Source organism: Rhinatrema bivittatum, chromosome 9 (assembly GCF_901001135.1).
Source record: "Rhinatrema bivittatum chromosome 9, aRhiBiv1.1, whole genome shotgun sequence".
NCBI classification, from domain to species: domain Eukaryota; kingdom Metazoa; phylum Chordata; class Amphibia; order Gymnophiona; family Rhinatrematidae; genus Rhinatrema; species Rhinatrema bivittatum.
In genome coordinates, this window is record NC_042623.1 from 57316475 (window position 1) to 57388563 (window position 72089).

General features: G+C 45.2%; 2 long non-coding RNA genes across 3 annotated transcripts; both read right to left on the reverse strand.

Annotated features, from left to right (window-relative positions):
- Positions 1-9647: 9647 nt before the first annotated feature.
- On the reverse strand, positions 9648-14122 carry LOC115098895. The gene is made up of 4 exons (XR_003858631.1): positions 13863-14122; positions 13286-13357; positions 13008-13109; positions 9648-10146 (listed from the first exon to the last, which is right to left on the reverse strand). It is a non-coding gene; the product is annotated as an uncharacterized LOC115098895 (long non-coding RNA).
- A 24-nt stretch (positions 14123-14146) lies between these two features.
- LOC115098896 lies at positions 14147-35000 on the reverse strand. Of its 2 annotated transcripts, none has more exons than XR_003858632.1 (4): positions 32269-35000; positions 26373-26467; positions 25612-25644; positions 14147-14167 (listed from the first exon to the last, which is right to left on the reverse strand). It is a non-coding gene; the product is annotated as an uncharacterized LOC115098896 (long non-coding RNA). The 2 variants fall into 2 exon arrangements; XR_003858633.1 differs by lacking the exon at positions 14147-14167 and adding an exon at positions 21432-22084.
- Positions 35001-72089: the final 37089 nt, after the last annotated feature.

A 72089-nucleotide genomic window follows, 5' to 3' on the forward strand; every position in this document is an offset into this window, starting at 1 on the left:
TTCGCAGAACGCGATGACGTTTTCGCAATGTGAGAAGTCAATTTGCGAATAGCGAAGCTACTTCGCGATTTGCGAAGTTTCTTCACGAATTGCGAAGTGTCTTCACGAATAGAGAAGTTTATTCGCCATTCGCGAATTGACTTCGCACATTGCGAACGTTATCGCGAATTGCGAAAAATGTCGTTGCGAAGTGGAACTAGCCTTCATTATCATAGACACGCCCATTTTCCTATCGCATGCGTTAATGCTGCGATGTTTTTCGCTTTTTGATAAATCTAGGCCTTAGCTAGCTGATACTAGCCAGCCAGTAGCCACAGTAGCCTATATAGCTAGCAGCCAGTACCAGTAGTAGCCAGTGGCCACTATCCAAAGTAGCCAAGCCACTACCAGTGAGCTTGCTAGCTAGTACTACTGCCTACTGCTACTTTTTTCTGTTTCTAATTGAGTGAACTCTTCGTTCGCAGCATTAACCTATTCTTAGCCTAGGCACCAGCACTTCAGCAGCAGTGCTTGTAAGGTAGGTGTTTTCTGTGCATTGCAGCAGTAGAATTTTAGTATATTTATATTATATCATATTATATAATATTTATTTATATTATATAGATGTATTAACTTGTTTAATCTACTAGATTTATTATAGCTAGCTTGGCTATTAGCCTAGTGTCACTGGCTAGTGGCTAGTAGGGATGTGAATCGTTTTAGGACGATTAAAATTATCGTCCGATAATTTTAATATCGTCTTAAACCGTTATGGAACACAATACAATAGAGATTCTAACGATTTATCGTTATAAATCGTTAGAATCGTGAGCCGGCACACTAAAACCCCTAAAACCCACCCCCGACCCTTTAAATTAAATCCCCCACCCTCCCGAACCCCCCCCCAAATGAGTTAAATAACCTGCGGGTCCAGCGGCGGTCCGGAACGGCAGCGGTCCGGAACGGGCTCCTGCTCCTCAATCTTGTTGTCTTCAGCCGGCGCCATTTTCCAAAATGGCGGCGAAAAATGGCGGCGGCCATAGACGAACACGATTGGACGGCAGGAGGTCCTTCCGGACCCCCGCTGGACTTTTGGCAAGTCTCGTGGGGGTCAGGAGGCCCCCCACAAGCTGGCCAAAAGTTCCTGGAGGTCCAGCGGGGGTCAGGGAGCGATTTCCCGCCGCGAATCGTTTTCGTACGGAAAATGGCGCCGGCAGGAGATCGACTGCAGGAGGTCGTTCAGCGAGGGTTCCGGCGCCTCGCTGAACGACCTCCTGCAGTCGATCTCCTGCCGGCGCCATTTTCCGTACGAAAACGATTCGCGGCGGGAAATCGCTCCCTGACCCCCGCTGGACCTCCAGGAACTTTTGGCCAGCTTGTGGGGGGCCTCCTGACCCCCACGAGACTTGCCAAAAGTCCAGCAGGGGTCCGGAAGGACCTCCTGCCGTCCAATCGTGTTCGTCTATGGCCGCCGCCATTTTTCGCCGCCATTTTGGAAAATGGCGCCGGCTGAAGACAACAAGATTGAGGAGCAGGAGCCCGTTCCGGACCGCTGCCGTTCCGGACCGCCGCTAGACCCGCAGGTTATTTAAGTCATTTGGGGGGGGTTCGGGAGGGTGGGGGATTTAATTTAAAGGGTCGGGGGTGGGTTTTAGGGGGTTTTAATGTGCCGGTTTTGCGATTTTTCGATTTTTAGATTTTTAGATTTTTCACGATTTTTCACGATTTTTCACGATATTTTACCCCCCCCAAACGGCAACAATACGATTCTCTCCCCCTCCCAGCCAAAATCGATCGTTAAGACGATCGAGGACACGATTCACATCCCTAGTGGCTAGCTATTAAAGCCAGTGAGCCACTACTAGTATAATATATCAATTCTACTACTAAAACTATAATTGGCCAATAGTCTATCCAATATCCTATATTAAATATCTGCTCTGTGGTCTTGGGCTATATATCTAAAAATACTTTCATTTTGTCATGTTCTAGGAGATGGTTCTCTTTTTTTTTTTTTATATGTTAGTATCCTTCCTGTCCAGTGAGTCTGATTCCAGCTCATGTCTCTGCTCTGAGTGCTCTCAGGTGTATCATCCGGTTTCCATTCCTGGGTGTGGCATGTCCCAGTTCAGTATATTTTCCCACTATTGTAGAAGTCTGCAGGGACTCTTGCTTTTTCAGGGATTCATGTAATGTAAGTTCTTCCAGAAATAAGAGACTGGAAGTTGCAGACTTTCCCTGGATACCAACCATGCATGGCCTGTCATCCCTTTGATGCTTGTGCTTGGCTTCTGCTCCTGTGTGTGAGATTTGGGGGATGGGAGGTAAGGAGAAGTGTTAGATAGGGAATCCCTTATGGGTAAGACTTGAAGTGGGAGGGAGAAGTTATTTTAGTCCAAAGAACAGAACAGGCCTGAAAAGGATAGGAAAAAATAGGAATAGGATTGCAGTGCCACAACTGCTATAACCTCAATGCTTGCATGTGGCATTAACAGAACAGCCAGTAGCCTGGCCACTGCCAGGAGGCTAATGTAATAAGTGAGCTACTGCAGCCTAGTTTCATTCTGCTACAATTTGATGCTCTGGCCAATGCATGGTATAAATAATATAATACTGCAATTGCAATATAATATATATATACTATATCAAATTATCAATTGTCAGTGTCGCTCACTGACTATTAATAAATAATCACTATATCCTTATTTGTCCTGTGGTCTGGGGCTAGCCTATAGCATTAGGTAATAGCTATTTGCTCAATACAGTTTAAAAAATAAATACCAAACTAATTTATTAACTTGTTTAATCTACTAGATTTATTATATCCTTGACCACAGGATCATCATGCCACTACCAGTACCCTCTGGAAAAAAAACGTGGTGCTAGTACTAGTGCTACCAGAAAGAGCTGTCTGCCAGTCCCTAGGAAAACACTGTGATTTTTTTAGAAGAAAGAGGATGTAGAAGCGCAAGGAAACTTGTTGCAGGGGAAGGAATGAGCAAAATTTGAGGAAAAGGTGAAATTCTTAGAAGAAAGAATGGTGCTACAGAAAGTCTTAGATGATGATGATGAATCAGATATTGAGGAGGAGGAGGAGGATGTTGATGATCAGGGGTTCTGGGCTAGTAAACATTCTGAGGAGGAGGAGGAGAACACCAGCAATGACAATGTTAGTCAGATTGCAAAAACACCAATGAGAATGACTAGTACTGCTACTAGTCAGATTGCAAAACAAACAACTACTGCTAGTGCCAGCAGTATTGATGATACCCTGTCGCCTACACCATTTGAACATCCGCACGTGACTAAAACTACTACTACTACTACTATTTCTAGTAGTATGAAAATGCCAACAAGTATCCAGCCTAGAGTAAGGAACAGTACAAGGACCAAAAAAACAGGAGGGTAGGCTATCTAAGAAAGCCGTTTAGGCAAATATGGAGGTTAGACGCCAGAGAAATGTCCAAGTGCAACTTTTATTAAATGGAGACCAATGGTTTATGTGTGCGCCCGCCTCAGGCCGAGTTTCGCCCCACACCGGGGCTGCCTCAGGGACTAGAATGAATAAATACAAATAATGTGAACATTACAGGACATACATAATTTAAAAATAAGTTAAAATAATAATTAAAAACATGAATATATGTCAAACAGGTAACACGTACACATACCAAAATCATAAAAAACTTCAACTAATGCAGACAAAAATACAATGAAAATGAAACATTGAAACACAGTGCTAAAACAAATCTTTTACCTATGTGTATTGATATTATGAGTACCAATAATATTCTTAAGTAATTGCGTAAATGATCTAGTGGTCAGGTGTTTCTGTAATATATAATGAAACACTATATCAATCAACAATGAAAAAAAAAATATAAAAATTAAAAATTAGCCTATTGTCCTGAATGGAGACTGCCAAGAAAAACCACATGATTAAAATAGGTATAAGTATTGAAGAAAAAAATCAGTAAATTGCAAATAAAAATGAAAAAAAGGAAACAAAAAAAACTATTGTATGCGATATGAAAGAAACAACTATATAAAAGTGAAATGGTGACCATGCTCAATTAGATGCACAACCAGTAAACAATTGTTTCTTAATTGCACTTATTATGGAAGGGGATAATGTGTGGACAAAACTTAAAAAATGTGACGAACTATGAATTAATATGAGAGAACACCAAGGACGAGTGAACACCTAAACAGCAGCTGTGATTTGTGCTCTATAAAATAACATGATTTATATTAAGCAATGTGCAAGAGCCTCCTGACCCTCCCAAGCTGGCCAAAAGTTCCTTTTGGGTACAACGAGGGTCCTGGAGCAAACGTGCGGGGAATCACGTGACGCCGCGTCACTCCGACGTGACGCCGACGTCACGTGCTCCTCGCAAAGGAGTTCAGAAATGGCTTCCTGACTCCCCGCTGGACCAACAGGGAGTTTTGGTAAGTCTTGGGGGGGGGGGGGGATTAAGGAGAGTGAGGGGTTTAAATTTTTATTTGCACGTATGGACATAGACTCAACTTATGGAATTCTCCATATGTCCATATTGACCGAAATTGACCCCCCCTTTTGACTTATGGACTTATGAACATAAACTTTTGGTCTGCACATCCCTAATTAGTTTTTGATACTATTGAGGTTTTTGTTCGTTTGCTCTTGCACATTGCTTAATATAAATCATGTTATTTTATAGAGCACAAATCACAGCTGCTCTTTAGGTGTTCACTCGTCCTTGGTGTTCTCTCATATTAATTCATAGCTCGTCACATTTTTTAAGTTTTGTCCACACATTATCCCCTTCCATAATAAGTGCAATTAAGAAACAATCGTTTACTGGTTGTGCATCTAATTGAGCATGGTCACCATTTCACTTTTATATAGTTGTTTCTTTCATATCGCATACGATAGTTTTTTTTGTTTCCTTTTTTTCCTTTTTATTTGCAATTTACTGATTTTTTTCTTCAATACTTATACCTATTTTAATCATGTGGTTTTTCTTGGCAGTCTCTGTTCAGGACAATAGGCTAATTTTAATTTTTATATTTTTATTTTTCATTGTTGATTGATATAGTGTTTCATTATATATTACAGAAACATCTGACCACTAGATCATTTACGCAATTACTTAAGAATATTATTGGTACTCATAATATCAATACACACAGGTAAAAGATTTGTTCTAGCACTGTGTTTCAATGTCTCATTTTCATTGTATTTTTGTCTGCATTAGCTGAAGTTTTTTATGATTTCGGTATGTGTACGTGTTACCTGTTTGACATATATTCATGTTTTTAATTATTATTTTAACTTATTTTTAAATTATGTATGTCCTGTAATATTCACATTATTTGTATTTATTCATTCTAGCCCCTGAGGCAGCCCCGGTGTGGGGCGAAACTCGGCCTGAGTCGGGCGCACACATAAACCATTGGTCTCCATTTAATAAAAGGAACAGTACACGGACATCAAAGATTTGGAATCATTATCATGGTGTGGCTGACGAGGGATTTGGAAAATGTATCCATTGTAAAAAGATGGTGAGCCGTGGAAGAATTATTGGACATCTTACTAACAGCAACCTTAAATATCACCTTGAAAGAGAACATAGACCACTGTTGCTTGCAGAAGAAGCTGGTCCTACCATGCTTGCCCAGGCTTTAAGTAAAGCAACAGGGAAGCAGCCACAGAAGGAAAGTAGTAGTACTAAAGAAGATACAGATTGTATGCATCTGCAGAAGCAGCAGTCTCCTCCTGCTCATCCCCAGCAGCAGCGGCAAGCTACCATTGAGCAGATGGGGTGGTGTTCTTCTGCAATGTCACAGAGCAGGAAGCAGGCAATGTCCAAAGTGGGTACATGACATATTGCTCTAATGATTGCTTTGGATGATCAGCCACTGCAGATTGTAGAAAATGAGGGATTTAAGCGGATGCTCCATTATTTTGCCCCTTACTACAAACTTCCTTCAAGACGTACATTTAGCCGTCAGGTGCTTCCTTCCCTATACAGAAAATGTTGTGCTGAAATGCAGATTGTGATGGCAAGGGCAAAGGGGAGGAGCATCCATCTCACCACTGATGTTTGGACTAGTATGAATACAATGCATGCATATTTGTCTCTAACAGCACATTGGTGGCAGCTGGATGAGGCATTAATACCTAGCACTAGCAGTGGCAGCAGTAGTACCAGCAGCTCCAAAAAGGTTTCGCCAGGATACCATTGAGCTTTACTGAATGCTCAAGTGCTAGACAAGAGCCACACTTTAAAAAATATCTTATACGCATTTCAGGAGATGATGGAAAGATGGAATGGGCTCCTTAGATGCAGTATATGGAATGCTTAAATGGATATTTCATTACTGAGAATGGTTCCAATATTATTAAGGCTCTGGTTGATGGTGGATTTAAGGGCATTCAATGCTTTGCACATACCCTGTATCTGATAGTGAGGGATGCTTTGGGGCTTAGTGGCAAGGAAGGTGGTTCTAGTTGTAGTAGTCAACTCCTGAAGCGGTTGATTGAAAAGTGTCGCAAAATAGCTGGGCATTTCAACCGCAGTGTGAAAAGTGGGAAGTGACTCAGAAAGAGGCAAATAGCACTTGGCGCACCTTTGCATAACCTTCTTCAGGATGTGCCTACCAGATGGAATTCCACCTATCTTATGTTGGAGAGGTTGTCTGAACAGTAGACACCTCTTCATGATTTGGCAATGGCAACTGAAATAGGATTGGAAAATCCTCTTGGATGTCAGGACTGGACAAACATTGCATAGATGGTGCATGTCCTCAAGTCTTTCAAAGTATATACTGATGCATTCAATTCAGCTACGGCCACGTTGGGTGATGTCACCCCGGTAATAAACTATCTGGAGGAGGTATTAGTGGAATTTCTGCATTAGTCAGATTTCTCTAAGGAAGTGTTACTGCTTGTTAAATGCTTAAAAGAGCAAGTTCAAAAAAGATTGAAATCTCTCATGCAAAGGAATTGCTATATGTTAGCCACGATGTGTGACCCACATGTGAAAGGCAGTATTGCTCTCAAGAACAATGCTCTTATACACTGGAAAAAAAGTTGATTACAATGGTTGAAAACATAATGTCAAACAGGGTCTGTGCCACTGGTAATGATGAAAAAGAATTAGGATCATCCTCTCAGCCTCCAACTCCTTCCTGCTCAAGTACTAGTATGATCAGCTGCTCCCCTACCCCTTCCATGACACATCAAATTATTAATACAACAAGCGAACTATATATGTATATGATGTGCAATCGTAGCCTAAATTCAAAACAAAATCATATTTATATAAATATCAATAGCTGATACCATGTAATCTCATATAGGAAAACAGAGAAACCTCATACTTTCGCAGCTACTAGTCACAGTACTACTGCACAGTACTATTTTCGCAGTACTACTTTCGCAGTACTACTGCGCAGTACTACTTTCGCAGCTACTGGTCGCAGAGGTTTAAAGCTGCTACTTGGTACCTCAGTTTAAAGCTGCGACCAAGTAGCAGATGTGATCGCTGGGCAGACTTTGGAATCATTTGGCACTCTCCAGCCCCTGATGAAGCTGATAGAAACACGAGCCGTGTCGGGCCAGGGCCAGCTTGATATACTTGCTGCATATCTACTGCTACGATAAGTGCAACCACACTGCCTTAAAGTTGGTAATATAACCACACTAAAAAATGCAAAAACTTAAAAAAAAAATTACTACAGAGAAACCGATGATTAAATGATAGCGACAGTCCGAAAATTTACCTGTGACTGCACAATTATATTAGTGGCATTTTGAGCTATTGGATACAAAGCCCGCCATTTTGTATGAGGTTTCTCTGTTCTCCTATATGAGATTACATGGTATCAGCTATTGATATTTATATAAATATGATGTTGTTTTGAATTTAGACATCAAATTATTAGTCATTCCAAGTTTAATGAACTGGCTGCCATGTCACAAGCAATCGCATCAGCTGTTGGCAGAAGAGTGACTACTGAGTCCTACCTGCAGGAGAATGTTTCAGAAATGCATGTTAAGAGATTTCTGTCTGAGCCAATTCAGAGCATGGACTCAGATCCCTTCAGATATTGGGCACAGAAAGCTTCAATGTGGCCTGATCTTGCAATAATAGCACAACACTTTCTTTCCTGCCCACCAATCAGTGTGCAAAGTGAAAGAGTATTTTCAATGACAGGGAACATAGTGAGTCCACGCCGTGCAGACTTAGTAGAGCAATTGGTTTTCAACAAAATGAACTTTCTACTGCTTGGGTATCCAGACTTTCCCTGTGACTGGGAGGAGTGAGCCTCTTGTCGAGGCCCAAGATCCAAGGTCAAGGGCTGGAAGAGAGGCTTGGCTCTATGCAGCTGTGCTCCCCGCATCGCTCGCTGGGACACCCGGCAGTGCTGCTACCACTACACTGCCACTGCTGCCTCTTGTGGCCCCCAGGAGAAGCCAGTCCGGGAGTCACAAGACATGAACACTCCATCCTGCTGTATCCCCAACACAGGCTTCTCACTCCCAGGCTCCTTTCCCCCAGTGTCTACCTCCGAGGCAGGCAAGTCCTCGCTGGGTTCCTCTGCCTCAGCGACATCTCCAATGGCATGATTGTGTGAATGAAGTATGAAAGAATTTCAGGCCAATGCAATATTAAATTGCACTTACAGTGCACAGAGAGGTTACTAGCTAAATAGCTAGTGGCTGGCTACTAATGTGATATTATTATTAATGGCTACTACTAGTAGTAGCTAGCTATACCTGTTACTGTTATATCCCACTACTGTAACAATACATTGATTAAAAAAAATATACACACACCCTTGAGTATGTGTGTAGCTACTAGCTGTGTACTGGTAATGTATGCAGATTGCAGAATAGATACATTTTGATACCAACATTTTCCATGTGTCCTAGAAGCACATTTCAAGCAGAGAATGTATTTTAATGCCTGCAATTCTGCCAGTCCGAGTATTGTTGCTCATAGCAATACTAACTAACTATTAACTAATAGTAAAGTACTAACAGACTACAGTAACTAACTAACTTCTACTAGTACTAGGACTAAGAGATCAGAATCATGTGGAACAAACAAAAGACCTTAAGAAATCCTAATAAAAAAAGAAAACTGAGCACCCAGCAGTTGTACATTTCTGAAGGATTTGTTTTTCATGATTCTGCTTTCTTCTTTCTCCTACTTTAGTATCACAAGCATTACATTTTCTGCTTCAAATGGCTGTCTTGGTCATGAAGCAATTTTTGGTATCAAAATGTGAGTCATTGCAATAGCTTGAGTGCTGCACACTGCACAATATTGCATTGGCCAGGTTGAAAGATGTGTGAATGGTCAGTAGCCATGGTTGAAGCCTTGACGTTGACGCTACTGCTCACAAGTATACAACTTGTGCCTATTCAACCAGACTGAATGTTTTATGGAAGTGTATGACTGACTGAGTGCCATACTTAGTACAAAAACACTGAAATTTGTTGGATTATATTACGATGTACATCCGTACACGTCTGCTCTCTGTAATTTAGTAGTACCATACTATTTAATTTTGGAATAATTAATTATTATTAGTTAAATAACTCAGAAATATATATAAAAAAGAACAAACAGACATTTTCAATAACATATATAATTTATTTTAACACATTTAACTAAAATAATAAAAATATATATTTTTTTATTTTCCACTAAAAACAAAAATGAGTGGAGGAGCCCAGGCCAAGGTGAAATATGATGCCTTGACTTCAAGATGTTGCAGCAGGGTCAGACTCACATGAAGAGGAGGGTGCCAACCCCGGAGGAGCCTGCTCTGGAGCAGAGGGAACTGGCATCTCCTCCTCATGAGACATCTCGTGAGGAGGAGAAGCCATTTCCCTCTGCTCCTGAGGGGCCTCCTCCAGGGCTGACAACTTCCTCTCCACATTGCTCACACTCTCCTGCACGTCTGTGACCTTCTGCTGCAACATCATGAAGTCAGCATCATATTTCGCCTTGAACTGCCGTACTTCCTGCAGGATCTCCTCCAGTTTTGAAAACTGTGCACAGCATTTTCAGCTAGGAGGAGATCCTGGAGGAAGTACAGCAGTACTGTTGCTGGTGCTGGTGCTTAACCTCTGGGCTGCTGCTGCCGGTTCAAGTTGTTGTTCCTCTCCTCCTGTAAAGAAATATAAAAAAAAAATTCAACATGAGACACAGTACAATACATTACATACATAGTCATTTATGAGAAATAAATAAGCAAATACTGGACGTGTGCGAGCAAGTTTATAAAATAATCTACCCCTTACTTAGTTTATTAAGCTTGAGGGTTATAGGAAAACGAAGAGTCCATCGCAGGGGAGAAGGAGGGAGGGGGAGAGCAGAGGGATATGAAATCAATCTACATAGATTAGAGATAGTACATAATTTGAAGGCTTGGATGGAGAAATAATGGAGTCTCTCTCAGGTTAGACAGAATATTTATTTAGAAACTTTTATATACCGGTATTAGTGGGGACATCATACCGGTTCACATATTGACAGAAGGCTTGGAAAATACATTTCAACAGGGAGGCGAACTGGGCAGGGGGTTAACATAAGGCAGTATGGAAGATAGATTAAACAACAATAAATCAACAAGAGGTCATATTAATTCCTTAATATAAGGAAAAAGGGCGGTCACCTAGGGGGTGGAAGCTATGGCGGGGAAGGGAGGAGCTATTCTGGGTAGACTTGGTTGAACAGGAATGTTTTTAGTTTCTTTTTGAATTTGATCGCGCATGGTTCAAGGCGCATGTGGACAGGTAGGGAGTTCCAGAGGGCAGGACCGGCAATGGAGAGGGCACGGTCGCGGGTGGAGGAAAGATGAGCTACTTTCAAGGACGGTACATGTAGAGTACCTTTGTTGGCAGATCTGGTAGCTCGAGAGGACAGGGGGGCAGTGAAGGGGAGGTCGAGCCAGTTGGAGTTGTGGGTGTGGATAGATTTGTGTACTATGGTCAGAGTCTTGTAGTGTATACGGGATAGGATGGGGAGCCAATGTAGATCCTTGAGGACAGGGGTAATGTGTTCGTGTTTACGTGTGTTAGTAATGAGCCTTGCAGTGGCATTTTGCAATAATTGAAGAGGTTTTATTGAGGACAAGGGGAGCCCTAGGAGGAGGGCATTACAGTAGTCCAGTTTGGAGGTAAGGGTGGCTTGGATCACTGTGCGGAGATCTTGGGTGTATAACAGGGGTCGGAGTTTCTTAAGAACGTTGAGTTTGAAGAAGCCTGCTTTGAGGATAGAGTTGATTTGTGGTTTCATGCTAAGATTGGGATCAAGGAGAACTCCGAGGTCCCTAACGGAGGGTTGAGCTGTGAGGAGGTTGAGTTTGGGGTCATTAGGTAGGAGGTCAGGGGGTTGCGAGGAGATGTGGAGGAGTTCCGTTTTGTTTGTGTTGAGGGCAAGCTGCAGGTTGGTGAGTAGGGAGTTGATGGCTGCAAGGCAATTTTCCCAGTGCTCCAGGGCATCAGATATAGAGTTGTGAATGGGAATGATGATCTGAACATCATCAGCATAGAGATAGAATTTGAGTTTAAGGTCGGTGAGGAGCTGGCAGAGGGGGGTGAGATAAATATTGAAGAGGGTTGAGGAAAGAGATGAGCCTTGCGGGATTCCTTGTTGTAAAGGGTGTGAGGCAGATAGGTTTCCAATTTTAGCAGAGAACTTTCTGTTAGAGAGATAGGATTTGAACCAGGCGAGAGCTATTCCTGAGATGCCGATGCTTTCTAGCCGTGTCAGGAGGTGGTGGTGGCTGATGGTATCAAAAGCCGCCGAAATGTCAAGGAGGGCAAGGAGGTAGCTGTGGCCTTGGCCCAAACCTCTGAGGAGATAGTCGGATAGGGAGAGGAGTAAAGATTCGGTATTGAAATGTCTCCTGAAGCCAAATTGGGAAACATGGAGGATATCATGATTTTCAAGGTAATCCATGAGTTGTGAATTAACAACTTTTTCCATTAGCTTGGAAATAAGAGGGAGGTTGGAGATGGGGCAGAAATTTGAGGGGTCTTTTGGGTCTAGGGAGGGTTTTTTAAGAAGGGGTTTGACGACAGCATGCTTGAGTGAGTCTGGGACCATCCCATGGGTGAGGGAGCAGTTGATAATGTCTGCTATGGCTCTGGCTATGCTGTTAGGAATGGCTATTAGTGCTTTGGTAGGGATAGTGTCGTTGGGGTGAGAAGCTGGCTTAAGTTTACGAAGGAGGCTTATGATTTCCTTAGAGGAAGTAAAGCCAAGTGTGGCCATTGTGGGTTGGGATGAAGAGGGGATAGAAGGTAGGTTGGTGGGGGCACATAGATTGGAGAGGGGAAATCTGGAGAGGAGGTTGGCGATTTTACTTTGGAAGTAGTTGGCCAGTTCCTCACATTTGGCAGCTGCCTCAGAGTCTGGTATGGTAGGTGGGATGGGGGTGGTAAGGCTGGCGACATAGGAGAAAAGCACTTTGGGGTTGAATTTATAGTCATGGATTTTTTTTGAATAGAAGTCACACTTGTGTTTGAGGGTAGATAGTCTGTATTCGTGTAAGGCTGTTTTGTAGCTGGAGGAGTGTAGCGGGGTCGGGTCCTTGCGCCATTTTCTCTCTTTCTGTCTGAGATTGCTTTTTAGGATTTTTAGCTCTTGGGTGTACCAGGGCTTGGAGGGTTTCGCAGAGGTATTTATGATTGGTTCAGAGAGAGGGCATAGTTTATTAGCAATGTCTTCTGTAAGGCTATTCCATGATGCTAAGGCAGTGTCAGGGTCAGAGCAGGAGGTACACTACAAACAAATCTCTTCTTTTCTTTCTCCTTCCATTCTCTTTTCTTTCTCCTTCCATTCTCCTTCCATTCCTTAGTTTACTGTCGTAGTCAATCAGTGTCATTTCATATATACAAATAATTAAATAAATACACACATCCCCACATTCCCCAGCCACTATAACTGACTGATATAAAAAAAATGATTTTGTTTTTCAGCCTCAGATAATATACTACTGTACTGGCCCATATATATTATTACCTAGACCACTAGCCCTCGCTGGTGCCTCCGTCCTTCTCCTGTGGCAGCTCTGCCTCCTGCTAGGCCCAGGAAGCCCCGCCTCGTCCCTGCCTGGGTGTGGTTCTGTACAAGACAGATCAAAATTCAGAGAACAACAGTTAAAATTTTAAAAACAAGAATGAGATCAGACACAAGGATTTCTTCACTGTTATAGGAAATAAACATAATTAAACACAAATTCCATTACAATTAATTGAATAACATTTGTGTACTTCTGTAGTATACTGAAAACAACCTACCAGGCAAGGGACAGGTCAAGGTTCAGCGGACCTCCTCGAGTCACCTACCCTCGTGCATTCGCAAATGGCAACCTGAGAATAGAGGAATATACAGGAAAAAGAATAACATTGATTAATTATTACAACATGCCCAAGTTTTGCCTTGACCTACTAGATTATTTTTTATGCAACATAGAAAAGATAGTAATAACAAAATACTATTTCATTTATATTTCAATGTGGCATTCAAAATCCCAAATACCACCATTTCAAAACGATAAATATAAATATCAATAATATACCACAGATAATTTTCTTTCCTTTGTAGTCTAGTTAATAAGTATTAATAATAGTATAGTACAGGGTAAGGGTGGTACACTAGTAGCTAGCAAGCTACTAGTATTTCTGTTCTTTTAAAATATATTTATTTAAAATTATAACTGTTATTAGTTATAGTAGTTATTACTTTACAATTATATAACTCACTCTATGCTACTAGTTTCTGTAGCTAGTACTATCATACTCTATTCAATTTTCAATGACAAAATAATATACATAATTATAATTAAATAATATGACCAACATTATTATCTCTCACCTTTCTTCTTGATGTATTCAACCACATGAGGGTAGGAGGCCCACTGGCAAAACTCCTCCTGGAGAGAGGCCCAGGCAGCAGTCTCCCTTTCTAGGTTAGGCCTGCTGCCTGGGGGGGGGGGGGGGGGGGTATAGAGGTTCCCCTCTTCCAAGAGGATTAGCCGAGCCAGGAGGTCCACATCAGCCCATGTAAAGCGGGGCTTCCTGGACCTGTCTTTTTTGGCAGCTGCCACCTTGGAGGAGAATGGTGGGAAGGATTTGGACTCCCTCTCCCTGTCCTCACCGGACTCCCTTTCACGTTCCATCCTACCATGAGAAAATAAAAAAGAAGATGAAAAAACAGTATGTGCTATAGGACAGCTGTTTGTTCAGAAGCTGACACACTAATGCAGGGAGGGGCCAGGCAGCTCCCCCCCCCCCCCCCCCAATCTATGAAGCCAGCCTCACACTAATAATGCAGGGAGGGAGCTGTCTTACCCTTCACCATCCTCCCCCCTCACCCACACACCATTCACTGGCTAGGAAATGGGGGAGGAGAGTAGTGAGGGTCAGGCAGCTCCCCCCATCTGTGAAGCCAGCCTCTCACTAGTAATGCAGGGAGGGAGCTGTCTCACCCTTCACCATCCTCCTCCCCTCACCCACACACCATTCACTGGCTGGGACATGGGTGAGGGGAGGAGTGAGGGTCAGGCAGCTCCCCCCCATCTGTGAAGCCAGCCTCTCACTAGAATTGCAGGGAGAGAGCTGTCTCACCCTTCACCTCCTCCCCCCCACCCCACTGGTGACACTGACAATCTCTGTGTTAAACTTTTTTTTTTCACTAAACTAGCATAAAATAAAATGAAGTACTTTGTGGGTTAAACTTTTAATTTCCCCTAATGTAACTTCATTTAATATTATTTTTATATTATTTTATGCTACTTTACCGAAAAAAAGTGCATTAACTAACTATATAACTAAACTAACTAAGTAACTAGTAAAGTAACTATATAATAATACTGTAGAAAAACTAAAACAAAATCTTATATACTTATAGTGGTAGAATTTGAGCTGTACGTACGTATACTTGACTAATGACAAAGTAGAGTCTGCTGCACACTGTGGGGCGGATTTTCAGAGCCCTGCTCGCGTAAATCCACCCAAAACCGGGCGGAATTACGCGAGCAGGGCCCTGCGCGCCGGTAAGCCTATTTTACATAGGCCTACCGGCGCGCGCAGAGCCCCGGGACTCGCGTAAGTCCCGGGGTGTTCGGAGGGGGCGTGTCGGGGGGCGTGTCGGGGGCGGTCGGGGGCGGGTCCCGGTCGTAGATACGCGCAGCTCCGCGCGTATCTACTAAAATCCAGCGTACTTTTGTTTGCGCCTGAGCGCAAACAAAAGTAGGCCTATTCGCGCTCCTTTTAAAATCCGCCCCTGTGTGACTATCTCACTCTCTGTCTCTGTAGCTTTGTTAGTGTATGTAGTAGAAGCAAAATGGCCCCTGGGGACACCAGAGAGCATGTCCAAGTTAGTGCACACTAACTAGAGGTAGTGTGCACACATTATGCCATAGTGCACACTGACTCGTGTTAGTGCGCACTACGCCGGATGAGTTAAAGTAATGGTTCTACATTCCCATTGGCTGTCTTCAAGGTGGAACGAACCAGTGGGAAACCAGAAGCATACCTCCAGCTAACGAACTCCTCATAAATTGATACGTTTTAACTTTTAAGTTGCACTTTTTGTTAGTGTGCACTAACACTGAGATAGTGCGCACTAATGCCGAGATAGTGCTCAGTATGCCCGTTAGTGCGCACTAACTCCGTTCGTCGAAAAAAAAAAAATGACACGTGAAAAAACTACATTTTTGAACGAAGCAGCCGACCGAAGCCTGACCCGATACCTAAAACAAAGCACATCTTTAATACTTATTGCCCGGCGTTCTTTCAAGTCCTCTACCAATATTTGCTTCCTTATATCAAGGATACGCATATTGAAGGGGGGAACTTCAACACCATCAGGGACCCTCAATTAGATGCTTCCCAAAATTGGTGTAGGGAAATGGGGAAGGGAAAGGGTCCTGCTTTCCTAGAAAGAGCTTTACCCTTGGTTGAAACCTGGCATGCTTTACACCTGGGGGAAATGCCACCTACTCCCATATTGACTATTTTCTCACCAGTTGCCACGCCTTTTCTAAGGTATATGAGCTGGCATCGAAGGCATTATGATATCTGATCATGCCCCAATGTGGGTTGATATGCATTTTCACACTACCTCGTAGTCGGCTAGAGTCTGGCGGTTTCCTTTTTACTTAGCCGAAGATAGGAAGTTTCAACAATATTTAGATGAAAGATAGTCCGATTATGAAAAACTGAATCGGGAGCATAGGGCTCAACCTACCCTATTCTGGTATACGGCCAATGCAGTTCTGAGGGGTGACATAATATCCTATACTGCTCATCGCCAAACCATTCTAAACAAACGGATTCTGCAGCTCACTACTCAATTGCGGACAGCCAAGATACAGCTGATTTAAAGTCCCAAGCCCGAATCTGACATCACTCATGCAAGGTTAATATATATATACCACAGCCCGGCCCTTTGCTCGGGGCTTTGGCAATTGGGTATTCCCTGCCAAGGATTTGGGCCACATCTGCTTTGAAAAGTGCTCACCCCGGATCAAGCCTCTGGCTGTCCGCTTCCTGGGGTACCATTCCGCCCATTGGCCCTTCTCGGAAGCTGGGGTCCTGATCCAGCAGGACTAACATCGAGTGCTGCTTCATGTCATATACTCTGGTGTCTCTAGTTTGCCTTCCGGTGTTCCAGTGTCTTGCTCATGTGTCTCCTGTTCCAATCTCTCTGTTCCAGCATCTCCCATTCCAGCGTCTCCTGTTCCAGCGTCTCCAGTGTCTCCCGTTCCAGCATCTCCTGTGTCTCCTGTTCCAGCGTCTCCTGCTCCTTCATCTCTCCATTCTTAGAAGTACCCTTCAGACTGATCTCACGGTACTGACCTTTGCCTGTTCCCTGACTACTCTCTGATTGCCGCCTGACTTGACCTCTGCCTGGAACTCCGATTACTCTTGACTGCCACCTGGAACTTGACCTTCTGCTTGAACTGACCATACCCGGATTGACCTCTGTTACCGACCCTGCCTGGCTGACCATCTGGACTGATACTCTGGCCTTGATTCTCGCTATACACTCGGACACTCTCTTCCGGCCTCCTGCGACCTCCGGACTTCCCAGTCTGAACACCAGCTGCGCACCCTTGTTCATGGTGGGCACTCCTTTGAACTTTCTCTCACTAGGAGACCCTGTGATGCCCACCTAAGTCCAGGCGGCCTGGGTAACCAAGGGCTCAATCTGAGGGAACCCTGGGTTGCTATTGGCAAAGCTCCAGCTAGCCTCTGTCTCTTCCTGTGCTCTGCCTCCTGGTGGCAGGTGCTCTTCGGGTCTGGCCAGAGGGCCATACCAATCCTGCACCAGGTCAAGGGTCCACTCCCAGTGCAACAATTTGTCGGCTTGACAGGTTCTTATGCTTGGATTGGCCACTGTTGGAAACAGGATGCTGGGCTTGATGGACCCTTCGTCTGACCCTGTATGGCAGGTTCTTATGTTTTTATGGCTTGTACCTATGGATGTGTCTATTTTATCACTTGTGACAGTCTATGTATTCATCTTATGAAATAGACTCACCGTGCACACATGCACACTGAATGTAAGTGGACAGGCAAATCCAATGTCTAACATGTAAATTGGGGGATTTTAAAAGTGGGATGCGCCATCTTTCCCATCTTTCCCAGTTTTACCCGTTTATCCCCTTTTCTCCCAATAAAGAGTTAAGTCCCCCAAATCTACTAATTGATGCATGTGCTGGGGTTTTAAAATACTCTTTTGAATATTTAATTGGAAAGAAGCTAACATATCTAAGCATAAGCATCTAAAAGAAAAGGAAGCAGTTAAAATTACCCCCTCTGTTAAGCCTGTCGGTTGCAGACGGCTGAGACCTCTCATGCTCACCTCTTTTTTCCCTGCACCATCAAGTCTGGGAAGAATGGCGGTGTCTCCTAATCTCCACCGACCTATCCGGCGTTCCCGGGACAGCGTGGGCGCTGCTGACCACTATCTTGGACCCAGAATTACTTAGGCATGTGCACGCGTGCAAGGGCCTCCTTTGAACACGTCATGGTGAGAACCTCGGGGACATCCCCTCCCGATGACGTCAATCCACTAGTGTATTTAATCTGACCGGCCCTTGCCTTACTTGAGTTAGCAAAGAGTTCTGTCTTGCTGAATCCACCTCATTCAAGGACTTCCTGTTCCTGACTTTGGTTGTGGCATCTAACGCTCTGAGAACCCGCTCCTTGGGGGCTCCCTTACGTCCCCAGCTATCTGCTCCTCGAAGGGCCTACCTGCTTGACCGCTACCAGACCTGCTTCTTAGGTCTTCCTCTCTTCTGGAACCATCTCTTGTGAGTACCTCTATTAACTTCTACTGTATTGAGGAATTCCCGCAGTGTACCCTGACCCTCGGGCCACTACCGCTTCCTTCATTAGAAGTTATTCAGCTTTCCTGCACTGCAGAGTATCGACGTACCAACTACAGAAGCCACTTCCGGTTCCAGCATCTCACCAGCTCTTCAACATCTACTGTACAGGGGGCCCCGAGCCTCAGGCCACCACCAGATCTGTATTCCTGAAGTGCCTATATTCGTCAGAGGGGATCCCCAGTGTACCCCACTCCACGGGTCACTACCGGATCTTCTCATCTGTTCTCTCACTCTGGGTATTCCCCAATTGCCCAGGTCTGTATTATTACATCTACAACTCTGTGGACATTACTTTTTCCTTCCTTCTTAATAAAGTCTCTACCTCTAGCTGTGTTCCACACCACTGAGACTATGCCTGCTAACGGTGAGGCTCACAGGACTCCTCCCTGTGGGCAAAGACACCTCTCATCTCAGCCCAAGAGTTCACATTCTTACAAAAACATAGCAGATTGCTAACTCCATGGACCCGGCTCAGTTCTCAGCCATCCAGGCCACCTTTGGCCTGGCCCAGCATCTGATTGAACAGCAAAGGACATTAGAGACTTTGACCAACACCTTCAATCAGCTAAATTCTCAAATGAATGCTGCATCTTTGTCTCTTATAGTGGTATAAATAGAGACCGACATATTGATGTTCTATATAAGGCTTAGGCTTGTTCTCTCTCTCTGATGTCATGTGCAATAAAATTCTTTACTCCGGTAACATGCCCATGGTGTATTAATCAGCACATGAAGTGAAAAATAGCACAGGTTTGATAAATTTATCACGCCTTGTGGAAATTACCTATGTGATGTGGGAGTGGGATAATTAGCCTAACCATGCCATTTTTTTTATCGTGGGCACTTTTCTGCTATATTTATAGCATTTTGATAAATCTATGCCAAGGATACAAAAGCAGATGAACAAAAATTAATCAAGCAATTAATAATGTTTAAAATGTCTTCAAGCAAGGCCAAATTATTTTATGTATATCAATAATTAAGGCCGAATTTTCAAAGCTCTATGCATGTCAATCCAGTGGATTTACACACATGGGAGTGGGGGGTTACATGCACCGGCCCTATTTTATAAAGGCCCAGTGACGCATAAAACCCCGGGACGCATCCAAGTCCCGGGACTTCAAAAAAGGGGTGGGGTGGTCCAAGGGCCGGGCCAGAGGCCTCTGGCACAGCAGCCATTTGCCACTGTGTTGGAGGTTCGCATACCGGCAAGCTGCTGGCACGTGCAACTTGCGCCTACCCAGAGGCAGGCACAAAAGGTAGGATAGAGGTTGGGGGTGGGGGGTTAGAATAGGGCTAGTGGATGGAAGGATAGAGAAAGGGGTGGGAAGGATAGAGTAGGGGGAAGGGAATGGGTGAAGGCTGCGAGAGTTGGCACACGCAGGGTGCAATATTGTGCACCCCCTTGTGTGCGCTGACCCCCGATTTTATAACATGCGCACACCTGCATGCTCATGTTATAAAATTGGGTGTGCATGTGTGCACACTTGGTAGCGCGCGCACATGTACGCTCACACGCTTCTTTAAAATCTACCCCTTAATGAGCTATAATATATGAGAAAGAATCCTCATACAAGCTAGCATCAGGCCAATGGAATAAAGCCTTTTCTCAGCATATTATTTCAAGCTTCAAGTCCAGAGTTTATAATGATTTTTTAAATATAATCTTCAATGTTTTAAAACCAATTGTACTTCCATTATGTAGCAACAAATGATCCATTCCTCAATATCCATGCCTAATGCAAACTTTTAACCCTTGCAACCTCTCCTTTTACTTTTCTTCTAATTTCCTCATTCTATCATAGTCTCCATTTTTAGCTTAATGCTACTGCAATAGTTTTACTTAATGTCCTTCCTCCAGTGACTATGTCAAACTTGATTGCATTATGATCATTATTGCTTAGTAGCATCACCACAGCAACCACTTGTACCAGGCTGTGTATTGCACTAACTAGATCTAAAGTAGTTGCCCCTCTCGGTTCTAGGATGAGCTGCTTCATGAAGCAGTTATTTATGGCATCAATAAATGTAACCTCTCTAGCATGTCCCAAGGAGAAATACCGAAGTAATTGAAATTTCCCTTTATTATTGTGTTGCCAAATTTATTTATTTTTTTAATTTCAGCTCGCATTTCAGTATGTTTCTCATTGTGGCCAGTTGGCCAGTAATATATACCCACTGCTATACTCTTACCCATCACATATAGAATTTCTATGCATAAAGATACCGCAGTACATTTTGGGCCAAATTTTAAAAGATGCGCGTGGGCGTAGATTTGTTCATGCAACCCAGTGCAAACAAATCTACGCCCGATTTTATAACAGGGTTGGCGAGTGCAAGCGGTGCACAATTGTGCAACTTGCGCGCGTCGAGCCGCGCAGCCTTCCTCCATTCCCTCCAAGGCCGTTCCGAAATCAGAGCGGCCTCGGAGGGAACGTTCCTTCTGCCTCCCCCCACCTTCCCCTCCCTAACCCGCTCCCCCCAGCCCTATCTAAAAAAAACCCCATACCTTTGTTGAAGAAGTTATGCGCGCCGACCGCCCCACGATCCCGGGCACAGCGGCAAATGGCCGCTGTGCCTGGAGGCTCCAGCCACGCCCATGCCCCACCCCAGGACCACCTAGGACCGCCCACGCCCTGCTCCTTTTTGCAAGCCCCGGGACATACGCGCGTCCCAGGGCTTGCATGCACAGGGGCAGCTTGGGGCAGCTTTTCGAGGGTTATGCGCATATCTTACGCGCGTAACCCTTTGAAAATCTACCCCTTTGTTTTCTATAGGATTTTTATCATGCTTTACTCTATGTCATCTGTTAGGATTTGTAGGTAAGTGGGCCCTGGGCAAAGGTGAGAGATGGTACCGCCCACTGGGAAGAGACTTGTGAGCCTTACCGTCGGGAGGTGAGGTCTCAGCAGACATCAGACACAGCTGTGGAATAGAGTCTTTATTAGAAAAATAGAAAGGCACTGCCCGTGAATTGGGGAGTGCAGGAGAAAGTCTCAGAGTCTGTGCGGTGGGGTATACCCAAGGGGGAATACCTCTGTAGTGAAGATATGCAGTGGTCTGCAGAGCGGGGTACACCGATGAGGCTCATCAGTAGAGATGATACGATAGTGATCCATGAAGCAGGGCACACCAGTGAGGGGTCCTCAGAGGAGATGATACTGTAGTGGCCCGCAGCACAGGATACATCGATGAAGGTTCCACACTAGAGATGATACAGTAGTGGTCCGTAGAGCAGAGGTACTCACAGTAGCGAAGGTTCCAAGAGAAGCCCCAGGAAATGGGGCGACAGCTGTCCAAGGTAAAAGGCTCTACGAGGAGGGGATAGCCAGAGATAAGGAAGGGCCCCCAAGGAACAGTTACCCAGAGTGTCTCACACCAAAGGAGTAGGAACTAGAATGGGAAGTCTGTAGTGAGCGGAGCGGATTCATCAATGAGGGAACTCGTTGTCAAGTCGTAGGTAGGCAGGACCAGCCAGCTTAAATGTCCTGGAAGGCTGAAGTCATCCAGAGGGAATGCCCCCAAGGTTCCCGCCATGACGTGCTTAAGACTGGCCCATGCATGCGCGTGCGTGCCTAGGGGATTCCGAGGGCAAGATAGTGGTCGGCAGCGTCCACAGCATCCAGGGAGGCCTGGGAACGGTGGTCAGGCCAGCGATAGCTGGTGGAGGCTGCAAGTCTTCCCAGCGGAGTCAAAGCTGCAAAGAAGGAAATGAGCAACAGCAGTCGCAGTCGTCTGCGACCGACAAGAGTAACACCATCTTTTTTATATAGTGCCACCCCTCCATCAATTTGATCTGCCATATCACTATAATATAATTTGTACCTTGGTATCATAGTGTTCCATTGGTTATCCTCCTTCCACCATGTCTCTGAAATGACTATAATGTCTATATCCTCATATAATGCTATACATTCCAACACACCACAATCTTACCACTCAGACTTCTGGCATTCTCAAACAATCAATTTAAAGTATGTTTTTTTTATTTGTACTTTCATTTCTGTTTGTATTCAAAACTTGCATGTTAGCAAGTTATAAAGGCAGTTTTGAGTCATTCACATCTGGGTGTTCTTTGTCTATGTCTGCATTGGCTACTTCAGCCTTAAATACAACCTTCCTACTGGGATATTGTAGCTTTTCTGACTTGAAATTATCTTTGGAAGATACATCCATCCAACCTATATTCTTCTGAGCAAATGTCAACTTTCTCCCTAGTTTAAAAGCTGCTCTATCTCCTTTTGAAATGTTAGCACCAGCAGCCTGGTTCCACTCTGGTTAAGGTGGAGTCCATCCAATCAGAAGAGGCTCCCCCTTCCCCAGATGGTTCCTCAGTTCCTAACAAATATTAAACCCTGTTTCCTACAACATCATGTCATCCATGCATTGAGACTCTGGAGCTCAGCCTTCCAATGGCTGAGCTCCAGATCTGCATGTGTTATGGGGATAATTTTTGAGACTGCAACCCTGGAGTTTCTGGATTTTAAATGGTCAGGTGTAAAGAAAATAAAGACTTCATCTTGCTTAGAAATTAGACATTTGCAGGGGAATCTCAGAACAAAGGAAAACCCCAAAGCAATAGCCTCCTGGCGAAAACCCAGAAAGGATTTCCACCTAAGCTGTGTGGACGCAGCTAAGACTGGAAACACTTTAAAATCTTTCCCCAGGTAACTGATGGGGAACTTAGCAAAATATTTTTTCATAACAAGATTTATATCATTTATTGATGAAAACGTTGCAAGTAAAGTGCCCCTATCAATAACCTGTGCTGAAGAGTCCTCGAGAAAATTAGTTAAATCACCTTGAAACATTTGATCTACTTCTTGTGGTATCACATTTCTAGGTTTAGGTAAAAAATAGCAGTTGATAACTACAGGAGATTCCTCTAATCCAAAACCAAGACATTCAATAAGAAATTTTTTAAAAGAAATTAGGGGAAGTTCCCCAATTATTCTGGGGAAGTTAAGAAACCTTAAGTTTAAATGCTTGGAATTGTTTTCAAGGATTTCAATCCTCTTTGCCATATTATCACTATCCTTAGCAACTGCTAATTGAAAATTTTGATTTTTCTTATCATTCAATTCTAAAAATTTAATTCTATCAATAGAATCTTTAATTTGTTTTTGAGTTTGGAGAAACTCTCTTTGGTGTCCAGTACTCATTGCATCCACTTTATTCTCCAACCCTTTATTATTATTAAGCATTCCGGCCATCATCTCCCATAAAGTGTCTAAAGTAACCACCACAGGGCAGTTTAATGGGATAGGGGGTGTCCCGTTGGTCAGCTGAGTCTCCAACCCTTTGTGGGGGGACAACAATTCCATTCCTCCTTCTGCTCCTTCAATACCCACAGCTTCTTGAGAGTCCAGTTCTTTAATACAGGTATCATGGGTTCCAGCTGCAAAGCTGGAAGCAATGATCTCTACAGAAGCTTCTCCAGAAATCCCATTTCCGTTCTCTGCGAAGGTGGCAGTCCTATGTTAGGACTAAGGGAGGCCTTCTCTGCAGGCACTGCCAGTCCTCCCTGACTGACAGGCACACCAGGCTCCTCAGTTCCTGTCTTATTTAATGCAGGCGAGACCATGAAGCGGCTTATCTCTGGTTGTATTGGGGAAGGTAAAGGGAGAGAGGGGAACACCCTCACCTTTCCTTTCCTCTTCGGAGGCATATTTTAATAAAGCAACAGTTACCAGAGAGATTTAAGCAACTTCCTCTTTCTGTAATGCCAGAATAATATCCCACAAAGTTGACCCGTAGATAGAGCCAGACAAGAGAGACTGAAAACTCTTTACCTCAATAATCCGTCAAAGATGGTCTCAGGCGGATCCAGGCGGAATCCAGGCGAAGCCAGGCAAAGCCTGACATGCCGCGCGCCCCTTAGGCTTGGGCAGTGCGCCGGCGTCTGCTGCGCGCCTCTCACAGCCCGATTTTATAGGGCTTCCTGTTTCCTCTCGCGGGGTCCACCCCCTGACATCACCAAACCCAGCTGTAGGATCACCATCGGGTTTCAGCCAGCAGCCGCATGCCCCGGATTCCTTCAGCTGTGGGCAGCAAGATGGTCTCTCTCCCTCCTCTTTTCTTACTCTCTCTTTGGGTGAGTTTCCTCACTCCGAAGGTCATCAAATCTTCACAAGAGAGCACTGTTCTGTTCGTACGCCTCACTTTGAATGTCAAAGTGGCCCCTAACCCCTAAACTAATACATAAACCTCACCTCAAGTTACTAGGTGGGCCTCCCATAGAGATATAAATACCCATCTAGCATGAAGCCATTACGGGTAGGTGCTCACACTCTCTCTCTCTCACTCACTCTCTGAAATACATCAATTCTGGCACTGATCACAAAGTGTACTAAGATAGCACTTCACATAGGTATTAGCATAAACTGCCTATTGTCATAAAACCCACCCCTTTAACTATCACATGCAAATTTAGTGCATTTTGATAAATCCAGGCCTCAGAAAATTAATCCAAAAGACACACAATTCTTAACAATTGCATATACTAGCCTTAAAAACTAAAACACAATATAAGCATCCAATAATAGTTTAACACATTAATAATTTTTTTTTTTAAGATTTTATGCATTCTTTCCCAACAAGTTCAACTTACCACCAGCAGATGAACATTCTGTGGTGCAATTTTCTAAAGGAACATTTCTGTGAGTATTTTAACCACAGAAGTTCCTTTGGAAATTACTCTCAGAAATGTAAGATTGATATACTATGAGGGCAATTTTATCACAGCCCACTTAGGGCTGAAGTCCATGTGTAGAAAGTTCATGTAGACTTCAGTCTGAGTTTTCATTATGGACTTACATGTGGAAGTCTGCTTTGAAAATGAGCTGGCATGTATGAATCCCAATGCAATATGCACACACATATTTACACCTGCTAGGGAGCAGACATCAATGTGTATGCATAAATATATGTGCATTATTTCCAAAATCTCAAAGCATCTGAGGACATGGTTTCCCCTCCCCTACTCTGCCTCTGGAAACACCCCTTTCTAATACAAACAAAAGTACACATGAAATAGGTTTTTTTACATGTATGATCCCTACACCCAGGCAATTTTCAAAAGCCCAATTCTGCACGTTAAACCTTTGGAAAAATCAGCTCTATAATTTAAATGTAAATAACAAAATCACATTTAAAGTTGTTGCACTTTCTAGGTATGAGAATATTCATGGAATTTTAAAAAATCTGATAAAGAAATATATTTACCTGATTCGGTAGTGCCTAAATTGGTTGATGATCCTATTATAAAAAAAGAAATAATTTGCTATTTTTTAATTCTCAACAAACATCAAAAGATAAGGATAGAAACACTGAGGGGTAGATTTTAAAATGTGCTCATAGGCGTACAAGTGTGTGCGCTATCCGGCGCGCACACATGTATGCCCGATTTTATAACATACTTGCGCAGGCGCACGCATGTTATAAAATTGGGTGTCAACGCGCGCAAGGGGGTGCACAATTGTGCACATTGCGCGTGCCGAGCCACGCTGCCTTCCCTTATACCCTGCCCCCTAGCCTGGCCTTCCTACCCCTTCCCCTAACCTTTCCTCCCCCTAGCCCTACTCTAAACCCCCCCCCCGACCTTTGTCTTACCTTTTGCGCCTGCCTCTGGGCAGGCGCAAGTTGTGCGCACCAGCAGCCTGCCGGCACGCGATGCTCCAACACAGTGGCAATGGTTGCTGTGTAGGAGGCCTCTGGCCCCACCCCCGCCCCAACCCCAGACCGCCCCTTTAGTAAAGCCCCGGGACTTACACGCATCCCAGGGATTTACGTGCATCGCTGGGCCTTTTTAAAATAGGCCTGGCGCGCGTACCCCCCCTACGCATGTATATCCAGAGGATGTACACACGTAGAGTTTTTAAAATCCGGCCCTGAATATCTACCAGATAATGACTACCAGGCCATCTATTCTTCTTATCTTCTTTACATGCTGCAATACTAAATATCTCCATCTTATATGGTATTACCTCACTTGTTGTTAATCCTCTGTGCTTATCCCAGCTTTCATGAATATCATTTTTGCTTCCAAGATGCCTACTGGGTGGCTCTTTAGATCAGCAATCTAACCATAAAGAAGTATTTCAACAGCCTGTTACTAGTGTATCTATCACATTTCAGCCTCTTACCATAATCCTTTCTTATAGAGCTTCATTTTCGCTGAAAAATATTTGCCCATTGTGCTTTATTTAGAGTTTAAAAAGGTTAATGAATCTAAAGTATCATCACTCTCCCTGCTCTTCTCTGGCACATATTTTTAATTAGGTTCTAATTACTCATCTCCTAGGTTGATTTAAAGCAAGTTCTGCACTGTTGGTGGCTCTAAAATATACTTTTGGATATGCAGAATCAAAATTGCGTTCAATTCTCAAGTTGAGATTTTACCAATTATTTGTTCCAAGGGATTAAGATATTTTTCTTTTGTTTATACTTTTTCTTGTATACCCCTCTATTCCTCTAACATCACTGCTTAGTACCTCTGTTTGACAAACTTGTAATTATCAGGTAAGAATACTCCAAGAACAATATGCTTGCCTTTGACTCTTTTGCTTTTTGCAAAAGTTCCAGTTGGCAAATACTCAAATATGTCTCAGGTGCATTTATATTTTCCAGTCCCCCCCCCCCTCCCCCCACCAGGGCACATCTCTAAAGACACAATTATCTCTACATCCCGTCTTCAGAATCACTTTTGGAAATACTGAGCAGAACTGGACTCAAGATTGCTTCACTGGTACTCAAAGAATAGCCCTCTTTGTTATGAATTCAATTTATTATGACCTTCTTATCAATACCCATTAAACTAATTCCTAACCTGGTTTATAATCCTCTGGAGCAACCCAAAGCTGATCAGCTTCTTTATCAAAAACCTCTGTACAATTGTGCCATAGCCTTACTCAACTGAAAAGAACTGTTCCAAAAAGCTGTATGAAGAATTTAGTAACTTTCTATGTTATGTGTTAAACTTACAAAAATTATATTAAAATTTAATTATCTAGCTACTTTCATAAACAGCATAAAATGTACAAAAATTACAACTAATCCATGGCATAAATTATATAACTTGGATGTAAAATCAGGAGTAAGTGTAGGTGCTGTTAGGAGGAGATGCTTTAGATACATTACTAGGAGAAAAGGCCATGAAAAATGATAGGGTATAATGGGTTAAACAAGTATCCTCAAATCCTATAATTGTCCTCTGCCCATGTCTATATATACAGCCAACCCCATCAACCACTAAGGTCCCTCCATTCAGTCTCTACACTATTTAAACTCCCTCACCCCAAACTCAACACCACCATCAGTAAGCTCTTATTCCCTCCAATAATGGCACAAAATAGGATCCCCAATCCCCTAAGACATTCCAAACTGGTGCTTAGTATGTTACTGTGGAGGTTGAGTGAATGTGTGTATGTATGACTGGATGATGTAAACGTTTGCGTCTTAGTGAGACAACTGTCAAATTATCCAGTTCCAGGAAGGAAATATTAGGCCAGTCCTGGATTTCTGAGATCCCCTTCCTGATGCAGCCATGGTAAGAATGGATTGAATCAGGAACTACAAATGCCATACTGCTTTGGGATGTAAGTTAAAACTAGGACTGGACAATAAGTCTCTCTCCTGTAACTAGGTAACTTGGCAGCTCTGCAGCAGTGAGTGGAGGGCATGGATAATAGTTGTGTGTCTTTGCCTATGTTTGTGTAAATAGGGACTGTGGATGGGTCTCTGAGTGGACCTGTGTGTATCCTTCATCGGGGTGTGAATGTGCATATGAGTGAGGGTAGAGAATGTTGGTTTGTGTGTATCTATGAGTGGACTGTGGTTCTCTTTCTGAGTGAGGAGTAGAGGAGTGTAGGGGTGTGCATCCGTTTTCCACGTATTTGAAATCCGCAACTTATTTTGTCCTATCTGTTAATGTCATGTTCTTCCCACTCCCACTGCTTGTATCACATCAATAATCCCACTGGTCCCCATCCCCCTCCTTCTCATGTTTGTAACTTCTGTGAAGCAACCTAAACTTGTCTTTAATGTTCCCTCCAACAGATTATGGCTTAAATCACATTCCGGTTTATTCCATTATGTTAAACTATTTGGTTTATTATAGTTACAGTAGTTATTTTTTGGTTTATGGAAACTTGATTAATGTAAAGCTTAAAGATGTGAATTGTTTACATATTCTTTAAAACGGTTAATTGTAAAATCTGTTATTAATATATTCATGGGGGTAGATTTTCAGACGAGCGCGAACAGCCTACTTTTGTTTGCGCTCCAGGCGCAAACAAAAGTACGCTGGATTTTAGTAGATACGCGCGGAGCCGCGCGTATCCACTAAAATCCTGGATCGGCGCGCGCAAGGCTATCGATTTTGTATAGCCTGCGCGCGCCGAGCCGCGCTGCCTCCCCCCGTTCCCTCCAAGGCCGCTCCGAAATCGGAGCGGCCTTGGAGGGAACTTTCCTTTGCCCTCCCCTCACCTTCCCCTCCCTTCCCCTACCTAACCCACCCGCCCGGCCCTGTCTACACCCCCCCCTTACCTTTGTCGGGGGATTTACGCCTCCCGGAGGGAGACGTAAATCCCCGCGCGCCAGCGGGCCTGCTGCGCGCCGGGCCGCGACCTGGGGGCGGGTACGAAGGGCGCGGCCACGCCCCCGGGCCGTAGCCACGCCCCGTACCCGCCCCCAAAACGCTGCCGACACGCCCCCGGAACGCCGCGACGACCGGGCCCGCCCCCCGACACGCCCCCCTCCGAGAACCCCGGGACTTACGCGAGTCCCGGGGCTCTGCGCGCGCCGGGAGGCCTATGTAAAATAGGCTTCCCGGCGCGCAGGGCCCTGCTCGCCTAAATCCGCCCGGTTTTGGGCGGATTTAGGCGAGCAGGGCTCTGAAAATCTACCCCATGCTGTTTAATTTTGTATAAACTGTTTTATGTAAAGCCTGTTGCTAAAATTAATGTTGTCTGTAAACCGAGGTGATGTATCTTTATACGTACCGCGGTATATAAGAATCTTGAAATAAATAAATAAATAAATACGTGGGGAGGCGAAACGCATCGCGACTCCCCACGTATTTAACAGATTTCTGTTTTATTCGGCCTCCTAAATAAAAATTTAAACCCCCCACCCTCCTGACCCCCCCAAGACTTACCAAAACTCCCTGGTGGTCCAGCGAGGAGTCCAGAAGCCATCCCTGCATTCTCACACCCTCGTTTGCTGGTTTCATCATGGCGCCGATAGCCTGTGTCACAGAGGCTACCGGTGCCATTGGTCAGCCCCTGTCACATGGTCACCGGCGCTATCCTGTGCTCCTACCATGTGACAGGGGCTGACCAATGGCACCGGTAGCCCCTGTGACATAGTATGGACAAAGGCTATCGGCGCCATTTTGAGTCCTGGCATCGGACGGCCGGTGTGCAGGAGGTCACTCCGGGACCTCCGTTGGACCCACAGGGACTTTTGGCCAGCTTGGGGGGGCCTCCTGACCCCCACAAGACTTGCCAAAAGTCCAGCGGGGGTCCGGGAGTGACCTCCTGCACGCCGGCCCTCTGATGCCAATACTCAAAATGGCGCCGATCGCCTTTGCCCTCACTATGTCACACATAGTGAGGGCAAAGGCGATCGGCGCCATTTTGAGTCTCAGGGCAAAGGCGATCGGCGCCATTTTGAGTATTGGCATCGGACGGACGGCGTGCAGGAGGTCGCTCCCGGACCCCCGCTGGACTTTTGGCAAGTCTTGTGGGGGTCAGGAGGCCCCCCCAAACTGGCCAAAAGTCCCTGTGGGTCCAATGGGGTTCCCGGAGCGACCTCCTGCATGGCGGCCGTCCGATGCCAGGACTCAAAATGGCGCCGATAGCCTTTGCCCATACTATGTCACAGGGGCTACCGGTGCCATTGGTCAACCCCTGTCACATGGTCACCGGCGCCATCTTGTGCTCCTACCATGTGACAGGGGCTAACCAATGGCACCGGTAGCCCCTGTGACATAGTATGGGCAAAGGCTATCGGTGCCATTTTGAGCCCTGGCATCGGACGGCTGGTGCGCAGGAGGTCACTCCGGGACCCCCGTTGGACCCACAGGGACTTTTGGCCAGCTTGGGGGGGGCCTTCTGACCCCCACAAGACTTGCCAAAAGTCCAGCGGGGGTCCAGGAGTGACCTCCTGCACGCCGGCCCTCCGATGCCAATACTCAAAATGGCGCCGATCACCTTTGCCCTCACTATGTCACACATAGTGAGGGCAAAGGCGATCGGCGCCATTTTGAGACTCAAAGGCGATAGTGAGGGCAAAGGCGATCGGCACCATTTTGAGACTCAGGGCAAAGGCGATCGGTGCCATTTGGAGTATTGGCATCGGACGGCCGGCGTGCAGGAGGTCGCTCCCGGACTCCCGCTGGACTTTTGGCAAGTCTTGTGGGGGTCAGGAGGCCCCCCCAAGCTGGCCAAAAGTCCCTGTGGGTCCAATGGGGGTCCAGGAGCGACCTCCTGCACGCCGGCCGTCCGATGCCAGGACTCAAAATGGCGCAGATATCCTTTGCCCATACTATGTCACAGGGGCTACCGGTGCCATTGGTCAGCCCCTGTCACATGGTAGGAGCACCAGATGGCGCTGGTGACCATGTGACAGGGGCTGACCAATGGCACCGGTAGCTCCTGTGACATAGGCTATCGGCGCCATGATGAAACTGGCAAACGAGGGTGTGAGAATGCAGGGATGGCTTCTGGACTCCCCCCTGGACCACCAGGGAGTTTTGGTAAGTCTTGGGGGGGTCAGGAGGGTGGGGGGTTGTAGTTAATTTTAATTGTAGCTGGGACATGAATTTAACTCGCCGTATTAACGCATCGGGGCGCCATATGGCCGAATGTAACGCATTTGCGCCCCGACGAATCTGAATCATGAATGCAACGAAAACCTTTTGGCTGCACATCCCTAGAGGAGTGTGTGCCTCTGTGAATATGGGTATATTGCAGAGTGGGGGGCTGGATATTTGTGTGTCTGTGAATGGCGACTGTTTGGTTTGTTTCTGATAGATGTCTGTATATGTGTGTAGTGGTGGTGAGGGGGGGGGGGGGTACAGTGTGTGTGTGTGTGAGTGCATGCCCCATGCTTTTTTACTAGCTTTGCACTCTTCCATTTTCTCCCCTCTTCCTCACATACCATTTCCCTGCTCCCCCTCCTCTCTCCCTTCCCTATGCTTCCTTTCTGTCAGCTATTCACTCATTCTCCCTTCCTGTGCACTCACCCTCCTCCCCACTCATGTCTTCTCTCCTCCCCACCCCTCCAGACATACACTCCCTTCCCCTCCTCTCATACTCTTCCCTTCTGCTCACTTCTTCTTCCCCTCACTTCACTGGGGTTTCCTCTTCTGCTGGAGAGTGGTGGGGACCCTTTGATCATTGCCACCTTCTGCCATGCTGGACTCCTACTACTACTATTACTACTGGTAGGGGATGAGTGGGAACAGTGTAGGTGCTGTGTGGGGATGAGTAAGAACACTGTGGATACTGGTGGGTGCTGTGTGGAGTGTATGTGATTGGATGAAATGGGCATGAGTGGTCTTCATGGATATGAGTGTATATGTGTGTGTGTGTGTGTGTGTGTGTGTGTGTGTGTGTGGCATATTCTTTCCCACTCACCTCTTTTAGTATAGTCTTGCCCCTCTCTGTTTCTCTCTCATTTCACCTCCCTCTTTTGTCCTCTTTTGTTCTCAATATCCCCTTCTACTTTCTTCCCCTTTCATCTCACTCACACTCCCCTTTGCCTACCTTCTGGGCTTCCCTGCTATCCCTTCTCAGATACCCCCTTGCCTTCCCTATCCCCTCTCACTCACAACCCTTTCCTTTCCACTATCCTCCCCCCCCCCCCCCCCCGACTCACCCCAGAGCTCCTTGAATCTTCTTCCTTTTGCTGGCAGGGTTGGGTAATTCATCAGCACCTTAGTTACCAGGCCACCTTGTGAAATCACATTCCTCCTGCCCTTTCTCTGCTCTTTGGCTGCTCACAGGATGGGATCTCCGCCTGGTAGTCTCACAGCTTTATCCCCTCTTTGCCAGCTGGCAGGATGGGCTTTGCCAGTGGCCGTGGCTCTCTCCATTATTCAGATGCCAGTGGGATGGACTCCACCAGTGACCACATGTCTGTCTGTGCTGTTTGCGCTTCTATGGCCCGACTTTCTATACCATCTCCTGGCCTTTGCGCATAGGCTATCATTACACCATGATTCCATGAATGACTGGCACTGGCCTATTATTATATAGGATAATTGCTAGAATAATATTGATATCAAATTTAAACTGTAATATGCTACATTATGCATTATAAAGGAACTCCAAGAATTTGAAACAATGTGACCTATTATTTATCATTATTATTAAATTTGCTATACCACTTCAAACCAAATTAAAACTTGCCTGATGCTGTAGTTCCAGGTCATATAAAAATTAGATGTTTTATATTTCAAAATTGTAATAGGAATAATAACTTTAACTTAAAAAAAATTGATGATACCTTCTGAATTATGAGGAAATAAGTTTAAAAAAAGAACCAGAGTCAGAATTAAAATTACACAATATGGTGGTTGGTCCTATCAAAAGCAAAAAATTTTTAGGTTTAAATTTTAATTTAAAATCCCACTTTTTTGAAGAAAACAAAGTGTCACCAAGCAAAATATGCAAAAATTGGTACTGTTTATCAATAATCTGTTAAAATACTATATAATTTAATACTGCAGTTATCAGAGTGGTTTCTGGTCCTATAAGAGAGAATTTAGATACAATGTTTAGTGAAATATTAAAAATTACTTTTAAACAATTATATATTATATTATATATTGCAGTTTAGAAGCAATTGGATAGAACAACATATTTACCTGAGATGGTAGTTCCTGAAGTTATTAGTGAACCTACAGAAAGCAGATGGCTTAAAGTTTAGAACTTTAATCAGAAAAATTTACCTTCCAGTAATCTGATGCTCCTTCCTGCATTGTGAGCAGACAACTGATGTTTAGAAAGAAATCACAAACTGAACTGGAAATGACCCTGATATGGTTCTTGAAGTGGTTGTTCGTCCCTAGATAATGAAAGTGCTTATTTCTCACAAATTTTAATTAGAATTAATAACATTAACTTAACACAACTATGCATTACCATCTGACTTATGAGGAAACAGAGCAAGTCGGGGGAAAAAACCCCAGCCAGCTTCAGATAAGAAAATTACCTGTTACTGTAGCACCCAGAGTGATAGTTGTTGGTGCTAACAAAAGCAGAGGATTTTTTTAAGGAAAAAATAATTTTTGAAAATGTTAATGTGTTTCCAAGTACAATATGAAGAAATCAGAAGTGTTTATAAGCAGTCTGTTAGTATGGAATATAATTTTACTGATGCTGCAGTACCTGGAATGCTTGTTGTTCCTGTAAAAAGAAAGGGCATGTTATTATTTTTATTAAAATACTAGTAGAAATGCTAGTACTTCAGCCAGGTTAGAGAACATCCCAAGTGTTCTAAGGGTTAAATTATTCAGTGTGTGAAAAAATGTTAACAAATAGTGATAGCTTGCAGTTGGTTTTATGTATCTGTTCATTATATTCAGGAACATAACATTTCTGTTTCAGTGATAAATATCTAGGAGCCAATTAAGTGTGGTTCTTTTCTGTATGCCTCCCCTCCCATTTGGCCCTGTGAAGCCACAACAGTGTCTGCCTTCCACCCCATCAAGCCCCCCCGAGGAAGCACGATAAAACCTGCCTTTCTGCCTCTCTGGCAACAAGCATCTGCGGGAAGGCCTGCCTTCCTCCCCATTCAGGTACAAGGAACCAAGGATAGCAGTGCCTACCTCATCATCCAGCCACAAGGAGACACAGAAAGCCTTCCTCCCCTTACTGTGTGGCCCCCAAGGAGCCTGCAGGATAGCCTGCCTCCCCTACCTTCCCAGTCCAAAGGAGCTGTGAGAAGGCCTGCCTCCTTCCCTTTTCAGCCCTGAGGAGGTGGGGAAGGGCAGACTCCCTCCTTAGCCATCACTGAGGATCTCCAGGAAGGTCTGCCTGTCTCTCCAACGTGATTCAGAGGAGACAAGGGGAAGCCTGTTTCTCTCCCAGTCCAACTACGCAGAACAATGGGAAAATTTGCTTTCTTCTTTGCCTGACTCTAAAGAGCCATGAAAAGGCTTTCCTCTGTCTCTCTCTCTCTACCTCACCCTAATCAGATATAAAATGGCCTGCCTTCCGTCCCACCCTGCCCATCCTCTTATACACTTCAGCCAGAGACCCAGTAAGTCACAGTTTACAGTGAACCATTTCATTGTTTCTTTTCAAAGAAAGTTGTATCAGTTTGCTATTTGAAAAGCAAAATAATTCCAGTCAATGGATGCCCCCCCCAATAATTTCATCAGGGAACAGTAGATTGGTCCAGTCATTCTCAAGTTATTAGCAAACATGCATATTTGAAGACGTACACCTCATTGTAAAAACGTAGATTAAAATCACCTGGAAACTTGAAGCACTTTCTATTTCATTATGAAATTCATGGAGCTTAGAAACAATATGACAAAGAAATGCATTTACCTGATGTAGCTCCTGAAGTAGTTACTGAACCTAAAAAAAGTATAGAGTTTACAACTTAGAATTTTTCTTCAGAAAAATACACTTTGCAATATTATGATGGTAACTTATTTATTTATTTTATTTATTTAAAAGTACTTATATACTAGAGATGTGAATCGTGTCCTCGATCGTCTTAACGATCGATTTCAGCTGGGAGGGGGAGGGAATCGTATTGTTGCCGTTTGGGTGTTTAAAGTATTGTGAAAATCGTTAAAATCGTGAGCCGGCACCCTAAAACCCCCTAAAACCCACCCCGACCCTTTAAATTAAATCCCCCACCCTCCCGAACCCCCCCCCCCCCCAAATGCCTTAAATTACCTGGGGGTCCAGCTAAATCGGAGGAAGGGGGAGGGCAGGAAAACTGGCACACTAAAACACCCTAAAACCCACCCCCGACCCTTTAAATTAAATCCCCCACCCTCCCGAACCCCCCCCCAAAAATGCCTTAAATTACCTGGGGGTCCAGCGGCGGTCCATAGCTAAATCGGGGGAAGGGGGAGGGCAGGAAAACCGGCACACTAAAACACCCTAAAACCCACCCCGACCCTTTAAATTAAATCCCCCACCCTCCCGAACCCCCCCCAAATACCTTAAATTACCTGGAGCGGCGGTCCGGAACGGCCTCCTGCAATTGAATCGTGTTGTCTTCAGCCGGCGCCATTTTGCAAAATGGCGGCGGCCATAGACCAACACGATTCAACTGCAGGAGGTTGTTCCGGACCCCCGCTGGACTTTTGGCAAGTCTTGTGGGGGTCAGGAGGCCCCCCCAAGCTGGCCAAAAGTCCCTGGGGGTCCAGCGTTCAGAAGCCCCGCTGAACGACCTCCTGCAGTCGATCTCCTGCCGGCGCCATTTTCCGTACGGAAAACGATTCGCGGCAGGAAATCGCTCCCGGACCCCCGCTGGACCCCCAGGGACTTTTGGCCAGCTTGGGGGGGCCTCCTTACCCCCAAAAGACTTGCCAAAAGTCCAGCGGGGGTCAGGAACGACCTCCTGCAGTCGAATTGTGTTGGTCTATGGCCACCGCCATTTTGCAAAATGGCGCCGCCTGAAGACAACACGATTCAATTGCAGGAGGCCGTTCCGGACCGCCGCCGTTTCGGACCGCCGCTGGACCCCCAGGTAATTTAAGGCATTTTGGGGGGGGGTTCGGGAGGGTGGGGGATTTAATTTAAAGGGTTGGGGGTGGGTTTTAGGGTGTTTTAGTGTGCCGGTTTTCCTGCCCTCCCCCTTCCCCCGATTTACGATTTTTTGACGATAAATTGGGGGAATTGGTATTGTATCGTGGCCCTAACGATTTTTGACGATTTAAAATATATCGGACGATATTTTAAATCGTCAAAAAACGATTCACATCCCTATTATATACAACACCCTCCAAGGTTCTGGGTGGTTTACATAAGAACATAAGAACATAAGGAATTGCCATGCTGGGTCAGACCAAGGGTCCATCAAGCCCAGCATCCTGTTTCCAACAGAGGCCAAACCAGGCCACAAGAACCTGGCAATTACCCAAACACTAAGAAGATCCCATGCTACTGATGCAATTAATAGCAGTGGCTATTCCCTAAGTAAAATTGATTAATAGCCATTAATGGACTTCTCCTCCAAGAACTTATCCAAACCTTTTTTGAACCCAGCTACACTAACTGCACTAACCACATCCTCTGGTAACAAATTCCAGAGCTTTATTGTGCGTTGAGTGAAAAAGAATTTTCTCCGATCAGTCTTAAATGTGCTACTTGCTAACTTCATGGAATGCCCCCTAGTCCTTCTATTATTCGAAAGTGAAAATAACCGAGTCACATCTACTCGTTCAAGACCTCTCATGATCTTAAAGACCTCTATCATATCCCCCTCAGCCGTCTCTTCTCCAAGCTGAACAGCCCTAACCTCTTCAGCCTTTCCTCATAGGGAAGCTGATCCATCCCCTTTATCATTTTGGTTGCCCTTCTCTGTACCTTCTCCATCACAACTATATCTTTTTTGAGATGCGGCGACCAGAATTGTACACAGTATTTAAGGTGTGGTCTCTCCATGGAGCGATATAGGGGCATTATGACATTTTCCGTTCTATTAACCATTCCCTTCCTAATAATTCCTAACATTCTATTTGCTTTTTTGACTGCAGCAGCACACTGAGCTGATGATTTTAAAGTATTATCCACTATGATGCCTAGATCTTTTTCCTGGGTGGTAGCTCCTAATATGGAACCTAACATCGTGTAACTACAGCAACGGTTATTTTTCCCTATATGCAACACCTTGCACTTGTCCACATTAAATTTCATCTGCCATTTGGATGCCCAATCTTCAAGTCTTGCAAGGTCCTCCTGCAATGTAGCACAGTCTGCTTGTGATTTAACTACTCTGAATAATTTTGTATTATCTGCAAATTTGATAACCTCACTCGTTGTATTCCTTTCCAGATCATTTATATATATATTGAAAAGCACCGGTCCAAGTACAGATCCCTGAGGCACTCAACTGTTTACCCTTTTCCACTGAGAAAATTAACCATTTAATCGTACTCTCTGTTTTCTATCTTTTAACCAGCTTGTAATCCACGAAAGGACATCGCCTCCTATCCCATGAATTTTTAGTTTTCGTAGAAGCCTCTCATGAGGGACTTTGTCAAATGCCTTCTGAAAATCCAAATACACTACTTCTACCGGTTCACCTTTATCCACATGTTTATTAACCCCTTCAAAAAAATGAAGCAGATTTGTTAGGCAAGACTTCCCTTGGGTAAATCCGTGTTGACTGTGTTCCATTAAATCATGTCTTTCTATATGCTTTACAATTTTGTTCTTGAGAATAGTTTCCACTATTTTTCCCGGCACTGAAGTCAGGCTCAATGGTCTATAGTTACCCGGATCGCCCCTGGAGCCTTTTTTAAATATTGGGGTTATATTGGCCACCCTCCAGTCTTCAGGTACAATGGATGATTTTAATGATAAGTTACAAATTTTAACTAATAGATCAGAAATTTCATTTTTGAGTTCCTTCAGAACCCTAGGATGCATACCATCTGGTCCAGGTGATTTGCTACTCTTTAGTTTGTCAATCTGGCCTACTACATTTTCCAGGTTCACAGTGATTTTGTTCAGTTTGTCTGACTCATCACCCCTGAAAACCATCTCCGGAACTGGTATCTCCCCAACATCCTCATTAGTAAACACGGAGGCAAAGAATTCATTTAGTCTTTCTGCAATGGCCTTTTCTTCCCTAAGAGCCCCTTTAACCCCTCTGTCATCTAATGGTCCAACCGACTCCCTCACAGGTTTCTTGCTTTGGATATATTTTTAAAAGTTTTTATTATGAGTTTTTGCTTCTATGGTCAATTTCATTTCAAATTCTCTCTTCGCCTGTCTTATCAATGTTTTACACTAAGCTTGACAATGCTTATGTTTTATCCTATTTTCTTCAGATGGATCCTTCTTCCAATTTTTTAAGGATTTTTTTTGGCTAAAATAGCCTCTTTCACCTCACCTTTTAACCATGATGGTAATTGTTTTGCCTTCCTTCCACCTTTCTTAATGCGCGGAATACATATGGACTGCGCCTCTAGGATTGTATTTTTAAACAATGTCCATGACTGTTGAACACTTTTAACCTTTGCAGCTGCACCTTTCAGTTTTTTTCTAACTATTTTTCTCATTTTATCAAAGTTTCCCTTTTTAAAATTTAGTGTTAGAGCTGCAGATTTACTTATTGTCCCCCTTCCAGTTATTATTTTAAATTTGATCATGTTATGATCACTGTTGCCAAGTGGCCCCACCACTGTTACTTCTCTCACCAAATCTTGCGTTCCACTAAGAATTAAATCTAAAATAGCTCCCTCTCTTGTTGGTTCCTGAACCAATTGCTCCATGAAGCAATCATTTATTACATCCAGGAACTTTATGTCTCTAGCAAGTCCTGATGTTACATTTATCCAGTCAATATTGGGGTAATTGAAATCTAAAAGTATATCAGAAGCACCTTGCACATAAGGTAATCCACAAAGTCACAAGTGCAAGTAAAGAGATCAAAGTCCCATTCACTTAATATAACAATTTATTAACCATGAATAAAGTTCATATATTATTTAATTCGGCAACTCCATATCAGTAGTGACAAGCATGTAGTTTTCTATGTCCCCCGACACGGTCCCGTGTTTCGCGGAGGCTGCATCGGGAGGGACCCAGAGAAATCATTCATATCTAAAATGTGATATAACATAGTGTAAGAAACGGAACACACACTGCCAAACAAGTAGTAACTTTAAAGTACACATACCCATTCCATTCTTCTCAGGAGCGCACTGACCCTGTAATCAGACAGCCATTTAAAGAAAAGGCGCGGAGACAGAGTCTCGCGAGATACAACAATCAGCAGGCACCTGTCAATAAACACTGCCAAAAGAAGTTAGTAGAATAGGTGCCATTCGATATCTTTATTGAGGCCAGAAGGGGCTACTGTGTTTAAAGTGTGGATCCATCACTGCTCTCTCCGGCCCAGCGCACCGGAGAAGTCTCCTCCCCGTGGAGGGGGCGAGACCACCTCCAACACGGAGTACGAGAGCGAGTCAATGGAGTGTTCAGCTTGGAGCCAGTGGGACACCAGAGGTTCATCGATTCTAGAGGATCTTATATTCGAACAGTGTTCAATAACCCGTGTCTTTATCATTCGGGATGTTTTCCCCACGTATAACAATGGACAGGGACATCGGTTTCGCACCCAATAGCGCCACCATAGGAGGTGTAGCTATTAGGAGCAAAAACGGACGTGAAAAGGGCCTTACCTTTTTGCTGTTCACGGCGTCGGTGCAGAGTCGGCCCCGGTGACGCCTCAACTCCTCCTTTTCCGGGGCTGACTCTGCCCCGACTCCACCCCCATCCTGGTATTGCATGCGATAAGGGACCTTTCGTGTGCGAAAGGTCCCTTATCGCGTGCGAGCGGCTTGGAAAATAAGGCCCTTTGTCTTTATATCTTTATCTAAGAAACTGAATAATACAGCATATGCAGGTTAGGTAGATGTGCTTAGTGAAGGGAACAGTAGACTTATTTGTTTGGTTTATCCTTTTCACAAAAAAGCTAGGGTTGCAACAGTCCTTCCTGAATTTTATTATCAAGTTTGTTTTGGTTTTTTTTTATATTGGGACGCTGTTGAGCAGCGACCAAGATGGCCACCTAATCCTGTGGCTCTGTAAAATCTCTCAGCTAATGCTTTCTAAAACCCATTTGTTGCATGACAGTTGCTGGCTAAATATTACAGTTTCCACAATGTCTGCTCCTAAAGTTGGCAAAATTGAAGCAGCCTTCGCTGCCTCATCAGGCTCTAAAAGAGTCAAGCAAGATCCACCCAAAAAAATGGAATCGGCGGATTTAGTGCTGACAGAAGTAAAACAATTAAAAGAAATGATTCAACTTAATATTGATGCAGCATCTGCCATCCACGGAGACTTATAATCTGTGACTCAGCAGATGGCTTTCCAATCGAGATTAGATGACTTGGAATCACAAACTTCTTCGTTGCTACTCTCCACCGCCTCTCTCCCCCAAATATCATGCTCAGTAGAGAAATTACAAGAGGACTTTGAAGATCTCTCAAATCGTAACTGTCGCAACACAATCAAACCAAATTATTCCATACTCCGGTGGAATTGGATGAGTTTAGTTCATCGTTGCAGCAAGCACAAAGCATGGTTACCATGTTAGTTACCATGTTAGTTTCAGCTAAACCTTTTTCAGAGACGTTTGCAGATGATTCCTGCCAGTCTGTCATTGCTTGAAGATTTTCTTTTCTTAATTGGAGATTTCATATGTTCTTTTGATATCTCCAATAATAATGTGGCCGTGAGTACAACCGATAGGTCCTATGTAAATGGGTTTTAATCATACAGTGTTGTGTGTGTTGAGCTATGGGATTTTGTTAGGCCTCTGGCCTGCCCTGAGGCTCATTTTGTTACATGGTGCCTCTATTGGCCTTGTTCTGTATGCTAACTATTCTGAGCCTTACAATTTTAATATTTTGTCATATTTTCTCCTTTATTTTTAAGTTTATGTGTCAAGGATCTGATTTTGTAATACCAAACCTTTGTTGTTATGAAAAGGATAGGAGCTGCTGCCACTTAAAATCATTTAATTTTTTAAATTATCTACTATGGCATCATCTGTTAGTACCATCAAAGTGGTCTCACTGAATGTAAACGGTCTTTCACACCCTATTAAGCATAAGAAAGTACTTACGTACTTACAATCCCTCCATGTCAATGTGGCCTTTATTCAAGAGACACATCTTTCCTCCTCTGAACCACATAAATTGAAATAACTGTGGGTAGGGGAAAGTTCTTTACAGCCCTGCTATACACAAAAAAAGAGAAGTGGCCATTCTGTTTAATAAAAATCTGGAGGTACAGATAATTCATCACATTTCTGATTTGGATGGCCAGTAGGTATCAGCTCAGACCATAATCAACAATGAACCTCTTAATTTTCTTAATCTATATGCCCTGAATGAGGATGAACCAGACCTTTTTCACAAACTATTTGCTCAGCTTCTGGATATAGATTCTTCAAACTACATTGTCAGAGGTGATTTTAATCAACCTTTGGATCCATTTCTAGCGAAGCAGTCAACTATCAGGACCAACATATCTAAATCTTGCAAAGCCTTATGCAGCCTTACGGATTCCTTCGGATTGAAAGATCCCTGGCGTTTGATCCATCCTATAGATAAAGACTTTACCTTGTATTCTTCTCTACATTCATCATACTCAAGAATTGACTATTTTCTAATCTCCCGTTCAATGATGCTGTTATGTTCGAGGACCCTTCGGCTGGTTGGGACAGGAGATGGAATGCTGTGGAAGTCCACAGCGAATGTCCCAACCAGGAGGCAGTACGGGAGCTCGGTGCTGGCTGACACTCTGGTCTACAGTGAAGTCCTTTGTGACCAAGGACAATCCCTCCCTGGACGGATGGACGGTGTTGGACCGGAGAGGAAGAAGAGCCTTCGCCCTGGAGACCGGCACTCCCCCGGGAGGAGCCCTTAGGAGTCCAGCCACTGGGACTTTAGGAGATTCACCCTGGAAGCCGAAGTCCCCCCAGGAAGAGCCCGTAGGGACACGGCCGCTGGGACTTAGGCGACTTCCTGATGATGCGGATGGTCCGGATGCAGGCGCCTCCTGCAGGTCGTGGTTCCGGACGGCTGGCGCCTCCAGCAGGTCATAGGAAATCCTGAAGTCAGTCCAGGAGTCAGGGTCCGAGGATGATCCGCAGCTAGTCCAGGGGTCGGTATCCAGAGAGCGGTCCACAGCCAGTCCAGGGTCAGAGCCAGTGAGCGATCCAAAGCCAGTCCAGGGGTCAGAGCCAGAGAGCGATCCAAAGCCAGTCCGGGGGTCAGAGCCAGAGAGCGATCCAAAGCCAGTCCAGAGGTCAATACCAGAAGAATCCACAGCAAGGGGAGCAGGCAGAGGCGGGACGAAGACAACCAGGAACGCAGCAAACACAGGACAAGTCCAGGAACCTTGTTGCAAGGCACTGGAGACTCCTAGAGCAAGATACTTAAGGCTGAAGGCGTCTGACGTCATCCCCAGCTGCTCAGCAGATTTTCCCACGCTGGCCCCTTTAAGAAAGGCTCCTCCCCGCGTGTGCACGTCAGGGGGTGGGGCCAGCCGTGCCGAGTCGTCGACGTCTCTCCCGGGGAAGGAGAGACATGCTCCCCGGGCCTGCAGGCCTGGGGAAGACCCGAAACGGCCCGGGCCGCCCTCGAGGTAGGTGGAGGGACCGGGACACGGCCCGGGACCGCAACAGTACCCCCTCTCCTACGCCCCCTCCCAGGAGGCCTGGGTTTACTTGGGTGGTCGAGATGGAACTGGTGGAGGAGATTCCTGTCCAGAATATTGGAGGATGGCTCCCAGGAATTCTCCTCAGGCCCGTACCCCTCCCAGGAGAGTAGGTACTCCCACCGGCGACGATGAAACCGGACATCCAAAACCTCCTTTACCGTATAAATGCCGTCTGCTTCAGCTTCGGTGGTGGTAGGCACTGGGGTTCTGTCATGGAAGGAGGAAAGCACCAACGGTTTAAGCAAGGATACGTGAAATACATTATGTATCCTCAGCGTGGAAGGTAAACGTAGACAGTAGGATACTGCCCCTACCCGTTCCAAAACCGTGAATGGACCCACAAACTTGGGAGCTAAGCGCATGGACGGAAGCCGTAGGTGAAGATTCTTGGTACTTAACCAAACTTTACTGCCTGGGAGGAAGACCGGAGCTGGCCGTCTTTGGCGGTCGGCATATTTCTTCGCTTTAGCAGAGGCAAGTTGGAGCTTCTCTTCGGTGGAAGTCCACAAGGAGTGTAGCTGCTGGGCAGTGAGCTGGGCTGCCGGAGAGGAGACTGAAAGAGACAATGGTAGAGGAGGCCTAGGGGTCTTTCCATAAACCAGTTGAAATGGAGACTGGCTGGTAGCTGAAAGTTTATGACGATTATATGAGAATTCGGCCCAAGGTAGGAGGGTGACCCAATCATTCTGCAAGTCCCCAACAAATGCTCGAAGAAAAGCCTTCAATGTCCAATTGGTCCGCTCAACCTGGCCATTGGCCTGTGGGTGGAAGGCTGTAGTAAGATCCAAGCGTATCCCAAATTTCCTGCACAAGGATCTCCAGTACTTAGCCGTAAACTGCGGCCCACGGTCGGAAGAGATATGTAATGGTAAACCATGGAAACGAAATACATGCTGGGTAAAGAGGTTGGCCAGTTCCAGCGCCGAGGGTAGCTTGGTGAGGGGCACAAAGTGAGCCATCTTAGAAAAGCGATCGACCGTCACCCAGATTACAGTCTTTCCATCAGAAACAGGCAAATCCACAATAAAGTCAGTGGAGAGGTGCGTCCACAGTTCCGTAGGAGTGGGCAGTGCCTGCAGAAGTCCCCATGGGCGTGCAGGAAATGGCTTGTGTTGAGCACAGTTGGGACATGACTGGACATACTGTCGTACGTCCTCCTTTACTCGAGGCCACCAGTAAAATTCGGTCAGGAGTTCCAGAGTCCGGTTAATCCCTGGATGGCCGGCGGTCAGGGAATCGTGAGCCCAGGCTAAGACCTTCCTTCGAGATCGTGTAGGAACCACCGTCTTACCCGCTGGAGCCACTTCCGCAGCTGCTATCAAGACCCTGGCGGGATCCAGGATGTATTGAGGTGGATTAGGCGCATCTTCGGGTTCCGATGTCCGAGAGAGCGCATCCGCTCGTATGTTCTTTGCTGCTGGTCGGTATTGAAGGGAAAAGTTAAAGCGACTGAAAAAGAGAGCCCATCTTGCCTGACGTGGATTGAGGCGTTGAGCCCGACACAAGTACTCGAGATTTTTGTGGTCGGTGTAAACGATGACCGAATGCTGCGCTCCCTCCAGCCACTGGCGCCACTCCTCAAAAGCCAGCTTAATCGCCAGTAACTCCTTGTCTCCAATGCCATAGTTCCTTTCAGCTGGGGAAAATTTTCGAGAGTAGAATGAACAGGGCAGAAGCTTACCCTTGGTCAATAGTTGGCTCAGGACTGCCCCCACAGCAGTATCCGAAGCATCCACTTCGACAATGAACTGACGCTGGGGGTCAGGATGGTGCAGGCAGGTGTCCTGGAGGAATGCTTCTTTTAAGTCATGAAAGGCTTGTATGGCCGTAGTCGGCCAATTTTTGGCATCGACCCCCTTCTTGGTGAGCGCAGTTAGAAGAGCCACCTTCTGAGAGTAGTGCGGAATGAATTGTTGGTAAAAGTTGGTGAACCCCAGGAATCGTTGGAGGGCTTTCACCCCCTGGGGTTGTGGCCAGTTCTTGATTGCGGCAACCTTCTCGGAGTCCATTAGAAAACCGGTGGATGATACAATATACCCTAAAAAGGGTAATGATTCTTGTTCAAACATACATTTCTCTAACTTAGCATACAGTTTGTTCTCTCGAAGCTTAAGCAGTACCTGTCGGACGTGTTGGCGGTGCGTTTCTAGGTCCTTGGAGTAAATGAGGACGTCATCGAGGTAGACAATGACAGAAGAGTGTAACAGGTCTCGAAGAACCTCATTCATAAGGTTTTGGAAGACTGCCGGGGCATTACACAGACCAAAAGGCATAACCAGGTATTCATAATGGCCGTCCCTCGTATTAAAGGCGGTCTTTCATTCATCGCCGGGACGAATCCTGACCAGATTATAGGCTCCCCGCAGGTCCAATTTAGTAAAAAACTTGGCCCCCTGTATCCGGTCCAGGAGTTCCGGAATCAGAGGCAGAGGGTAACGATCCCGCCGAGTGATGCTGTTAAGACCGCGGTAATCGATGCAGGGGCGAAGGGACCCATCTTTCTTGGCTACGAAGAAGAAGCCGGCCCCTGCTGGAGATTTGGATGGCCGAATAAATCCTCGCTCCAGGTTCTCCTGGATGTAGGCTGACATGGCCTGAGTCTCTGGAAGGGATAATGGGTAAACCCGGCCTCTCGGCGGAGTGGCACCAGGCAAGAGGTTGATGGTGCAGTCGAAAGGACGATGCCCTGGAAAAATTTCTGCTTTCTCCTTTTAAAACACATCATGGAATTCCCGGTACTGAAGTGGTAACGCCAGAGGGGTAGTCATTAGAGCCAGTGGAGCACGGGGTAAATCCATCAAACAGTTATTAAAGCAGGCGTGACCCCAAGAGGCCAACTGGAGCGAATCCCATGCAATGACTGGGGAATGTTTCCGGAGCCAGGGTAACCCCAAGATAATCGGATGCATAGACTTTTCTAAGATGAGGAAGGAGATTTCCTCCTGATGCAAGGCGCCTGTACGTAAGACGAGAGGTGAGGTACGAGTGGTAATGGTACCTGGAAGAGTTCTCCCCTGAATAGAGGATATCCGGAGTGGAGGTTCTTGGGGTTGTACCCCAATCTGGAGTTGCTGCACAAGCTCCTGGAGGATGAAACTCTCCCCGGCCCCTGAGTCGATCAAGGCTTGGGTCTCGAACTCTCCGTCCGGAAGTACCAGAGTTACTGGAACAAAGCATGGGGAGTCGGCAGCAGCATGACCTAGGGTTAGCTCCCCCACCGTCCCTAGGTCCGAGCGTTTCCCGGACGCTGGCTGCAATGGGCAAGGAAGTGGCCCTTACCACCACAATACAGGCAGAGACCTAGTGACCGACGTCTTTTTCTTTCCTCCTGGGAGAGAGGACCTCGCCCCACCTGCATGGGTTCGACATCTTGGGGCCTTGAAGAAGCTGGAGGTGAATTCCCACGGTGTACGGACAGGGTTCCAGAGGTGTCGGCTCTATGGGGTATTCTCCTTTCCTGAAATCGACGCTGTAAGCGGCGGTCCACTCGACCTGCTAATTCGATCAGTTCATTTAGATCGTCAGGAAGATCTCGACCTGCCAATTCATCTTGTAATCTCGAAGAGAGACTTTCCAGGAAGATACTATGCAGGCTGTCACTTCCCCAATTTAATTCTGCAGCAAGGGTTTGAAAGTCCATAGCATGGTCAGCTAAGGGCCGGTTGCCCTGCCGTAGTTGTAGTAGCTCAGAAGCCGCCGTGGGTTTCCGGGCGGCCTCATCAAAGACCTCCCTAAATGCTGAAACGAAGTGCACCAGATTGTTCAAACGAGGATCCTGACGTTCCAGAAGGTTAGATGCCCAGGCCAAAGGTTTCCCATCCAGGAGGGAAATAATAAAGCTGGTCTTGATTCGGTCAGTTGGGAACTGAAGTGGGAGAAGGTCAAACCGGATATAGCATTGGTTTAAGAAACCCCGACAGAGCCTTGTATCTCCGGAGAATCGTGATGGTACTGGCATCTGGATAGAAGCAGGAGCAGCAGCAGAGGCCCCAGCTACGGGTGCATTGGAGCTAGCAGCCAAGGTTCCACTCACGCGGTCGGCTAAGGCTTGTACTGTGGCTGTCAGGGTGTCCAAGCATGCTTGTTGTTGTTGCAGCCTCTGGGCTATGCTGGGAATGGCTTTCAGACCCGCAAGGTCCGCCGGGTCCATGGCCTTGCAAACTGTTATGTTCATGGACCCTTGGGCTGGTTGGGACAGGAGATGGAGTGCTGTGGAAGTCCACAGCGAATGTCCCAACCAGGAGGTGGTACGGGAGCTCGTTGCTGGCTGACGCTCTGGTCTACGGTGAAGTCCTTTGCGACCAAGGACAAGACCCTCCCTGGACGGATGGACGGTGTTGGACCAGAGAGGAAGAAGAGTCTTCGCCCTGGAGACCGGCACTCCCCCGGGAGGAGCCCTTAGGAGTCCAGCCGCTGGGACTTTAAGAGATTCACCCTGGAAGCCGAAGTCCCCCCAGGAAGAGCCCGTAGGGACACGGCCGCTGGGACTTAGGCGACTTCCTGATGATGCGGATGGTCCGGATGCAGGCGCCTCCTGCAGGTCGTGGTTCCGGACGGCTGGTGCCTCCAGCAGGTCATAGGAAATCCTGAAGTCAGTCCAGGAGTCAGGGTCCGAGGATGATCCGCAGCTAGTCCAGGGGTCGGTATCCAGAGAGCGGTCCACAGCCAGTCCAGGGTCAGAGCCAGTGAGTGATCCAAAGCCAGTCCAGGGGTCAGAGCCAGAGAGCGATCCAAAGCCAGTCCGGGGGTCAGAGCCAGAGAGCGATCCAAAGCCAGTCCAGAGGTCAATACCAGAAGAATCCACAGCAAGGGGAGCAGGCAGATGCGGGACGAAGACAACCAGGAATGCAGCAAACACAGGACAAGTCCAGGAACCTTGTTGCAAGGCACTGGAGACTCCTAGAAGCAAGATACTTAAGGCTGAAGGCGTCTGACGTCATCCCCAGCTGCTCAGCAGATTTTCCCACGCTGGCCCCTTTAAGAAAGGCTCCTCCCCGTGTGTGCACGTCAGGGGGCGGGGCCAGCCGTACCGAGTCGTCGACGTCTCTCCCGGGGAAGGAGAGACATGCTGGAGGGCCTGCAGGCCTGGGGAAGACCCGAAACGGCCCGGGCCGCCCCCGAGGTAGGTGGAGGGACCGGGACACGGCCCAGGACCGCAACAGATGCCTTCGCTGCAGTCTGCCACAATTTGCCCTATTCTGATTGCTGACCATGCTGAGGTATCAATCACATATCAATTGTCCTATACTGTAACAGTGGATCACCATTTGAGATTTAATTCGGCCTAGCTGGCTGATACATCCATTTTGGAAATTCTCAAGGACAAAATTTCTGAATATTTTCTACATAACACCACCCCAGATGTCTCTCTCTCTTCTGTATGGGCTGCTTTTAAAGCTACTATATGCGGTGAGAACATCAGTTTTAGTATCAACGATCTGCTTTAAATACCTTGCAGACCGAAGTTGCCTCTCTTGAAAAATCTCATATTGCGTCACCTTCACCTACTACTTTGAACCATCTTCTTAAAGCTCGATACAAGTATAATCAACTACTGAGCTCGCAAGTAGGCCTATATATGTTTCATAAATAGGCCCATTACTATGCTAAAAACAATAAGTGCAGTCATTTATTATCATCATATCTTAAGCTACGGAAAGATAAGCAATGGATAGCAAGGGTGTCATCCTCCTCTGGTCAGCTACTTACCTCAGATGAAGGAATATTATATGCCTTTCATGAGTTTTATTCAAACCTGTACCAAACAGAGTTATCAACTTCGAGCAGTGTCATCAGTCAATTTCTTTCAAATCTTTCTCGCCCTTCTCTCACTGAATCACAAAGATCATCTTTAGACAGTCCTATTTCCTCAGAAGAAATAAGCTAGCCTCTCCAGAGAGAAGGCTCCAGAGCCCGATGGCTTTAACTCTGACTTCTATCAAGCATTTAAGAAGGAACTTACTCCGCATTTACATGTCTTTTTTTCTTCAATGATATCTCATCCTGCTGATGCTTCCTTCTTTACAGAAGTTTGCATAGTAGTTTCTCCAAAGCCAGGGAGAGATGACAAATCTGTTTTTAACTATAGGCCTATATCATTATTAAATACAGACTATAAAATCTTTGCAAAAATTTTGGCCACAAGGTTATCCCATATAACGTGTTCATTAATACATCCAGACCAATCTGGTTTTATCAAGAATTGATTCATTGCCAATAACACACACCTCTTTCTTCATATTCAAGAGCAAGCCCTCTTAGCCAACACCCCAATAGTGGCTCTTTCCCTAGATGTGGAAAAAGCCTTTGACCAGATGGAGTGGAACTTCTTATTTGATATGCTTCATTGGTTGGGCTTTGGCCCCAATTTTTATATCAATCCCCATCAGCTTTTTTTATATACTAATAATTGTGCCACTAACCCCTTTTCCTTGTTTAGAGGTACATGACAAGGCTGCCCTCTTTCCCTTTTGTTGTTTAACCTGGCTTTGGAACCCATACTGCTAGCTATAAGACAAGAGAGTAATATCAAAAGAGTTATCATAGGGAAAGAAACTTGTAAACTATCCGCATATGCAGACTATGTTCTCCTCTTTTTAGCAAACCCCGAGTCATCGCTTTCTAATTTACTTGCTTTAACATCTACATATTCTGCTATTTTGGGTTATAAAATTAACTGGCATAAGACTGAGATGCTCCCCTTAAACACCTTGGTAGCTTTAGTAGATCTTTCCATGTAACCAATTCAAAAAGTGACCCAAGGCCTTAAATATTTAGGTATACGTTTCTATACAGATACTTTAACCATGATTACTCAATGTGAATCGTCAATATTGCAGATGTTATGAGACACTTCATTGAAACGGTCTCCCTTGCACTTATCTTGGTGTGGAAGACTTGATACCATTAAAATGGTACTTGAACCTCGTGTAAATTATATGCTTTCTATGATCCCCATTTTTCTCTCTCCAGATACTTTTACCATCAAGTGGAAAAGCTTTTATCACGATTCCTTTGGCTCAATAAGGCACCCATATTGCATTATATAAATTAAAGGCAGATAAGAAGAATGATGGAGTCAATTTCCCAGACTTTTATTTATATCATAAAGCATTTATGCTACAACAAGGCTATCATTTATTTACACATTGGTTTACCCCTCCAGATTATCCCCATTGGTTATCGATTGAAAAGCTACTCCTTTTTCACCCGAAACCTTTTCAGGGATGTCCCTTATTCCTCTCTACTCCTCTTACTCCATTTTGTGGTCCTTGTACCAAGCTTTTTCGAAATTTGAATAATGTTGCCCCACTAAAGCCTCCCAATGGAGGTTTTCCCAATTTGCCCCCTGTGGTATAACCCTTTAATTAATCATAGTGGGAGGCCATTCACTTAATTGGCAGGTTTGGCAGCATAAGTGAATTTGGTTCCTTTCCTCTGTAATACATAGAAGTGTCTTGTTATATTTCTCCACATTACAGGAGACATTTTCGTTGCCTGCATCTCAGATTTTTACCTGGCTACAACTTCAAAGTGCATTGAAACATAGTAACATAGAAACATAGAAATGACGGCAGAAGAAGACCGAATGGCCCATCCAGTCTGCCCAGCAAGCTTCACACATTTTTTCTCTCATACTTATCTGTTTCTCTTAGCTCTTTGTTCTATTCCCCTTCCACCCCCACCATTAATGTAGAGAGCAGTGATGGAGCTGCATCCAAGTGAAATATCTAGCTTGATTAGTTAGGGGTAGTAGGGGTAGTAACCGCCGCGATAAGCAAGTAACACCCATGCTTATTTGTTTTACCTAGACTATGTTGTACAGCCCTTGTTGGTTGTTTTTTCTTCTCCCCTGCCGTTGAAGCAGGGAGCTATGCTGGATATGCGTGAAGTATCAGTTTTTTTCTCCCCTGCCGTTGAAGCAGAGAGCCATGCTGGATATGCATTGAAAGTGAAGTATCAGGCACATTTGGTTTGGGGTAGTAACCGCCGTAACAAGCCAGCTACTCCTCGCTTTGTGATTGCGAATCCTTTTTTTCTTCACCCCTGTTGTTGAAGCTATGCAGGATATGCGTGAAGCATCAGTTTTGTTTTTTTTTTGTTTTTCCCCTGCTGTTGAAGCAGAGAGCTATGCTGGAAATGTGTGATGTATCAGTCGTTCTCCCATGCCGTTGAAGCAGAGATCCATGCTGGATATGCATGGAAAGTGAAGTATCAGGCACATTTGGTTTGGGGTAGTAACCGCCGTAACAAGCCAGCTACTCCCCGCTTTGTGAGTGCGAACCCTTTTTCTTCTCCCTTGCCATTGAAGCAGAGAGCTCTGCTGGATGTGTGAAGTATCAGTTATTCTTCTCCCCTGTCGTTGAAGCAGAGAGCTATGCTGTATATGCATTGAAAGTGAAGTATCAGGCATATTTGGTTTGGGGTAGTAACCGCCGTAACAAGCCAGCTACTCCCCTCTTTGTGAGTGCAAATCCTTTTTTCCATTTCCTCTTGCTGTTGAAGCTTAGAGCGATGTTGGAGTCACAGTAAGCATGTGTATGTTTATTGAATAAGGGTATTGTGTCCAGGCAGTAGCCATCATTCTGGCGAGTCACCCACTCTTCATTGGCGGCCTCTTGACTTTATGGATCCACAGTGTTTATCCCACGCCCCTTTGAAGTCTTTCACAGTTCTGGTCTTCACCACTTCCTCCGGAAGGGCATTCCAGGCATCCACCACCCTCTCCGTGAAGAAATACTTCCTGACATTGGTTCGGAATCTTCCTCCCTGGAGCCTCAAATCGTGACCCCTGGTTCTGCTGATTTTTTTCCTACGGAAAAGGTTTGTCGTTGTTTTTGGATCATTAAAACCTTTCAAGTATCTGAAAGTCTGTATCATATCACCTCTGCTCCTCCTTTCCTCCAGGGTGTACATATTTAGATTCTTCAATCTCTCCTCGTACGTCATCCGATGAAGATCCTCCACCTTCCTGGTCGCCCTTCTCTGTACCGCTTCCATCTTGTCTTTGTCTTTTTGTAGATACGGTCTCCAGAACTGAACACAGTACTCCAGGTGAGGCCTCACCAAGGACCTGTACAAGGGAATAATCACTTCCCTTTTCTTACACGATATTCCTCTTTCTATGCAGCCCAGCATTCTTCTGGCTTTTGCTATCGCCTTGTCGCATTGTTTTGCTGTCTTCACATCATTAGACACTATCACCCCAAGGTCCCTCTCCTGCTCCGTGCACATCAGCCTTTCCCCCCCCCCCATCGAATACAGTTCATTCGGATTTCCACTCCCCATATGCATGACTTTGCACTTCTTGGCATTGAATCTCAGCTGCCATATCTTCGACCACTCTTCCAGTTTCCTTAGATCCCGTCTCATTCTCTCCACTCCTTCCAGCGTGTCCACTCTGTTGCAGATCTTAGTGTCATCCGCAAAAAGACAAACCTTACCTTCTATCCCGTCCGCAATGTCGCTCACAAAGATATTGAACAGGACCGGTCCCAACACCGATCCTTGTGGTACACCACTTAAAACCGCTCTCTCTTCAGAGAAGGTTCCATTTACCATCACACATTGTCTTCTGTCCGTCAACCAATTTGCAATCCAGGTCACCACCTCGGCACTCACTCCCAAGCTTCTCGTTTTATTCACCAGTCTCCTGTGCGGAACCGTATCAAAAGCTTTGCTGAAATCCAAGTATATGATATCGAGCGCTCTTCCTTGATCCAATTCCTTTGTTACCCAGTCAAAAAAGTCAATCAGATTTGTCTGACAGGATCTTCCCCTGGTGAATCCATGCTGCCTCTGGTCCATCAATTCTCCAGACTGTAGATAGTTCACTATTCTCTCTTTCAGCAGTGACTCCATTACTTTTCCCACCACCAAAGTGAGGCTAACCGGTCTGTAGTTGCCTGCCTCCTCCCTGTTCCCACTCTTGTGAAGCGGGACCACCACCGCTCTTCTCCAATCACTCGGCACCACTCCCGTTTCTAGGGATCTATTGAACAGGTCACACAGCGGACCCGCCAGAACATCTCTGAGCTCCCTCATATCCTTGGATGAATCCCATCAGGCCCCATGGCTTTGTACACTTTCAGGTTCTTTAGTTCTTCCCACACATTTTCTACTGTAAAAGGATTTTCATCTATTCCACTTCCCTCCAGTTTCTTGTTGTGTAGAGATGGTCCTTCTCCAGGGTCTTCTTTAGTGAACACAGAGCTGAAGTATTCGTTTAATATTTCTGCCATTTCTTCGTCTCTCTCCACACATTGATCATTACCACCTTTCAATTTCACTATACCACTTTGGACCTTTCTCTTTTCGCTGATGTATCTGAAAAGTATTTTGTCACCATTTTTTATCTCCTTGGCAATCCTCTCTTCTGCTTGACTCTTTGCCAACTTGATTAATTTCTTTGTCTCCCTCAGTTGATACAAATATTCTTCTTTGTGCTCCTCCCTTTGGGATCCTTTATATTTCTTGAATGCTGTTCTTTTAGCTTTAATTTTGTCAGCCACCTCCTTTGAGAACCAGATAGGTTTCAGTTTTCTTTTGCTTTTCTTTACATTTCTAACATATAGGGCAGTTGCCTTGGTGATTGCTCCTTTTAGATTGGTCCACTGCTGATCCACATCTCTCTCGTTCTCCCATCCTTTAAGTTCTTCCTCCAGGTAGTTCCCCATTTCCTCAAAGTCTGTGTTTTTGAACTGTAAAACTCGAGTCTTTGTGGTTCTTTTCCCTATTCTTTTATTGATATTAAACCATACCGTTTGATGATCACTGCTGCTGAGGTGGGCGCCCACCTGGACATCTGAGACATTATCTGCATTAGTGAGCACTAAGTCGAGTATAGCTCCTTCTCTCGTGGGTTCCAACACCATTTGTTTGAACAAAGATACTTGCATGGCATCCACTATCGCTCTACTATTTTTAGTTTCTGCAGATGGGATTTTCCAGTCTACATCTGGCATATTAAAGTCACCCACGATCACCACTTCTCCCTTCTTACCTATCTTATGGATGTCTTCAACCAGATCTCTGTCCAGCTCTTCCTTTTGGTTTGGAGGCCTGTAAACCACTCCAATATAAATGGACGCTCCGTCATCTTTTTTTAGGTCGACCCATAGAGCTTCTTCAATACCCCAACTTCTTTGTAGCTCAGTTGCTTGGATGTTGTTTCTGACATAAAGAGCCACACCTCCCCCTTTTCTATCCTCTCTGTCCTTCCTTAACAAGTTGTAGCCTGGTATTGTTGTATCCCATTCATGAGATTCTGTGAACCATGTTTCTGTGATAGCAACAATGTCCATTTCTGCGTCAGCCATTAGGGCCTGCAGATCTGGGATTTTATTTCCCAAACTATGAGCATTTGTGGTCATAGCCTTCCAGGTACTCTCTTTACGGTTATTGCATTTCCTGGACTCCTTGTGAGATATTAGTTGAGATTTGTTATTCACTTCACTATTTCTTTTTGTGGTTGTGCCACTGTTGACAGAGTTATCCATCTCAATTAGATTTTTCTTTTGCTTATGGATCTTGAAATACTGCATGCATTGTGTTTTCTCTCTCTTTTCTGGTAATACTGCAATGCTTTTCTCAAGAACTTCTTCAGTTTTTAATTTAGAGAAGGCTTGTTCTTTTTCCATTTGGTACATTGTGTGTCTCCTCATCACAGGTCTAATTCTACCAGAGCCCACTGTATTCCTGGTTTTTAAATAATTTCTTAATGACCTGTTTGAGTGGGGGGTATACCTGTTGGCTGCTCTTCTGTCAAGAATGGGTGACTGTGGGTCCTACCTGAGCCTAATGAATCTCCTTTTCTTGACTCCTGGTTTATTTGTGGTATTGGGGAATTATTTTCTGAGTAATGCAATGTGGGGGTAATTCTTTTAATTGAAGCTAATTGATCTTTAATCACAGTCAGCTCCATTTTCAAGGAAGAGAGTTGTGCACAAATTGGGCAAGCTCTAAGTTTCCAGATGCTTTCCCTCAGAATAAAGGCTCCACAGCAGTTACATTGGATAGTCCTCATCTTGGTAATTTGTGAATTGTATTTCCTTGACTGTAACCAATGTACTAATTTATCTCACTGCCAATGGTAATCTAGGCAGTCTTTATTAGAAACAAGCCCCAGGGGTGGGTGGGTAGAGGGGTAGGGTAGGAGAGAGTCAAACAGTTTAGCCTGGGACAAGCTGGGTAAAGCAGGGCACTTCTGGACTGTTGTCTTTGCTTTTTGGTCAATTCTTTTTTAAAAAACAGTCTTTATGCCCCAATTTTTTAGTTTGTGCCAGCTAACCCCAAACTAGAGAGATTTTACCAGTTTAAAAGCTGATAGCTTTGTTTGTGGGGGTTTTTTTTTCTTTTCTAACATTATTCAGCAAACAGCAAAACTTACTAGAATAATAACTTACTATAAGAAATGAAACAGACTATAAAGAAAGTTAAACCACAGACAGGAAATAATCACAGAAGCTTTCTACACAAGCTTTCTACACAAAATGAAACAGACTATAAAGAAAGTTAAAACACAGACAGGAAATAATCACAGAAGCTTTCTACACAAACTTTCTACACAACTTCAGAGCAATAAGCAAAAATAAGCAGAAATACTTAGCCACAATAGAAGATTTCACAATGCAGTAAACAGTTCCACCAAGAGAAATCCCTCTAGCATTTGGCACAGGACAACAATGGCTAACAATGGCTCCCTTGCTCTGATTACCCTGAGTCACACCCAATTCAGTTAGATTACATCACTTCTGGACTGTTGTCTTTGCTTTTTGGTCAATTCTTTTTTTTAAAACAGTCTTTATGCCCCAATTTTTTAGTTTGTGCCAGCTAACCCCAAACATATAAAGTTCCACCAAAAATGGGCAGATAGCAGATCACTATGCTTCCAATTAGCAAGGATGTTATATAAAGCTACTGTTAGTAAAAAATCAAGTAGTTTATGATACAGGGAAGGGAGGCAGAGATACAGAGTTGCTCCACATAGTATAACAATAAAGCATGCTGCTTCTCTACCTCTTATGAGTATTAACGACTCACTCTTTTTGTTCACAATTTATCAGGACTATGGCTCTCTGGGCCATCTTGCCTCTGGATTTTACAAACTTCTGAAATCTTCCTCTTCCCTGCAGTCCTTGAGGGGTTTACATATGTTGTGGTTATGATGAAGCTTACCGATTCCTCAGGATGTGTGAATTGGGAACATTTCTGGAATGTCTCTGTTCGCATATCACTATCTTCCAGTTTGACCCAAACTTCTTTTTTTGTGTCCCATAGAGCGATATGGACCCCCCTGGAAAACTTTATCGAGCTGGTTTACTCAACTCACATGCTTGTTGGTCCTGCTCTTCTATTAATGCTACTTTGTCACACATGCTATTTTTTTTGTCCCAATGTGTTTTACTTTTTGGCAACATATTTGGGTAATGATCTCGGCTATATTAGGATTTTCCCACCCCATAACCAACTTTATTGTTATACTATGTGGAGCAACTCTGTATCTCTGCCTCCCTTCCCTGTATCATAAACTACTTGATTTTTTACTAACAGTAGCTTTATATAACATCCTTGCTAATTGGAAGCATAGTGATCTGCTATCTGCCCATTTTTGGTGGAACTTTATATGTTTGAATAGTAAATATGAAAAGGCAATGGCGGTTAAGCATAATCGGCTGTCTACATGGGCACAGGTGTGGAATCCCCTTGAGACATATATTGAATCACTGTAACATTTATCTATGTTTACTGATGGCAGTCAACTTCTTCCTCTCTACCTTTCTCCTTCCCCCCCCCCCCCCTTCTTATTTCTGCCCCTTTTTTATTTCTATTCTCTTCTTAAATGTCATAATTTGTGTATCTTGATAATGTTTTAAGTACATTTAATTGACAATTCTTCAATTAATAAGATTTAAACAACAGAAATTTAATGGTTGAGACAGGATGACAACCCAGACTGGGGCATGAAGCTGATACAAATCAGTTCAACTGGGTAAGGGCTAAATGGTCAACAGTGAAATTAGTTGGTTTCTCTGTGGTTGCTCAGACAAAAGGCAGTATAAAATTAGAAGTTAAGGCTAAAGGAAAGATTTTATTCCACAGGATCATGATTTCTCCTTGACCTGAGGTAAGGGTCTGTGAGCAGTGCATCAACTCCGACCCTCAGTTGTCCATGGCTGTGCTGTCTTGTTTTCTAATCTCTATGGCTTTGAGGTACCCTGTTGATGGCCATGTTCTTCTGGCACTGCCATAGTTAAAAGCCTGCCTCAGCTTGGGTCCTGTTAGTCTTAGTTATGGCCCTACATCTGTTCTTACTTGAGTTTGTTTGGACCAAATCTGCGCTTTTGGCCTTGCCTTTTTTTCTGTGTGGCCCCAAATACGTATGTGGCCTTCTTGATCTGTTTTGTTGATTTATTTTGTTCTGTGTATGGCTCTATTTAGAAGTCTTCTCACCTTGCTTGTTCTATCTCTTTGTTCTATGTTGTAGCCTTCTGGACATAGTCTGTTGGTTCTGCTTTGTCTGTTTGACCCATTCCTCTTGTTTGCTTTGGGGTAGACTTTAAAAGGGTTACGCACATAAGTTATGCGCGTAACCATTCAAACCCCCCCTGCGCGCGCCGAGCCTATTTTGCATTGGCTCAGTGGCGCGCGCAAGCCCCAGGACGCGCATAAGTTCCGGGGATTTCCTGGGGGGCGTGTTGGGGGTGTGTCAGGGGGCGGCGTGGCATTCGAGGCATGTCCGGGGGCGTGTCCTGCAGTCATGGTTCCATCCCGTGGCGTTTCGGGGGCATGGCCGAGACCTCCGAAATTGTTCCCGGGCCAGGTAATCGCGCGGCGGTGGCCGGTTAACTTCGTGACAAATGGTAGTGGGGGTGTAGATAGGGCTGGGGGGGGCGGGGGGGGGGGTTAGGTAGGGGAAGGGAGGGAAGGTGGGGGGGAGACTGAAGGAAAGTTCCCTCTGAGGCCGCTCCGATTTCGGAACAGCCTCAGAGGATATGGGCAGCACGCGCAGGGCTTGGCACGTGCAAGGTGCACAAATGTGCACCCCCCTTGCGCACGCCGACCATGGATTTTATAGATATGTGCAGGCTACGTGTGTATCTTAAAAATCCGGCCCATACTTTTGTTTGCACCTGATGTGCGAACCAAAGTACGCAGCGGGCGTACTTTTATAAAATCTACCCCTTTGTGGGTACCTTTCAATTCCTTGCAGTTCTGCCCTCCCTAGTGGGTATCCTTCTATTCCTGCCCTCAGAGTACACCTCTTGCTTAAGCCCCTGCTGCCAGTCAGCACTTGAAGGCTGTGAAACCTGAGGAACATGGTGCCTGTATAGGCAGAAGACTACCGGATCCTTGCTCTGCATAAACCAACCTCATGAGTATGTAAGGCCTGTTTGAAACGGCATGTTAAAATTCTGGCAGTATGCTATGATGGGCCAGCCGAACCTCACAGGAGTGACAACATAGCAACAAAGAAACATGATGGCAGAAAAAGATCTTATTGTTTACGTTTGGGCAGTGATCCGGTGTAGTGAACACCACCTTCAGGAGTGACTCCAGGTGGATAGAGACAGGGATGGCTGGAAGGTATCTGATGATGGCTGGGAAGGAATGTGAAGCAGCAGGAGTGTATGGAGCTGGGCGATGGCTGATATATGGAGCAGAGTACTGGCTGGGAACAAGTCAAGATCCAGGCAGAGTCAAGGCAGGCGGCAGGCAACAGAGTCAAAGTCCAGGCAGGGTCAAGGCAGGCGGCAGGCAACAAAGTCAAGGTCCAGGCAGGGTCACAAGAACCTTATAGCAAGACAGAGAGCCCGAAGGCCACACACACACACACACACACACACACACGACAAGGCAGAGGGCCCGAAGGCCACGCACACATGGCAAGGCAAAGAGCCCAAAGGCCACGCACATACAGCAAGGCAGGAGGCCCGAAGGCCACGCACACACAGCAAGGCAAGGCAAGGCAGAAGGCCCGAAGGCCACACACACACAGCAAGGCAGGCAGGCAGAGGGCCCGAAGGCACACACACAGCAAGGCAAGGCAGAAGGCCCGAAGGCCACACACAGCAAGGCAAGGCTTAGAGCAGGGAGCCCAACGAGCTCGATGCCGAAGCACTGGAGTCTTGGGTAGGCAGGGCTATAAAGGCACATCCAAGACATAGAGCAGATGGATTGGACCAGCCAGGAGAGCCTGCTCTTGAAGGACCCCTGGTGGTGAGGCAGTTGCACAGCAGCCATAACGTAAAACTTATGGCCCATCTAGTCTGCCCATCCAGCCAATTAAGTTAGCATTGTAATTCCATCACTTCCTTAGAAAGCCTCTGTATTTATCTCATGCTTTTCTGAATTCAGATCTTGTTTTTGTTTCTACTGCATTCATTGGAAGTCTTTTCCATGCATCTACCACCCTCTCTGTAAAGAAATATTTCATAAGATTACTCCTAAATATGCCTTTCAACCTTATTGCATGACCCCTCATTATACAGCCTTCTTTCCATTTAAAGAGGCTCATCTCCTGTTATGTGCCCCATTCGCAGCCGTCCCGTGGGGGAGGGAGGCAGAGAGGGGGAGGGAGGCAGCGAGACGGAGTTGCTTCACATAGTATAACAATACAGTAGGTTAAGGGGTGGGAAAAACCTAATATAGCCGAGATCGTTACCCAAATATGTTGCCAAAAAGTAAGCACATTGGGACAAAAAAATAGCATGTGTGACAAAGTTCCACAGTGGGTCCCAGAACGATCTCCCTCATGGTAGTTGCCAGCCTTGCCAGGCCCTGGCATCCCACGGTGGCGGTCGCCGGGCCTTCCACTGTGCGCCAGGCCTCATGCCGAGGTTCGGCATCCTCTGCCATGTTAGCCATGCCCCTACGCGCGCACAGACTGTCTGGACTCATGTAGGACCAAGGGCGGGTCTTACCTCCGCTGTGCACCCTGATTGTGATTGATCCCTCGATATAAGGAAGTTCCTGTCTCTGCTTCCTTGACTTGGCAATCGGGTCAGTTTACTCTAAGATTGCCTCTGCATTTGTTCCTGTTCCTGCTTGTTCCCAGTCTCGTTCCAGGATCCTTCTGTTCCAGTTCCATTCCTGACTTGCTCCTGCATCCTAGTTCCTGCGTCCTGTTTGTTCCTGTGTTCTTCTGTCTGTACCCTCGGACTGTCTTACTGGTACTGACCTCAACTTGCTCTCGATCTGCCTGCCTGCCTGCTGCCTGCCTCAATGACCTTAGTGAGTTAATGACCTGCCTGCCTGCCACCTGCCTCAAGACCTTTGTCTGCCTGACCTCGTCTCCAGATTCTGGCTCTGTTCCTCACCTTGTCATCACCAACTCTGTTCTGGTTCTCCTTGTACCAACCAGCCTCCAACTTCGAACCCGATCATGCTCTCCCTGTGTCCGTGGCAGGCCAGAAATTCACTCTCCTAGGAGACCCTGCGAGGCCCACATAAGTCCAAATGGCCCGGGTCCCTAAGGGCTCCTCCCGAGGTGACCTCGGGCTTACAGTGGTGAAGCTCTTCACAGCCTCTGTCTCCTCCAGTGCTCCACTCCTGGGGCAGTTACCTCCTGTTCCCTTTCAGGAGACATTCCATCCCTACCCCATGACAAGGGTCCACCCCTGAGTGCAACATCTCCTGTACATGAAAACCTTTGAGATATTTGAATGTCCCTTTCATATTTCCCCTAACTCGCCTTTCCTCCAGGATATACATATTTAGATCTTTAAGTCTATCCCATGTGCTTTAGAATGAAGATCACTGACCATTTTAGTAGTCACCCTCTGGACTGACTCCATCCTGATTATATCCCTTTAAAGGTGTGGGCTTGAGCATTGTATATAGTATTCCAAGTAAGGTCTTACCAGGGACCTACAGGAGCAATATCACCTCCCTTTTTCAGCTGACTATTCCTCTCCCTATGCAGTTAAACACATTTCTGGATTTTACCAGCACTTTATCCATCTGTTTGGCCACCTGAAGATCATTAGATAAAATTACCCCCAGATCTCATTCTTCCTTTCTGCTGAGAATTTCACCTCCAATACCATACTTTTCCATTGGGTTTTTGCATCCTAAATTCATTACTCTGTATTTTTTAGCATTAGATCTTAGCTGCCAGATCTTAGACCAGTCCTTAAGCTTCACTAGATCCGTCCTCATGTTTTCCACACCTTCCTGGCTGTCTAGCCAGTTACAGATTTTGGTATCATCAGCATAAACCCAAATCTTTCCCAACAATCCTTCTGTTATGTCACTCACAAAAATGTTGAATAAAAACTGGTCCAAGGACTTATCTCTGAATCACACTGCTAGCAACATCCCCCTCCTCAGATAAAACTCCATTTACCACTACACTTTGTTGTCTCCCATTCAGCCAGTTTCTAACCCAGTCAGTTATTCTAGGTTTTATACCATAAAAACATAAGAACATAAGAAATTGCCATGCTGGGTCAGACCAAGGGTCCATCAAGCCCAGCATCCTGTTTCGAACAGAGGCCAAACCAGGCCACAAGAACCTGGCAATTACCAAAACACTAAGAAGATCCCATGCTACTGATGCAATTAATAGCAGAGGCTACTCCCTAAGTAAAGTTGATTAATAGCCATTAATGGACTTCTCCTCCAAGAACTTATCCAAACCTTTTTTGAACCCAGCTACACTAACTGCACTAACCACATCCTCTGGCAACAAATTCCAGAGCTTTATTGTGCGTTGAGTGAAAAAGAATTTTCTCCGATTAGTCTTAAATGTGCTACTTGCTAACTTCATGGAATGCCCCCTAATCCTTATATTATTTGAAAGTGTAAATAACCAAGTCACATCTACTCATTCAAGACCTCTCATGATCTTAAAAACCTCTATCATATCCCCCTCAGCCGTCTCTTCTCCAAGCTGAACAGCCCTAACCTCTTCAGCCTTTTCTCATAGGGGAGCTATTCCATCCCCTTTATCATTTTGGTTGCCTTTCTTTGTACCTTCTCCATCGCAACTATATCTTTTTTGAGATGCGATGACCAGAATTGTACACAGTATTCAAGGTGCGGTCTCACCATGGAGCGATATAGAGGCATTATGACATTTTCCGTTCTATTAACCATTCCCTTCCTAATAATTCCTAACATTCTGTTTGCTTTTTTGACTGCTGCAGCACACTGAGCTGACAATTTTAAAGAATTATCCACTATGATGCCTAGATATTTTTCCTGGGTGGTAGCTCCTAATATGGAGCTCATCACTCTCATCTACCCTATTCAACATTTACCTCACTCCCCTCTGCCACCTCCTCACTGACCTTAAACTCAAATTCTACCTTTATGCTGATGATGTACAGATCATCATTCCCATTCACAACTCCATATCTGACGCCCTCGAGCACTGGGAAAAGTGCCTTGCTGCCATCAACGCCCTCCTCACCAACCTTCAGCTTGCTCTCAACACCAACAAAACGGAACTCCTTCACATCTCCTCGCACCCCCCTGACCTCCTACCTAACGACCCTAAACTTAACCTCCTCACAGCTCAACCCTCCGTTAGAGACCTCGGAGTCCTTCTTGATCCCAACCTAAGTATGAAACCTCACATCAACTCCATCCTCAAAACTGGCTTCTTCAAGCTAAATGTACTAAAGAAACTCAGACCCCTGCTCTACGCCCATGACCTCCGCACAGTGATCCAAGCTACCCTCACCTCCAAACTAGATTACTGTAATGCCCTCCTCTTAGGGCTCCCATTGTCTTCTATCAAACCCCTTCAACTTCTGCAAAATGCTACTGCAAGACTCATTACAAACACACGCAAACATGACCATATTACCCCCATCCTCAAGGATTTACATTGGCTCCCCATAATGTCCCGTATACACTACAAAACTCTGACCATAATTCACAAGTCCATTTACACCCACAACTCCAACTGGCTCGACCTCCCTTTCACTGCCCCCCTGTCCACCCGAGCCACCAGATCTACCAACAAAGGCACCCTACACGTTCAATCCTTGAAACAGGCACATCTCTCCTCCACCCGAGACCGTGCCATCTCTATTGCCGGGCCCGTTCTCTGGAATACACTACCTGTCCACATGCGACTTGAACCCTGTGCATTTAAATTCAAAAAGAAATTAAAAACTCTCCTGTTCAACCATGCTTACACAGAATAACTCCTTCCACTCCCCCTCGCAGTCCCCTTTCAGGTAACCTCCTTATTAAGGAGACTTTCATTGTAAATTGTTTTGGTTATTACCTTCTTGTTCTCCTATCCTTCCTACTGCCTTTCTGTTCTTCCCCCGCCCAGTTACATTCCCCTGTTGCAATGTATTTTCCAATCTTTCAGTTACTATGTGAACCGGTATGATGTCCCCACAAATACCGGTATATAAAAGTTTCTAAATAAATAAATAAATAAACCTAACATCGTGTAACTATAGCAAGGGTTATTTTTCCCTATATGCAACACCTTGCACTTGTCCACATTAAATTTCATCTGCCATTTGGATGCCCAATCTTCCAGTCTTGCAAGGTCCTCCTGTAATGTATCAAAGTCTGCTTGTGATTTAACTACTCTGAATAATTTTGTATCATCCGCAAATTTGATAACCTCACTCATCGTATTCCTTTCCAGATCATTTATATATATATATATATATATATATATATATATATATTGAAAAACCGGTCCAAGTACAGATCCCTGAGGCACTCCACTGTTTACCCTTTTCCACTGAGAAAATTGACCATTTAATCCTACTCTCTGTTTCCTATCTTTTAACCAGTTTGTAATCCACGAAAGGACATCGGCTCCTATCCCATGACTGGTGCTTTTCAATATATTTATAAATGACCTGGAAAGGAATATAATGAGTGAGGTAAACAAATTTACAGATGATTCAAAATCATTCAGAGTAAAATCACAAGTGGATTGTGATAATTTGCAGGAGGACATTGCGAGACTAGAAGATTGGGCACCCAAATGGCAGATGAAATTTAAGGTGGACAAGTGCAAGTTATTGCATATAGGGAAAAACAACTCATGCTGTAGTTATACAATGTTAGGTTCCATATTAGGAGTCACCACACAGGAAAAATATCTAGGCATCATAGTGAATAATATTTTGAAATTGTCGACTCAGTGTGCTGCGGCAGTAAAAAAAACGATCAGAATGATAGGACTTATTAGAAAGGGAATGGTGAATACAATGGCAAAGGTCATAATAACTCTGTATTGGTCCATGGTAGTGTTGAACTGGAGGTGGATCCTTGGCCTGGCATAGGATTCATATGGCCCACTGAGGGTTCCCAAAGGGTGCCTGCCACCAGGAGGTGGAGCACACAAGCTGGAGCTGGAGCTTCACCAATAATGGCCCGGGGGCTCCGCAGGTTGAGCCCTTGGATTCTCAGGCTGCCTGGACTTAGGTGGGCCACTGGGAGTCTCCAGGAGAGATAGTGGAGAGGTGTGCCCACTAAGAGTAGAGGTGCATGTCTGACGGTGAACAAATGAGCTAGACCAGAACAGAGAGTACTGGAGACCATAGGTACGAGGCAAGAACTGAAGGTCCTCTGAGCAAAGTAGGCAGTGCCTAGTGGTCTAGCTCAAGGAAGGCCGCAGACAGCATCAAGGCAGGTGGACCTGGTGGTCTCAGGAGCAGCAAAGAGAGTGTCCAAATGGAGCGCAAGGGTCAAAGGCAGGGTATCCGTCTGAGGATGGTCAGCCAAAGCAAAAGTCAGTTCCAGGTATCAGTCCAAGCGTGGGTGTTATGCACAAATTCTGCCCATGGGAGGAGATCAGCCCAGTTGTCCTGCTGGTCATTTACATAAGACCAAAGAAAGGCTTTTAGGGACCAGTTTGTTCGTTCGGCCTGGCCATTCGCCTGAGGATAATAAGCGGAGGTTAAGTTTAGAGTGATGTTAAACTTGCGGCATAAAGACCTCCAATACTTCACAGCGAATTGTGGTCCTCGGTCCGACACAACCTCTTTTGGGAGCCCATGAAGGCAAAAGATGTGGGTTAAGAAGAGGTGCCCCAGTTCGGGAGCGGAACGCAGGTTAGGCAGAGGTATGAAATGGGCCATCTTGGAGAAACGGTCTATGATGACCCAAATCACGGTGTTTCCTTTGGAAGGAGGTAATTCCACAATGAAGTCAGTGGCAAGGTTTGTCCATGGTTTTGTAGGCACTGGGAGAGGCTGGAGAAAACCCCATGGGCATCCAGTGGGTGTCTTCTGCTAGGCACAGATGTGACAAGAACCTACATAGTCCCGGGAGTCCTTCACCATGCTGAGCCACCAGTAATGCCTGTGGAGCATCTTCAGGGTCCGAGCCAGACCAGGGTGACCAGCGAGTCGAGAGTCATGGGTCCAGCGTAGTACTCGCTCTTGAAGGCGATGAGGCTCCACCATCTTACCAGGTGGCACAGTGGTAGTAGCTGCAAGGGAGATGCATGCAGGATCTATGATGTGGGTCAGACAATCAGGGGTATCCTCTAGATCTACCGAGCTTGAGAGTGCATCGGCACGGAGATTCTTTGCAGCCGGGCTGTAGCGCAACTCATTGAACCTCGTAAAGAAGAGGGCCCAGCAGGCCTGACATGCATTCAGTAGCTGGGCTTCTTTCAGGTGTTCTAGATTCTTGTGGTCTGTGTAGATGGTAAACATGTGCTGAGCCCCTTCAAGCCAGGGGTGCCTCTCCTGGAGGGTCAGCTTCACGGCCAGGCGTTCGTTGTCCCCAATTGTATAGTTGCATTCTGCGGGTGAGAACTTGTGGGAGTAAAAGGAGCACGGGACTAGGGCTCCCTTCGTGGAGTACTGCTGAGGACCGCCCTCACACCAATGACAGTTGCGTCAATCTCAACGATGAAGGGGCAGTTTGGGTCCGGATGGCCGAGACAGGGGCCAGTATTGAAGGCCTCCTTAAGGGCCTGGAATGCAGACTGGGCTTTGGGACTTTACTCCCGAAGGTTACATCCTTTCCTAGTCATGGCGGTGAGTGGAGCGGCTAGTGTGGAGTAGTCTGCGATAAAGCGATGGTAATAGTTTGTGAATCCAAAGAACCTTTGTAGGGCCCAAAGACCAACAGGCTGGAGACAATCACGAATACCTTGTAGTTTGTCTGGGTCCATGGTGAATCCCTGGCTGGAGATGATGTAGCCCAGGAGTGGGAGACTAGATGGTTCAAAAAAGGCATTTCTCATGTTTGGCATAGAGATGGTGGACCCTAAGACGCTGGAGGACAGTCCGGACATGAGAACGATGGGATTCCAAGTCTGTAGAGAAGATCAAGATATCATCCAAATAGACTACGACAAAGGAGTATTCAAGGTCTTGGAAGATCTCATTCATCATTTTCTGGAAGATGGCAGGGGCAATATATAGCCAAAGGGCATCACTACTGTACTCATAGTATCCATCTTGCATATTGAATGCTGTCTTCCAGATGTCTTCGGGTTGAATGCGGACCAAAGTATAGGCCCCACACAGGTCAACTTGGTAAAAATCGGGGCCCCCTGGAGCCGATCGAATAGCTCACTGATGAGTGAAAGTGGGTGTTGGTCTTTGTGAGTGATGGTGTTCAGGCTGCAGTAGTCAATACATGGCCTTACGTTACCATCCTTCTTCTTTACAAAAAAAAATCCAGCACCTGCGGGGGACGAGGAGGGCCTGATGAATCCTTTGGCCAGGTTTTCATTGATGTAAGCTGACATGGCCTGGGTCTCTGGAAGTGAGAGTGGGTAAGTTCTCCCTTTGGGAGGTGTGGTACTGGGTAACAGCTCGATTGGGCAGTTAAACTTCTGGAGAGGTGGTAAGATGTTGGCTTGTTGCTTTGAGAAGACATCTTGGAAGTTAGCGTAGGGTGTAGGTAGTCCAGGAAGGGTCATGGATGTTAGCACAGGTACAGACAGGGACACCTGCCATAAGCAGTGTGTCTGGCACCGAGGACCCCACTCAATGAATTTGAGCGACTCCCAGTCAAAGTGTGGGGAGTGTAGTTGTAGCCAGGGTAGAATGAGGATGATGGGATATACTGACCATTTCAGGACCAAGAGTGAAATATCTTCATTGTGGAGAGTCCCTACAGTCAGCCGGATGGCTAGGGTGCGATAGGTGATGTGATCAGGTAAGGGTTCTCCATGGATGGAGACTATACACAGTGGAACCTCCAGAGGTTGAGTAGGAATCTGGAGTAATGTGACTAACTCTTCAAAAATAAAATTCCCACCGGCCCCAGTATCCATGAGGACGGTGGTGGAAAATGAATGTGCCTCCCTGAAGAAGGAGATGGGAGGCAGTAGTTGGGGGCGTGTAACTGTACTGCCCAAGCTCAGAACCCCCACTGGACTTGGGCTCTGGAGTTTTCTGGGTGCACTGGACAGGTCTAGATATGGTGGCCTGGACCCCCACAGTAGAGGCAGAGACCAGACTTCCACCTTCGGAGGCCTTCCTCGGGAGTAAGATGACCGCAGTTGATCTGCACCGGTTCTTCCTTTGACGGGGAAACCACCGGTGGTGCCCTCGATTTGGGGCTAGCGGACCGAGGTAGTTCTGGGGCCGCTCATCGTATGGCCCTTACTTTCCGATGCCATTCCTGGAGGTGGTGGTCAATCTGCCCGACCAAGGAGATGACGCAGGAATCTCTCAGGCTGCCAGTTCTTCTTTTAGGGTGGACGACAGTCCTTTGAGATAAAGTGCCCACAGGCAGTCATCCTGTCATCCCAATTCCATTGCCAAGGTTTGTAACTCCACGATGTATTCTGTGAGGGAATGGGAACCCTGGCAGAGGTGTAGAAGATGGTGTCCGGCGACCGCCTGTCGGCCTGCGACATCAAAGGTGTGTTGGAATGTAGAAATGAAGGGGAGCTGCTGTAGTAAGGAATCAGAACGCTCCCAAAGTGGGGAGGCCCATGCAAGGGCCCTCCCCTCCAAACATGAGAGAATAAAAATGATCTTTGTTACTTTGTCTGGAAACAAGGAAGATTGTAGCACAAACTGCATGAAACACTGGTTAATGAAGCCTCAGCAGAGACGAGGGTCCCCATTGAATTGGGGAGGAGCTGGGAGGGCCAGCGGTGCCCATGAGGGCGATGAACCAGAGGAAGCACAATTAAGAAGAGTCCCAGGGTTGGCCATGGAGGACTCTGCAAGTTGTTACCATAGTTTCTCGACCGAGGTGACCCATGCCTCGAGGTATTTCTGCTGCTTCCTGACACGTGCAGCCAGGCCCAGAATAGCCTGCAGGGCAGAGGACTCCACCAAGTCCATGGCCTTGGCAACTTTGGCCTGTCACAGGATTGGTACGGCCCTCTGAGGGATCCCAAAGTGCGCCTGCCACCAGGAGGCAGAGCAAGCAAGGAGACAGAGGCAAGCTGGAGCTTCACAAATAATGACTTGGGGGCTCTGCGGGTTGAGCCCTTGGATTCCCGGGCTGCCTGGGCTTAGGTGGGCCTCTGGGAGTCTCCTGGAGAGATAGTGGTTAGGTGTGCCCAAAAAGAGTAGAGGTGCACGGCTGATGGTGAACAGTTGAGCTAGACCAGAATAGAGAGTACCGGAGACCATGAATATGAGGCAGAAACTGAAGGTCCTCCGGGCAGGGTAGGCAGTGCCTAGTGGTCTAGGTCGAGGAAGGCCACAGACAGCGTCAAGGCAGATGGACCTGGTGGTCTCAGGAGCAGCAGAGTGTCCGAATGGAACGCAAGGGTTAAAGCCAGGGTATCCGTCTGAGGATGGTCAGCCAAAGCAAAAGTCAGTTCCAGGTATCAGTCTGAGTGTGGTCAGGGCAAGCAGAGGTCAGTTCCAGGTATTGGTCCAAGCGTGGTCAGAGGCAAGCCGAGGTCAGTACGGTTATCATTCCAAGAGCAGTCAAAGGCAAGCCAAGGTCATTCTGGGTATCAGTCCGAGAAGGTACAACTTGGGTTGCAGAACGTGGAACAAAACTCAGGAACGAAGGAACACAGGAACAAGCACTGGAACACAGGAAGGACCATGGGAACACAGGAGCAATACAGGTACACCGGAACTTGAACAGGAACACAGGAACAGACGCAGGAACACAGGAGCAATGCAAGAGCACAGGAGCAACACATGAACACTGGAATGAGAACAGGAACACAGGAACAGGCACAGGAACATTGGATCAAGCACAGGAACTCAGGAATACTGGAACAAGCACAGGAACATGGGAACACTGGAACAATAGTTTATAGTTTATTGTTTTTCTAAACCGTCACATCAGCGGGGACCTTCACAACAGTGTACAATAATAATTTAACATAGAAATACAATAAATTGATAAAACAGAATAACAGCTAAAAATACTAAAAAGGTAAAGCACAAAAATAAATTAGCTGTTAAAAGACATCCTAATACAGTTACATTTTAAAACAAAAATTACCATAATATTCCTAAATAAATGTTAAAATAAATGAATAAACGTTCCAACATATCTTACAAAATTAAAAAATTCAACAATTAAAAATGATGTAAACATTAATTAAACAAGTCCATATGTTTCTAGTGCTCTAATTCGGTATAAGCGAGTTTAAAAAACCACGTTTTTAACTCTGTCTTAAATTTTTTCTTATCTGCCTGCAATCTTAATAAGGTAGGTAATGATTTCCATACTTTTGTTCCTGCAATTGAAAGTATGTGTTATCTTACTTGGCTAAGCTTAGCAGATTTAATAGTTGGTACTGCAAGTAGGCCCTTATTAGATGATCTCAAGTCTCTTTGAGGAGTGTACAAATGCATAGTTGTGTTCAGCCATTCTGTATGTTCTCCATAAATGATATTATAGATTAGACATGCAGTTTTGTATTTAATATGCTGGGATATCAGGAGCCAATGCAGTGAGATCAAAGTAGGTATGATATGGTCACATTTTCGTTGACCAGTTAAAATCCTTGCGGCCACATTCTGCAATATTTGCAGCGGTCTAAGTGTGGAAGCTGGAAGTCCTAAAAGCGGTGAATTGCAATAGTCTATATTCGTAAAAATCAAGGTTTGTAAAACCGTTCTAAAATCTTATTGCTCTAAAAAAGGTTTTAACTTTCTTAGAGTTAATAATTTAAAGTACCCATCTTTTAATTTATTGGAAATGTGTTACTTCATAGAGAACTCAGTATCTAATATAACTCCCAGATCTCTGGTAAAAAATGAAGGTGTGATCTAAACATTATCATCTAATAACAGCTCAGGTAATACATCATGGTTACATTTTCGCTTGAATAACATTATTTCTGTCTTATCCATGTTTAAGATTAACCACAAATGATGTAACAATTTTTTTATGGCAATTATATAGACTTTAATGACCTCAAAGGTATGCTCTACAGATATCTCAATAGGGACTAAAAACTGAATGTCATCAGCATAAAGAAAAAACTTTAAACCTAATCCATTAAGAAAATGGAAGATTGGTAAGACATAAATATTGAACAGCATTGCAGACAAGGTAGAACCTTGGGGCACACTTGCATGAAGAGGAATTTTATTGGAAGTGGAATTTTTGATATTAACTTGAAAGGAACAGTTTGTTAAAAAGGATTTAAACCATTTTAATGGTATACCAGTAACTCCTAATTCTGATAAATGAGTAAGTAAAATCTCATGATCCACAGTGTCGAAAGCCGAGGAAAGATCTAAAAGCACTAAAAAGTAACTTTGACCCACGTTGAAACCTCTTAAAACATTATCCATAAGAGCAATTAAAAGTGTTTCGGTATTAAAAATTTTTCTAAAACCGAACTGGTTAGGCAGTAAAATATTGTTGGATTCTAAAAATGCATCAAGTTGATTTTGTAAAACTTTTTCTAAAACCTTTGCTAAAAAAGATAAGTTAGAAATGGGTCTAAAATTATTCAGTTGTGTATTATCCAATGTAGGCTATTTTAGAATTGGTTTTATCATAGCATTTTTCAGAATATCTGGAAGTATACCTTCCTTTATTGATAAATTAACAATGTCCCTTACTAAAGGTGCAATAACATCAGCAACTAATTTGAAAGAGGAGACTTGAATGGCAACCAACGGATGTTTCGCGGGATTCAATTTCTTAATGAGGGCTTCAATTTCTAAAGTAGAGGTTGGCTCAAAGGTACTCCATTGTATATCCACTTTTATGGGCAACCTAGCAACTTGTTCAGAGCTATGATTAATATTGGAGTTTAATGTATCAATTTTCTGTTTCAAGAAAAGAGCGATCTCATTACATTTCTGTTCTGGTAACCCCTGATCTACTGTTGTTGGATCCTTAGTGAGGTTTTTTACAATAGAAAAGAGTATTCTTGGATTATATAACAACTGCTCCATTTTTTTTTAATTCTTTTTTTGCATATTCAATCTTTTTTTTATAACAATGTAAAGATGTCCTAAAATCTCCTAGCAACTGTATTGTTTTATTTCTTCTCCACTTTAATTCAAGTCTTTTTAAGATTTGTTTTTGCTTTTTTAATTCTGAATTGTACCATGGATTCATATTTCATTTGGTAACGCAGGAACAAGGACGGCAACTAGCTCACACAAGTGTGACAACCCGTTTGCCAAGGAGAGCAATGGAGGGCTGAGCCCTGCCTTTTATGCAGAGCTCACATGACATCATCGCTGGGCACCATGGAGTGGTTTCCTGCCGTGGCACCTTTAAAGGTTGGCCCTTTGCTCGTGCACACACCTAGTGGCTGAGGGATGCGGACTACTGGAGCAGGAGGGAGCTGGGTCTGGAGTTGAGGAGGCCGAGGAGCTAGGAGTCTGAGGGCGCAGACGGCTAGCTATGACCATGGGAGAGAAAATGGGAAGCAGTCAAGACTGGGTCTAGAGGGTTAGCAGGGCCGGTTGCAACCCCAGCATGGCCAGGACACTGTGTACAATTCTGGTCCCCATATCTCAAATAAGATATAGTTGCACTGGAGAAGGTTCAGAGAAGGGCAAGCAAAATGACAAAAGGGATGGAACAGCTCCCCTATGAGGAAAGGCTAAAGAGGATAGGGCTGTTCAGCTTGGAGAAGAGACTGCTGAGGGGTGATATGATAGAGATCTTTAAATCATGAGTGATCTAGAATGGGTAAATGTGAATCGGTAATTTACTTTTTAGGTAATAGGAGGACTAGGGGGCACTTCATGAATTTAGCAAGTAGCACATTTAAAATTCATTGGAGAAAATTATTTTTCACTCAATGCACAACTAAGCTCTGGAATTTGTTGCCAGAGGATGTGGTTAGTGAAATAGTGTAGCTGGGTTATAAAAGGTTTGGATAAGTTCTTGGAAAAGTCCATTAACTACTATTAATCA